This window comes from Medicago sativa, chromosome 1 (genome assembly GCF_051527215.1).
Source record: "Medicago sativa cultivar Bolivia chromosome 1, Bolivia_mono, whole genome shotgun sequence".
NCBI lineage: Eukaryota > Viridiplantae > Streptophyta > Magnoliopsida > Fabales > Fabaceae > Medicago > Medicago sativa.
Window position 1 is genome coordinate 36,272,293 of NC_140749.1, and position 66,862 is coordinate 36,339,154.

At 36.9% G+C, this 66,862-nt stretch overlaps 3 protein-coding genes, 1 long non-coding RNA gene and 2 other non-coding genes across 7 annotated transcripts; 4 read left to right on the forward strand and 2 right to left on the reverse strand.

Annotated features, from left to right (window-relative positions):
- Window positions 1-11,991: 11,991 nt before the first annotated feature.
- LOC146954649 (small nucleolar RNA R71) lies at window positions 11,992-12,098 on the reverse strand. The gene has a single exon (XR_015025142.1). It is a non-coding gene; the product is annotated as a small nucleolar RNA R71 (small nucleolar RNA).
- Window positions 12,099-30,899: 18,801 nt separating this feature from the next.
- Window positions 30,900-31,625, reverse strand: LOC146954650 (uncharacterized). The gene has a single exon (XM_085745459.1). The coding sequence runs from the start codon at window positions 31,623-31,625 to the stop codon at window positions 30,900-30,902; it is 726 nt and encodes a 241-aa protein (XP_085601585.1).
- Window positions 31,626-42,659: 11,034 nt separating this feature from the next.
- LOC146954651 (small nucleolar RNA Z221/R21b) lies at window positions 42,660-42,746 on the forward strand. The gene has a single exon (XR_015025286.1). It is a non-coding gene; the product is annotated as a small nucleolar RNA Z221/R21b (small nucleolar RNA).
- Window positions 42,747-44,286: 1,540 nt separating this feature from the next.
- Window positions 44,287-44,996, forward strand: LOC146954652 (protein TAPETUM DETERMINANT 1-like). The gene is made up of 2 exons (XM_085717488.1): window positions 44,287-44,438; window positions 44,635-44,996. The coding sequence occupies exons 1-2, from the start codon at window positions 44,369-44,371 to the stop codon at window positions 44,946-44,948; spliced, it is 384 nt and encodes a 127-aa protein (XP_085573614.1). The 5' UTR covers window positions 44,287-44,368; the 3' UTR covers window positions 44,949-44,996.
- Window positions 44,997-46,274: 1,278 nt separating this feature from the next.
- LOC146954653 (uncharacterized) lies at window positions 46,275-46,949 on the forward strand. The gene has a single exon (XM_085745480.1). It carries the CDS (start codon window positions 46,275-46,277, stop codon window positions 46,947-46,949), a length of 675 nt encoding a protein of 224 aa, XP_085601606.1.
- A 17,485-nt stretch (window positions 46,950-64,434) lies between these two features.
- On the forward strand, window positions 64,435-66,018 carry LOC146954654 (uncharacterized). Of its 2 annotated transcripts, XR_015005671.1 has the most exons (5): window positions 64,441-64,491; window positions 64,843-64,904; window positions 65,024-65,107; window positions 65,276-65,398; window positions 65,832-66,018. It is a non-coding gene; the product is annotated as an uncharacterized LOC146954654 (long non-coding RNA). The 2 variants fall into 2 exon arrangements; XR_015005687.1 differs by lacking the exon at window positions 64,843-64,904 and having other exon boundaries at window positions 64,435-64,491; window positions 65,832-66,016.
- The last annotated feature ends 844 nt before the right edge of the window (window positions 66,019-66,862 follow it).

Sequence of the window (66,862 nt, forward strand, 5' to 3'; positions counted from 1 at the left end):
CATTTTTTCAGGCGAAGATTTCTCTTCTTCACAGTGTGTTTCAAAATCTTCTTCAGGATCCTCAATAGCTTCATCCAAAGGATCTGTATCGAAGTCTTCAAGAGTATTTCATTTTGCAAAAGGGGTTTATAAAAGGCTATTTTAATTGTCAATTTTATTAATTACTAATGATTTACCCCGTCCATAAATTATTAGTGTTTTTCTAATATACTAGTTCTAGTACTGGGTTGTTATTTTATTTCGTAATTTTCTCTCTTGAATGTACATATGCATTATGAAATTCTTGAAAAGCAATTTTGTTATTTTACTTTGTTTCACAAAATGTGGCTTTGTCGTTTTCATAACCTTTCAAATAATAAATCTTACTTTGGTATCTTACTTGCTAATGTAATCATCTCAACTCACAATTTCATTTCTTTTCATTGAGTCATGTTAAAGATGGTGCTTATATGGTCTTCATTTTTTATTTTATCTATCCTTCAAATTACTTTTTATTTTTTTATCTAAATTCGCTTTATCTTTCTCACATATTGTTTGAATTGAGGATTGTCCTTCTTGAATGTACATATGCATTATGAAATTCTTGAAAAGCAATTTTGTTATTTTACTTTGTTTCACAAAATGTGGCTTTGTCGTTTTCATAACCTTTCAAATAATAAATCTTACTTTGGTATCTTACTTGCTAATGAAATCATCTCAACTCACGATTTCATTTCTTTTCATTGAGTCATGTTAAAGATGGTGCTTATATGGTCTTCATTTTTTATTTTATCTATCCTTCAAATTATTTTTTATTTTTTTATCTAAATTCGCTTTATCTTTCTCACATATTGTTTGAATTGAGGATTTTCCTTCTTGTATTGCTTCTTCTCTTGCAATTGGTATCATTACTTAAGGAAATTTTGTTTCCATAAAAAAAGCTATATTAGGAAAGTTGTAATTTTTTTTTAGTGAAAAGTTGTAATTTTTTTTTGAAGAAAAGTTGTAAATTTTGTAAACTGTTAATCTTAGCGGCATCTGATATGAATTTGGTTTAAATTTAAATTTTAACGAAAAAGAAAATGATACAATTTTTTTTTTGGACAAAGAAAGAAAAGGATACATAATTGTTGATCATGTAATTTGTATATGTAAAGACAATAATATGAAAGTAATGGAGTTTGGGCTTCAAATTCTCCATTTTTTACATTTAAAATGTGTGAATTCAGCCACTAAAGTTACTTGACAAAAATAATTGATTAAAAATTATAACAGATCACCCTTGAATCATTTTTCGTAGGTCTTTTTAGAAACCCTTGAATCAGTGACGGATCTAGAAATTTTAATAAGTGGGGTCAAGTTATATCATAAAAAATTTATAAACGTGTAAGCGTGCGAAAATTATACAAGTTATATTTATAATTGCCCTAAAATGTTGATTTTTTTAAAATATTTGTCCATTTCTAGCAGGGTATAAATAATATAACCATAATTAATTATTTTTTCACCACCAACGTAGCGTCAGTCACAACCTTTTTCAACAAATATAAGAATAGTTTATATTATAATAATAGTTGTATGGTCTTGCTAACGATATGCTCTGAGATAATTGGTTAAAAATTTCATAAAAGAAAATTTTATCTTAAAAATAAGCATTATTTGTATTGATATAATAATTATAACAACTTTTTTATAAAAAAAACTACTTATTCTGATTTATTAACTAGTGATCTTAGAACACTCGTTACGATCCTTCTTAGTTTTGTAATATTTTATATGTAATAAATAGAGTATGTAAAGACAACAATATTATATAAAGAGAGGTCAAACTAGATATATATTTAAATTTGGGTTAAAAATACAATACACATATGGAGGCAAGTGGGGTCGCTTGACCCCATCGCCCCCACACTAGATCCGTGCCTGCCTTGAATCATTTTTCGTAGGTCTTTATCAGACACAACCGACAATACAAATTTTTTTGTGTATATAGATAGCATCTTGGACCCAAAAAAAATAACCCCTTCGTCCCTTGAAATAATTTTTTTTTTATTTTGCATGTGAATATCACTAAATTGTCCTTTACTTATGTGTATTTGATTTGGGGCACTGCTATATAGTGCGAAGGAATTTGTCCCGAGAACCTCACGGAGCATACGTGTTAAACAGTGGAAGGGTGTGAAATCCGGATTTTGTGGAATAAAGGAGTTGTGGTGGATATATTTGTGGCCAAAATAAATGCCAAGTCCCCTCGTGGAATGCTCGCGATGCAAAATTTGTTAAGTTAAGCATTATCCTTTAATTTGACATTTCATATTCCAAAAGAAGTTAGTAGTAATTTTTTTTTTTTTAAAAGACCAAACAAAATATATTAATCAAACAAAAAATATATTTACAGTTATCGTGAGCTTAACTCAGTTGGTAGAGACAGTGTATAATACATGCTATGTAACATCATATATACAATGAAGAGGATTAAGCCTCCAATAATGGTAACATATTTCGATTTCAACAAAAAAAACTGAAACTTGACCAAAAAAAGACCGAAACCTAAGGTTTACAAGATCTTTCTCACTGGCTGAAAAAGACGCACATTTCATTCTTTCCAAATTACCTACATCATATAGCCAATTAATATTCAAATTCAATCAAACCCTCTTCATAAAGCCACCAAAATGCTTGAGTCGCTCATAAAGATAGCTCTGAGACGTTTGTTTTAAAACCCAACAATTTGTTTGGTCAAAAAAAAAAAAAACCCAACCAATTTGTCATCAAAGACCATAATTTGCGATTTTTTTTTATAGGGGTATGCCTATTTCCACCATTCAAAGATAAATAAATGGTCCCTAAAAAAAAAAAGAGATAATAAATGGTGTTTATAATTAGGGAGGAAGGGATGGAGTAATGATAACATCAAAAGAATTGAATGTACACCAAAGAAATTAATTAACTACTCGTTGAATGATTTTTTTGGTGTATACTCGTTGAATATTAATTTGTACAAGGCTTCTTTCAAAAAAAAATTAATTTGTACAAGGCTTATTTTTTTGCGATTTTTTTTTTGTTAGAGGTATGCCTATTTCCACCATTCAAAGATAAATAAATGGTGTTTATAATTAGTGAGGAAGGGGTCCTCGTGAGCTTAACTCAGTTGGTATGGACAATGCATAAAATATGCAAGGTCCGGGGTTCAAACCCCGGCCACAACAAAAAAAAAAATTAGGGAGGAAGGGAGGGAGTAATGATAACATCAAAAGAATTGATCCTTCAATTGATCCTTCAAAAAAATCAAAAGAATTGAATGTACACCAAAGAAATTAATAAACTACTCATTGAATGATTGAAAGAACGAAATTACCTGCGATATTAATGAAAAATGAAAGGATACTAGTACATAATTTTACTAACCAGTATCCTTCAAAAAAAAAAAAAATTACTAACCGGTATATTATGGGATCCTCGCCCTAATCTATCGTATTATATTACTCCGTCCCTTATTATTATGGGATAGTAGTACATAAAAGGAGTACTACCTCGGTCCCCTTATGACCCTTTTAAAAAAAAAAAAACTTTTTTTATAAGACATTTTTGATATTTTCAAGTACATTAATTATTTCTTAACAAAATTACCCCTATTTACTCTACATATTTTTTTTAAAACAATAAATTCTTTTTTTCTTTGATAGAAGAACAACAATAAGTTTACGTGAGAAAACAAAAGAGTAATAACTCTCATTTATGCACCATTTTTGAAGTTGCCTTTATAAATTAATTTGGTGCATTATTCAAGTAGTTGTGGGTAATTAATATAGGAAAATAATGAGTTGTGATTTCAACTATTAGAAGGGCAAACATGAAAAAAAAAAATCATTTGTCAACAAATTTAACACAATAATCAATTTTCTTAAAACCCGTGTTTTGTCAAAAGGGGTCCTATAATAAGGGACGGAGGTAGTATGATTTTGGTCCGTATTTCTATACTTTTTTTATTAACAAAAAATTCATAAAATCTTGTAGTTTTTTAAATTATTTGCTGTTTGTTACAAATTAAAATAAAAGTGATTTTACCATCTTATATTATTTAGAGATTATTTTTTATAGACTTTATAAAAAAAAAAAATAGAATCTATTATGTATTTGTTTATAAAAATAAGGGTTAAATATATTTTTGGTCCCTATAAAATTTTTAAATTTTAAGTTTTAGTCCCTACAAAAATTTTCATCAATTTTTGGTCCTTCAAAAATTTTCCGTCATAACATTATAGAAATCTCTCTTGCAAAAGTTTAATTTTTTTAAACAAGTGATGAATTAAATATGAATTTTTAACTTTTCTATATTTAATTCATATTTAATTTATATCTCGTTAAAAAATTAATATTTTTTTTGTAGAAAAGATTGTTATAATATTATAAACATTTCTATAAATAATCATTTAAAAATGTGAAGTATACACATGATTTGATTTAAAAACGAGGACGATAAGTGGTGGTAGAAATTTTTTTAGGGACAAAATGGATGAAAATTTTTATAGAGACTAAAACTTGAAATTTAAAGTTTTTGTAGGAACCAAAAACATATTTAACCCTAAAAATAAATATCATTCTATTTTTCGGTAAAAATATCATTTTTTAAACAATTTCATTTGTTGGGAAACAACAATGTAAATGAGAGTTTTTATTACAAAATTACTTCAATATTTCGACATTTACTTTCTCCATTCACTAAAAAAATCTCTATATTTTTTTTCACTCTTAACTAAGTAATTAAATTTTTTCCTTCCCTATAAAAAACAAAGTAATTATTTTTGGGGTACATTCAATATTCTTAAAAATGATTATTTGTTTAAAAAATGATTTTTTTTTTCATAAAAACCGATAACAAACAGTCTCATAGACTTTTAAAAAGGCATATCAGACTTTCGAAAGTTGACGATCAATCTTAAAAAAAAAGTCTATGATATGTTACAAATCAAACTTAGACCTTAAATTTATCGATAGGTGAGACTTATGTCTGTCCTCATGATCTTAACTCGGTTGGTAGGGACAAATGCATAAAATATGCAAGGTCCGAGGTTCAAACCCCGGCCACCACAAAAAAAGTTGAAACTTATGTCTTATAAAGTCTAAAGTCTAACTTGGTCCAACATATTCGCATCCCTAAGTGTCATGACTATTATTTTTGTTTTTAAGACTTTTTTTATTGTAGATAGACGAAATGGAATCACACACATAAGCGAATGAACCAGAGTTCTAATCTCGATCACGACGTCTGACGAAATGGAATCACACACATAAGCGAATGAACCAGAGTTCTAATCTCGATCACGAAGTCTGTTTGACATTTTTACCCGTTGAGCTTGAATTTGTGTACAGCGTCATGCGTATTTACTACATGGGATTATTCCTTTTCACGAGCACTAATTAAATTTAATAATTGATGAGTAATTAATGAATCAAATCACTACGGATAGGAAAGTTAATGTCTACATGGGATCTTCATTTTCTTTCGTGTCAAAGACCGTCATTGTTTTTTATGATAAAGGCATTCATTCTACTACTAATATAGGAAAGTTAATCACTACGAAATTATCTTAATTACCGTCACTAAAATCACTTATATCACCGATTTCATACCCTAAATGGTATAATTACATTTTTTTTAGTTAAACGGTAAAATTACATGTTATTCTTAAATCGTTTATTTAAATAAATAAAAATAATTGATGAAATATACAAGTCCTAAGTCTACCTGTCATACTGCATTGTTTCCCATTATTTTCCCAGAGTCCCCTTCAAAACATTTCTTCTCCCAATCACTTTGAAGTTTGAACCATTAAAGTATCTTTTCATTTCTTTTCTTCTCCCATTCTTTTCTTCTCTCCGTACCATCGAGACTCAATCATATCCTTAAACTTGTCATTCATCCTTAATTATTACAAGAAATATGTTTCGTTCTAATTTTGATGTACGAAATTGCCTTATGTACATTAATATGTAACTGGTGGACATAATCATAATGTAAATCATTGACTAATCTACCTAATAATTGTACATAATATTTACATCAAATATAAAGATATTCTAATCAAATATAAAGATATTCTATCACACACTCATAGTCTTAGCGAGAGGATGTCCTACACTGAGTGTGCCCCTGAAATCCTAAAAAAGTACTAGTGGAAATCCTTTGGTGAAGTATTAGAGAGATATTTAGCACTGACGTTATCACAATACCATGCCACCTTTGTGAATCAAACAATGTAACTCTAGGGGAAGGTTTCGTAACCAACAAGATTCATACACAAAGGTATTCAACTTCAGCACTAGAGCGGGATAATGTGGATTGACGTTTAGATAACCACGATAGTAAATTGTCACCGAGAAATACGCAGTAGCCCGAGGTAGATCTCCTCGTATATGATCATCCTCCTTAGTATGCATCGGTGTACGAGATCAAAGATGAAGTGATGGATAATAGTGTAGACGATACTGATTTGTGTTGTTAATGTAGGCAAAATGCGCCTTAGAACATTAATTATGGTTTATACACTAAGTAACTCTGGGGAGTATGGATGATACTGTTTAGTATAGGCAAAATGTGCGTTTGAGATAATTGAAATATGAATGGGAGAGAAAGGGGGACAATAAATCATCTATGTTTAGTGTTATAGATGTTAAATGCACGTTCACCTATTGTTGCTTTTGTCTCTTTGATATTCTTGTTAGGATTGGCAAACACTGCATTGGGGGTTGTTTTTGGCCAGCATATGCTATTGTCTCAGTTTTATTGTGTGTGTGTGGCGGCGGCTTTCTTGAAGCATGAACCTGAAGGTTATAGCCAAGGTGGTATGTAGTTTTTGAAACCTTAAAAAATTATTTTTTATTTTTGTATTCTTACTTTATTTTTTAGTGAAATTGTTCAGAATCTTGCTTGAAGTTGTTAGATTGACTTATGCTTCTATTGTGACCAACCAGAATCAACCAGTTAATATATTGCTTGAACATGTGCAACGTTGTCTCATTTGAACCCATTTAGTCGGACTCTTTCTTGAAGTTATTAGATTCATTTGTGCTTATAATGTGATCGATAATAATCAACCAATTAATATCTAGCTTGAACATGTGCAATGTTGTCTCATTTGAATCCATATGAATGGATTAGAACCACTAACCATATATATAAGATTCTCTAATATTGTTGGTTCGATGTTTTGGGAGAAGAGAAGAGAAATTGGTTTGATGTTTTTGTTTTCTTTTGTCCCATGTTTTTATATTGTGTGAATTGTTGAAGTTGTGCATGGTGCTTTTGGTTTTGATGTTTCGGAGGCTTGGCTATGTTTGATTGTGTATTAGTGTTCATTTTCTGGTGTAGTGCTTCTTTTAAAATTCAGTTTTTGGGGTGGATGCATAACTATTTGTGTTGCATGTATGGTGTATTCTTGTGGAGTATATCTATTTGGGTTTCTGTTGATTAAAATTAGATTTTTTCATTTGTCTTTATTTGGGCAACTGTGTTCTATCCACTTTTCAATTTGTCATACAAATTATCGTGTATAAACTACAAATCTGTTACCTTTGTTGATTGAGATTATTTCCTTTTATTTGTAATGTTCTGAAAGAGAGGAACTGAAAACCTCCTACCTCAATTGTCTTTATGTTATGATAACGTTTTTCAAAGGTTAGCTAACAATGATTCTTTACCCTTTTATGATATTTACTGAAAAATATTATATGGAATGTTTGTTATGAAGTTGTTATTATTAGTTATCCGACTCTCTGTCCTCTTTTTTTTGGTTTAATTTTTTTTCTAATACTTTGCCTTTATGGTAGCTTATTTTTAATAGCATTCATGTCTTGGATTTGTGCCTGCAAGATAGTAGTATTGTGCTTTGGTGATGGTGTTATGAATTTTGGTACGATTTCTATACTCATCACAACAATAATCTTATTTTGGCACATTTTCCCAACCAATGTTTTACCTTTGTGCACAATGGTTTTATGTTTTGCCATTTTCACACCATCTTGACTGAAGTCATTTAAATTTAGATTTTAAATGTCATGACACTGATTATTCAGTTCAATCCGAAAGTGCACATTTTCTCATTTTAGGATAATATTTTATTAATGCTTCTAATCATTTACTAGACCATTTCATGATTTACCTCTTATAGCTGATGGATGCTTCTTATCCTTGGTTAGGAAATTTCATGTTTGATGCTTATTATGTTTGACTAGGTAATCATTTTTTTACAATCTGAGTTATATATATATATATATATATATATATATATATATATATATATATATATATATATATATATATATATATATATATATATATATATATATATGCAGATTGTCATGTTAGATGTTGTTGAGCGTAACGCGACATTACAAGAAACTACTTTATTCAATGAAACAATACTTTTAACTGGAGGAAAGGAACTGATGATTGACATGCAAAGTTACATTGTAGTTTTCCTCATATGATGGAACAAAAAATTATGGATTCATATTTGAATTCTCTGTTCCTTATGTACTCTTCCCTTGTAAATGTACATTGTAGTTTTTTCTGTAACATGAATCATATTCTCTGCTAGAACTAGAATGTTTAGTCAGATTCTAGTGTTGTATAATAAACAAAAAAAAAGGATTCTAGTTTTGTATGCATGTTGGAATGCTTGTTATGCATATTTTGCAGCTTAATATTGTGGGAGACTTAATATATTTTATGGCTAATTTTTTTAGAAAGAACACGTTTTTATTGCCTTTGTATTTTAGATGTTTTGGATATTTTACGACCCTGATAGGTAATAACAGGGTTTGACTATTATTGTTTAAATATATATTTATTATAGAGGGCTTAGTTGTGGGTAATTTTATTGAGGGATTAGACGTGGGTAATTTTATTTAAAATATAATAAGTTGTTAAAATGATGATTACTCACAAATTACCAATGGTGTAGCCGTGGGTAACTACAAGGGGCTTTCATGGTCGTGGGTAATGTTATCGATGAGGATTTTACCCACGTCCTCGAGGCCCCTAGTAATTCATGGATAATTAACATTACTCACGAATTTTTTTCACTTACATACGTCTTTTGGCCATGGGTAATGTCAAAATTTCTTGCAGTAGATTTTGTATCATGTGTGTGAAGGTTTTAGTATTTTTTTTTGTTTGAAGATTCAATGTGGTCTTCTTGTGACCGTTTTGTGTTATAACTCAAAGTTGATTGGTAAAAGGGAGGAAGATGTTGTGTTCGATGAGGATATGGGTTGATCTTTATAGATAATTGTGGTTTTGGAAGGGTATTTGAACGTGGAGAGGGAGACAGAGTGGGAGGTTGTGTGGCTGATGTAGGCCGAGAGGTAGACGTGGGTCAGATGGTATTGGGTGACCGATGGTGAGGTAGGGCACAAGAATAGTTTTGCAAGTGGTTAATGATCTAAGGTGGTGACTGATCTTCTAGAAAGGTATAAATGGTGAATTGAGGAGTGTGTACTTTGGAGAAGGGGAATTGGTTTTGTTCAAAGATTACATGAAAATAAATGATGATTATATTAGATGATAAATGATAGCACATGTAACCGTGATGATGGTATGGATATCCTAAGAACACACATGGTGTGAAGGGATGACATGATATTTGATGATTTTTTTTAACTATGTTATGTTATTTTAGAGATGTTTTAGAGGAGTTGCTTATTGTTTGAGTTCAATTTCTCCCAAAATTGATGATTCCACTAGGGGATTTGTGTAATTTTATTGAGAAATCATGTAAATCGGAAAATCAAGACATTTTGGAGTTATGTATGCAATAGATTGAAGATCAAAAGAGTTCAAGACTTATGTGTCTAAGTAAGTTGTAATCTTGTGTGATTACAGTGAAAAATCCCTTGGAAGTGCAAGGGGATTGGAGTAGCCTCGAATTGTGGGGTGAATCAGGATAACTCTCTGTGTTGCTTTCTTCTCTGTTTATCTTTTCATTACTTTGATTTGCTTTCAAACTTATAAAAATATTTTCACAAAAATCCAACACAATTCAACCTCTTTCTTATATTTTTCCACCTTTAACTTGTGGTGTGGAATTCGCCGATGATAGTAAGTTCATCATACAATAAAATAATTGACCATGATTCTTTGTCGAAATAGGGTTTGCAGTATGAATTGTTGTCGTTGTTCTGGTGGTAGTGATGAGTCATAGATTAGTCTAATTTAATGCTTTATTTAATTTAGTTTTATTAAAGATTTAGTTTTATTTTATTGCATTTTATTTCCTTTTAGAATATTTTACTTTAAATTGCTTTTTATTTTATTTTAGGAATGAATATATGGTGGAAGGTGCCTTGGAGCGAAAGAAAGAGGACTGGAGCAAATACAGCGCAAGAATATGAAGATACGGGACAAAAATATGTTCCCTCATACTCAGAAGCTTGGCACGGCCCGTGCCAACATGTGGCACGGCCGTGCCCGTCTCGAGAACCTGTTTTGCTGCTTTTTCTTCTGGCCCAAGTTACCCTGTTGCAGCTTTACCGTTTTATCCCTTTAGTTGCTTAGTTTCTAAGTCGATTGTAAAGCTATAAATAGAGTAGCTCTCCACCATAAACATTCACCCTTTACTTTGTTTATTTCAAGTATTATTTCAATAAAAAAGTCTTTATTTTCCTTTTACTTTCTTTGCAATTTATTTTACTGTTTTTCTCTCTTCTTCCCCCATGTCTACGATGAACATGAGTGAGTAGACTTCTTCGTCTTGGGATTGTTGGGGAGTCTAATGACTCAATCCTAAACAAAACAAGCCTAAACTCTAATTTCTATGTAACCCTAATTTCTAATCTAGATTCACCGTCTTAACGTGGATTAACAATTATCAAACTGTGGAAGCGAAAGCGGAGGGTTTGATAATCGTTAATCCATCATCCCAAACATCAATTCATAAAGCGAGAGCGGAGTCTTGATGTTGGAACAAGTGAATCTAGACAATAATTGCAAAACAGTGAAATAGTCTTTGCAATTATTGAGACAAAGAGTAGTTTCAATCCTCTATGCATCTTCTAGTAATCATGTCAGCGAAATAGGCTTGGTTGCTAGAAGTAAACTCTCACTGGACTTTCATCGGAAAGGTGAGGGGGTAAGGGAAACCGGTCTTTAGAAATTAGTGTGTAAACCATGAAATTAGATGTTTAGGTCTTGTCTAGTGAAGGATTTGTCATTATGATGAATCAATGATCCCGAGGCTTTTTATTAATATTGTTTTTATCCTCAGCAATCAAAACCCCTTTTTACTAAACTTTCTCTCCCTCTAATCATTCACTAAAGGTTAATTAAGTTGAACAACTCCCCAGCGGAACGATACTTTTACTTACTACTATTACTTCGATAGGCCGTGCACTTGCGGTTTGGCCCTATCAAGTTTGTGGCGCCGTTGCCGAGGAGTTAACTAATTTAATTAGCTTTTTCTTAGTGATTAGAATTCTCTCTTCTTTCTCTTTTCTTTTTCGTTTTTATTTTTAATTTTTATTTTTCTGTCATTGTTAACTTCTTGGGTTCTCAATTTTTTATGCGAAAAACCAGAAATCGAGTTGTAATAATCAACGAGATCGAAATGTATTTGCGTAAACGAAAGAGACGCACGAAATAACACCGCCATGGCCAATCTCACTCTCAAAGAGTATGCAACGTCGTCTACGGCTGAGCCACAAGCTGTTATTGTGTACCCAACGGTTGAGGATGACAATTTTGAAATTAAGCCTGCCCTACTTAACTTGGTGCAGCAAAACCAATTCTCGGGATCCCCCACTGAGGATCCCAATCTTCACATCTCTGTTTTCCTACGAATTAGTGGAACCATGAAGGAGAACCAAGAAGCCGTAAGACTTCATCTCTTTCCCTTTTCCTTAAGGGATAGAGCTAGCGCTTGGTTCCATTCCCTCGAAGTCAGTTCCATTACCTCATGGGATCAGATGAGGAAAGCATTCCTTGCCCGTTTCTTTCCACCGTCTAAAACCGCTAAACTTAGAGACCAAATCACGCGGTTCAACCAAAAAGATGGGGAATCTCTCTATGATGCGTGGGAGTGTTTCAAAGAAATGCTAAGACTTTGTCCCCACCATGGCCTAGAGAAGTGGCTTATAGTCCACACTTTTTATAATGGCTTGTCTTATACCACTAAGATGTCTGTTGATGCAGCTGCAGGTGGAGCACTTATGAACAAGAACTACATGGAGGCGTATGCCCTGATTGAAGACATGGCTCAAAATCATTACAAATGGACCGACGAGAGAGTCATCACTAGTTCTTCATCCTCCAAAAAGGAGGCAGGTATGTACGAAGTCTCTAACTATGACCACCTTGCTTCTAAAATTGATACACTAACTGAAAAACTTGAAAAACTCAATGTTAGTGCTATCAATTCTGCTTCTACTCCTTCTTGTGAAATATGTGGTATAACTGGTCATGCTGGTGTTGATTGCCAACTAGGTAGTGCTATTAATGGTGTTGAGCAAATGAATTATACTCAATACAACCAAGGGATGATAAAAACTAAAATCCCTATGGACAAGTAGCACCACCCGGTTATGCAAACAACCAAAGATTCACTCAGAAATCCAATTTGGAAATTTTGTTGGAAAATTCTATTGCCAACCAGACTAAACAACTTCAAGAACTTAAAAACCAAACCGGATTTCTGAATGATTCTCTTTCCAAGCTCAATACCAAGGTTGATTCTATTGCTACTCACTCTAAAATGCTTGAAACTCAAATCGCTCAAATAGCCCAACAAGTGGCTACCTCTTCCCAAATATCGGGAGTCTTTCCTGGTCAAACCGAAGCCAATCCCAAAGCCCAAGTTAATGTCATATCTTTTGGGGGTAGTAAGTTAGGCGAAACCTTTGCTAAGGTTAAAAACATTGGGAAAGAAAGTGTCAAGCCTTTAGGTGATAAAATTGTGATAGAAGAAGCAAAACCGCTTAAAGAAAACAAAACTCCATCCCCCTTAAATCTTGATAAGCTTAAACTAGAGGGTAAGTTTGAAAAATTTGTTAACATACTTAGGAAGATTTGCATTAAACTTCCCTTTGCTGAAGCTTTGTGTAGGATGCCTCTATATGCCAAGTTTTTAAAGGAAATTTTTTCAAAGAAAAGGACTATAGAGCATAATGAGACAATAGCCTTGGCCAAGAAACTAGTGCAATCATCCAAGAAGCACCCCCTAAGCTTAGAGATCTAGGTAGCTTTGCCATACCGTGTGAAATTGGGAATGAAACCATAAACAAAGCCTTATGTGACTTAGGAGCTAGTGTTAGTTTGCTGCCTTTGTCTCTTCTTAAAAGGATAGGGATAGGAGAATTGAAACCTACCGAAATAGAGTTGAAGCTAGCTGATCGTTCTACCATGAAACTTGTAGGATTTGTCGAGGACATACCCGTTAAGATAGAAGGGATATATATCCCAACTGATTTTGTAGTCGTTGACATTGCGGAGGACGAAGACGTCCCTCAAATCCTAGGTAGACCTTTCCTCGCCACTGCGGGAGCTCTTATAGATGTCAAGAACGGTAGGATAGTTTTTCAAGTGAGTGATAAGGTGGTAGGATTTGAGTTGGAAAATGTTATGAAGGGTCCCGCTCTTTACTCTTGTTGTATGCTTAACGATCATGTTGTGAAAGAACATTTTATAGCGTCATCTACACAATATGATATCTTTGATCCATTCTAAGGACTCTTTCTAACCGTCAAGCTAATGACATTAAAAGAGCGCTTCGTGGGAGGCAACCCACGCATTTACTTGCTTTGTTTTGTTTTGTTTTTCTTTGTTTTTAAGTTGTTTTGTAGGTAATCATCCAAGTGTGATTCGAAAAAATTGAAAAAAGGAAAAATTTTGAAGCCCCCTACCAGAAGGTTGGCACGGCCGTGCCATGGTTTATGAAGAAAAAGAAGCCAGGAGCCACAGAGTGTTGGCACGGCCCGTGCCAAGGGTGGCACGGCCGTGCCCGATGTCTGGATGCCTATATACATAAATTTTTCTCTTCTTCTTCCTCATTCACAAACCACAACCTTTTTTCATCTTCTAAACCTCTCTCTAAACCTCCATAACCTTCAAACCTTCAAACCTTCATATCTTCATCAAAACTTAACCAAATCACTCCATTCTTTCACCAAACCAATTCTAAACATCATTCCAAACACAAACCACCAATCAAAAACATCTTTCATCCATCCAAACCTATAATTCACCAAAACCCTAATTTTTCAAAACCTAACCCTAACACCACAAAACCTTAACCAATCTTCACATCTAAACCCACAAACATCAACCCCAAACCTAACCCAATCCTTTCCACCAAAAAAAATCTTCCAAAACCCTAAACCTTAAAACCAATTCCAACAAGGGTCAATGGCTTCAAGAAGAAGTGGTAAGGAACCAGCAAGATCTCAAGGAGGACCTCCCCCAAAGAAGCAAACACAAGTCAAGAATCATGGAATTCAGTTCAAAGATAACAAACAAAGGGACAGGTACAAAATTCTTACTTCTAAAACCTTACATCCCTCTAGATATCCTGATTCCTATGATTTGAATGTGCTAGGGCTTAAAGATGATGTTTTTAGGTTGATAGGTAGGCTAGGTTGGACTGATATGCTAACACCTATGAGGGGTTATGAGAATTTCACTTATGAATTTTTAAGCTCACTTGTTTTTACCAAAGATAAGTTGAATTTTGATAACCCTAATCATAGAGTTGTTTTCCGGTTAATGAATATTGATTATAATATGTCTCTTCAGCACTTTTGTGAAGCCTTAGGTTTTGTCAATGAGGGGTATATTCATGATCATTGGGATGATAGTCTAAAACCGGATAACTATGACCCAGCTGCCTTTTGGAACCGCATCACCGGCCTTGATAACTATGTCCCTAGAGCCAACAAAGCTAGCAACATTCACAACCCCGTACTTAGGTACCTTCAGAGGGTCATGGCTTGCACTATTTAGGGTAGAACCGAGCTAGGAAACACTAGAACCGATGAGTTGTTCATGTTATGGGCAATGCTCTACAACCACCCCGTCAACACTGGCTTTTATTTGATTGATTACCTAGACTTTGTAGCTACTAGACCAGCCGGTAGGGGAGACATAGTGGTGGGTGGCATCATTACATACATAGCTAGGTGTTTTGGTGTGAGTGAGGATGAGGGAATCAAACCAATTGAGGGAAACAATAAGCTTAACCGGGAAGCCCTCATTGCTATGAATTTCATTAAACATCGTCCACCACTACATTACCAACTTAAGCTAAATTTTCCAATCATGTTTTTATTGCCTAACCCATCTCGGACTACCACCGAGGTGGAAGAAAATTGGTTGTATGTTGATGATGTGCAGGTTCTAGAACAACAAGATGATGAAGGAGACAGTGCTAACTTGCACCATGACATGGAAGAGGGTGCTAACTTGCACCAAGAGGGGTACCATGGCCATGAAGCCGGTGAGCTTAATGAGGATCAAAGATGGACATGGATTCACAATGAAATCGAGAGGATGAGCACCGAGCAACAAAGGCAAGGTGTTGAAATCTCCGGCCTTCGCAATGAAGTTCAAAGGGGCAACCGTGTCAATGATGAAAATAATGAGATGCTCCGTCGGATGATGCAACACCTCCAACTTCAAGGTCCTCCTTATGGACCTCAATAAATTGTGAGCTTTCCTCTTCTTCTCTTCCCTTCTCTCTTCTCTCTCTCTACTACTCTTCTTCTACTCCTTCTTTCTTCTTCTTCTTCTTCTTCTTCTTTTTAATTTCTTTTCTTTTTGAATCATTGAGGGCAATGCTTCCCCTAAGTGTGGGGGGGCCTAATAAAGTGTCTAGAGTCGTAGTGTTCCCAAACTCCCTTGAAACTTTATTCTTTTGTTTTGTTTTTATAGTGAAAGGCATGACTAGTAGCTTGTTTTTAATGCAAAAAAAATGGCATAATTTTTTTTTGTTTTGTCTCTTCTTTAGGTTGCTTCTTGTACATGAAAGTAGTTTCTTGTGTTTCTTATGTTCTTGCTATACCCATGTCTTGTTTTATTGTGAAAATTCTCCAATGAGAAAAGCACCCGGTTGCAATCCTTGAGCAAATGTATGAATAGGTATTTTAAGTAACACGTTCTATCTTTAGTGTTAACTTAGACCCTTTAAAGTCTTAAGAGTAAAAGTAGTATAAGTTTGTGTGGAAAATTAATCAAATGTTCTTAATTGTTATATCCTTAATTGTTAAAAGTTAAATGGGGCGGGAGAATGGCACCAACATGTGGGGGAAAGGATAATCCCTAACTTCCTAATTGTGGTGGTGACTCCCTAATTTGAACTTAAAGTGAAACAAATTCATCAATGCTAGGGGGAAAGGACAATTACATCCAAAAAGACTTCCTACGCGGAGATGAAATAAATAAAATTTTGCAGCACTGCTTAGGGTGATTTTGAATCTAGGGGGAAAGGACAATTACATCTGAGAAGACTTCCTACGAGAATAGATAGCCCCTAAGCATCTAGAGCCCCTTGTGCTTAATTGTTAATCTAATCTAATTTTAACTTAAATTCCCATCACTCTTATATGAAATGAAGAAAGGACTTTTCTCGGTTACTTTAGCACTAAGGATAGAACCTATTCCTCATAATATCTGTCTTATACAGGAGCAAGAAAAGGGTTGGACTGCACACACACACTCACTTGAGACTTGATGTTGGGTAGAATAGGTTCATGAGAAGTGTTTGAAATTGTAATTAGTGTACTTGAAGCAAAGCCTTTCTTTTGAGACATGTGTTCTTAATATTGCCATGAATAAATCTTTTGTTGCTGCTATGTCTGTTGCCTTTTGCTTGAGGACAAGCAAAGATTCAAGTGTGGGGGAGTTTGATGAGTCATAGATTAGTCTAATTTAATGCTTTATTTAATTGTTTTATTAAAGATTTAGTTTTATTTTATTGCATTTTATTTCCTTTTAGAATATTTTACTTTAAATTGCTTTTTATTTTATTTTAGGAACGAATATATGGTGGAAGGTGCCTTGGAGCGAAAGAAAGAGGACTGGAGCAAATACAGCGCAAGAATACGAAGATACGGGACAAAAATATGTTCCTTCATACTCAGAAGCTTGGCACAGCCCGTGCCAACATGTGACACGGCCGTGCCCGTCTCCAGAACCTGTTTTGCTGCTTTTTCTTCGGGCCCAAGTTACCCTGTTGCAGCTTTACCGTTTTATCCCTTTAGTTGCTTAGTTTCTAAGTCGATTGTAAAGCTATAAATAGAGTAGCTCTCCACCATAAACATTCACCCTTTACTTTGTTTATTTCAAGTATTATTTCAATAAAAAAAGTCTTTATTTTCCTTTTACTTTCTTTGCAATTTATTTTACTGTTTTTCTCTCTTCTTCCCCCATGTCTACGATGAACATGAGTGAGTAGACTTCTTCGTCTTGGGATTGTTGGGGAGTCTAATGACTCAATCCTAAACAAAACAAGCCTAAACCCTAATTTCTATGTAACCCTAATTTCTAATCTAGATTCACCGTCTTAACGTGGATTAACAATTATCAAACTGTGGAAGCGAAAGCGGAGGGTTTGATAATCGTTAATCCATCATCCCAAACATCAATTCATAAAGCGAGAGCGGAGTCGTGATGTTGGAACAAGTGAATCTAGACAATAATTGCTAAACAGTGAAATAGTCTTTGCAATTATTGAGACAAAGAGTAGTTTCAATCCTCTATGCATCTTCTAGTAATCATGTCAGCGAAATAGGCTTGGTTGCTAGAAGTAAACTCTCACTGGACTTTCATCGGAAAGGTGAGGGGCTAAGGGAAACCGGTCTTTAGAAATTAGTGTGTAAACCATGAAATTAGATGTTTAGGTCTTGTCTAGTGAAGGATTTGTCATTATGATGAATCAATGATCCCGAGGTTTTTTATTAATATTGTTTTTATCCTCAGCAATCAAAACCCCTTTTTACTAAACTTTCTCTCCCTCTAATCATTCACTAAAGGTTAACTAAGTTGAACAACTCCCTAGCGGAACGATACTTTTACTTACTACTATTACTTCGATAGGCCGCGCACTTGCGGTTTGGCCCTATCAGGTAGCTTCTGGTACCATTAGTGAGAGGACATGGTATGAGAATCCTTCACGTAGGCTCTAGGACAGAGGATGATGATGAAACAATTTCATTGATTCCTTCGGTCTAAGCTTCGTTAGTGTTGCAATGAACTAAGCAAATGTTAACCTTCTTGTTCAATTTGAAGATAATGTTTCTAGGTTTTTTCCCCAGTGAAGTCGCCACTGATCCTTTCAAACTTAAGATGGTTGACCTGAGAGTTGATATCTTCTGTGCAGAGTTAGGAGTTCATGGTTCGTCCACCGCGGTCCGCCGTATTCCTTCTCCACCGAAGGGGGTGGTGTACCTACATGTGTTGTGAAGCGCAAGTGAGTGAGGGTTCAAGGAGAGTGAGGCAAATATGTGAGTAAAGAGTGAGATACCTAACCCAAAGTTGCACATTAGTATTTATAGGGAATACATAAGTTTTTGGTTGTTAACCCTTCACCTGGAGAGGTGTCCCAAAATGACACTTGTAATGATCTGAGGATGGCTTCAACATTGGATCTAAACTTGAAGATCTGGATCAGTGGGTTCAGATCCCTTCTCTTGAATTTGGTGGTCCAGTTTTTTCAAAAATCTTCATACGTTTCTTCTACCTACAATTTTTAGTATTTATTTCTCCTCCATAGCCCCATAATTGCTTCATAAGAAACAATATTGGTCGATATACCACCAATTTTTCCTTGTGCTAGTGATTAGAGTGAAAGAGAAGATGATAAGATCCCCTTAAAGAAGCCATAGCAACCGCCGCAACGGCATCCTGTCACTTTGTGGTCGCCAACCACGTCTTTTCGTTGTGGACCATTTTTGTCATTTGTGGGTGGTACAATCTACTGCCAATGTAATCTTCTAGTTTCCTCTATTGCTCGAGGATGTATGTTTTAATTCATCTTTGTTCTCTAGTTAAATGTTTTTCACCAAATTCATAGATTCTTGAGCCTTTGTGGAAGGAAGACAACCTTAAAGACTAAAAAACAAAATTTTTTACTTTTTTTATGCTATGATAAAGACAAAATTGGAATTTTCCCATTAGAACATGATGATGATTCATTCTTAAATTAATTTGAATTTCCAACATAGTAAAAATTAACATCAATGTGTTTTTCTCATGATCATCCTAATTTAAAAGACATAGAATTTGAGATAGAGGGAAACAAAGTGGGTAGCAAACAGATATGTAAAACAAAATGGTATTTGTAATGAAAATTGCTTTTCTGACATAGAATACTTCCTATTGACACAAGTAAGTGGCAATTTTACCCCCAGCGGCAGTGAACAGCCGCTGGTTAATGCGCCGACTGTTAACAACCGCTGGAGGCTTCCAGCGGCAGTTAACTACCGCTACGTGCGTTCTAGGATGCACCGTCCTTTTCACCATTCAACCTCTTTTTCTTCATTCATTCAACACATATTTTCCACATTTTTTCCACATTCAACCTATTTTCTTTCAACATTCAACCTCTTTTTTCTACATTCAACCTCTTTTTCCATCATTCATTCATCTATTTTTTCTACATTTTCCCCTATAAAAACCCTCAAATTCTCACACTTCATCACATTCTCTCCTCCTTACTCTCATTTCCTAGCATTCTCTCCTCTTGACTCTTTCTTGTACAAAATGTTTGTTTGTCATAGTCCAGTACTCAAAGAAACTCAACCAGAACTTGTTCATTGGTTATATATTCAAGTAAGCCTCTTTGAATTGGTTTTACCCCAAGAGTGCAAATGTGAGGAACAGCACGAATTGCAGCATGAACCTTCTTGTAAAGCTCCTCAAGGCCATCTGCCTCGATTCCTTTCTTAATGTACTCACTAAAGTGAGTCTGGTATTTTTCAGGCTCATCCTCAGTCAACAAATGTACGACGAAGATGACTCCACCTATTAAGGAATAAATCTACGACGAAGATGTTATTTTTAATGTTATTGGTACGACGAAGCAGATTTAGTTTTACCCCATTGTAAATGTATTATTATATTAATAAAATGTGATTTTATATATATTACTTGTGTTCCTTTATTTTAGTTTTTATTTTCATTTATTTATATGAAATACAAAAATTCAAATAAAAAATGTGTATTAAAGAAATCTAACGTGAATTTGAATAAATATTGCGATAGCGTGAATTCGAATAAATATTGCGTATCGAATAAGTAAATTATAATAAGTACACAACATTAATTCAAATAAAAATGGTGTATTGAATAAATAAATTCGATAAGTACACAACATTAATTCTTAGACAATTTTATTTAGATATAATTTCATCTACGTTACATTACATTGTGATATCATTACATTACATTACGTAAAAGACATGTACGTCAACTATCATTACATTACATTCGGAAATGTACCTTCCAACTACAACATTACATTACATTCGTCCAGAAGTGTTATTGTTCCATTCCAAATGTTAAATTCTTGTTGGTCTTGGTTTTAAATGATAGTATCTAAGTGCCAATGGAATGAGGTCCAGACCTTGACACTTCGATACCATCATTTAAACGAAGCCAACAAGAAATTAACATTTAGAATGGAACAAAAACACTCCCGGGCGAATTTCGGTGTCCTGCCATTTAAATAGTTTGAATTACCCCATCCAGAGGAAGACAATTGTTGTAGTTGGAATGTGCATTCCAACTACAACAATTGTCTTACCTCTGAAATGGGGTAAATTCAAACTTGCCAAACAACAAGACTCTAGCATTTCGCTCAGCGTTCATGCTTTCCTTTAAAAAGAATAAATTTTTGTCAAACTTGATTTAGATGATGGTATTCAAGTGCCAACGAAATGAGGTCCATTCCTTGACACTTAATACCATCATCTAAACCAGCCTAACAAGAATTTAATCTTTTCAAAGGAGAAACATGAACGCTGAGCGAAATGCTTGAGTCCTGGCCGTTTGGCAAGTTTGAATTACCCCATTTCAGAGGTAAGACAATTGTTGTAGTTGGAATGCACCTTACCCTAACTAATGATGATCTTCTGGCGGAATCAAGTTGTTGATGATATCTTTAGTTGATCTCAGCAACGTCACCTGCATATCGATCCACTGGAACTTGGTGTGCTCCCAAAACATGGTCGTCACGTTTTTGTCCTTCTTTAACTCCACCTAAGTGAATGATACCCTCCCCTCGTCGAGCGTTGGACGTTTATACCATACGTGTTCCACCCTCCGTGTGTCTCTGGGGTTGACCCGTTGGTTGAATTCATTCAGTTGATCCTTGAGATCTCTAAACGTTACATCAAGGCACCGAACCTTCAACCTCTGCGGTTCTCCGCCGTTGAATGTTGCATGAACGTCGATCCATCCGGCCATTGTTTCAAATCTACACACATAGAGATTAAAAATAATCAATGAAAAACTCATTCAAACACTTGTAGTGAAAATTTGACATCAACCCTAAAAATCCTAAACAAACCCTAAAAATTTATAAAATTCGAAAAAAATTATAAATTCAATCATTCATTATAACATGTATTCATAATATATGTTAATAGCATTTCAGATCTACAACATAACTATATTAAAAACAAATATTCAAACCCTAAAAAATTAATAAAATTCGAAAAAATTTATAAATTTAAGCAATATAACTTCATTATAACACGTATTCATAATATATGTTAATAGCATTTAGATCTACAAACATAACTATATTAAAAACAAATATTCAAAATTTAATTATTAAACAACAACTAAAATTATAAACATATAAACACATATACTAACTAAAATGTATGACAATAGCATAAGTGATAACTTACTTGTGATTTAGTGGAAATTTTTTTGGATGATTTGGTAGAGTTTTTTTAGAGAGAGTGAAATTTTGAGAGAAAAAATGGTGATGGTGATGATGGAATGAGTGCCCGGATAATGGCTACTGTCTTAAATATATCACAAACCCAACGGTAGTTAACTGCCGCTGGAAGCCAGCGGTTGTTAACTATCGGCGCTTATACCGTTGGGGGTAAAAGCGTCATTTACTTGTGTCAATAGGAAGTATTCCTTGTCAAAAAAGCAATTTTCATTTGTAATTGTGGTGATTTCGTACCGGTGTAAAAAAGTATGAGAGAGTGAACTTCTAGAGAGAGAGGCTCTGGGGGGAATGGGCCCACAGGGACTAAATTCAGAGTGGCAGCTAAAGGTTAAGGACCGGAGATTGGAGCTCTGGTGGCGGTCAGGTGTGGAGGTTTCAAGCACCTTGATAATTCGATGACGTCATTCTTCTTCACCAATCTGCCAGAGAAGGCGACGAGGTCGGACTGTTGGAAACTCTTTACTCATTTTGGTTATGTGGGTGAAGTTTTCATCCCTAAGAAGTTGGATAGATGGGGTAGAAGATTTGGTTTTGTGAAGTTCCTAGAAGTCAAAGATGAGGCTGAGCTTGGTGACCGGTTGGAGGACGCTTGGCTGGGGGATACTCGTTTGGAGGTGAATCTTGCAAGATTTAGGCGGGATGAGCAGATAGGGGAGGAGGCGGTTAATAAGATGGAATCTAAGAAGCTTGAAAAGGCTACTGTTAGGAATAACAATTTGGTAGATGGTAGGTCTTTCTCGAAGGTGCTCGCTGATAAGGAACATGTGGAGAAGATGAAGAATATAGAGCTCCCAAGTGTGAAAGTTCTTCCTAGTGCAGAGATGATGGAGTTGTTGGAGGGAAGCTATGTGGGGGAGCTTCATCAATCTTTGGATGCTAAGGAGGTACAACAAAGCAAGATTATGGAGGGGATGACTAAGATCAAGGTGGTGGACTTGGGGGTCAGGAGGGTGCTGCTGGTGTTTGAAGATAAAGGTGGTATGGTGGCGGTTAGGAAGAAACACGAGCCGTGGTGGCAGGCAATGTTTATTAAGGTGCGGAAATGGTCTCCAAAAATGGTGTCATCTTCAAGAGCGGTGTGGCTGAATGTTCATGGCATCCCTTTTCATGTGTGGGATGAGCCATTGTACAAAAAGATTGGGTCCTTGTTTGGTGTTTTTGATGAAGACACAATTTCAAGGAAAAAATTAGATGTGGCAAGGCTGAGGATCATTACAAATAGGACTGGTTTGATCGATGAAATGTTGAGTATAAGGGTCATGGGGGCGGTTTTCCGGTTGTGGGTGGTGGAGGAGGGTGGTGGACGGTGCTGTTCTAGGAGAGAGATGGTGGGTGCCAGTGATGACATCATCTCGGTGGGGTCACGAGAAGGGGAGTGGTTGGGTGTAGAGGAAGGTCTTTTTTCAGATGATGACATGGCAAGCCTTGGTTCCCACAATTCTGTGGAGCTAGGGATTGCGATGGGACAACAGAGAGGGGAGCCTGTTCATGGGGCAGAGATACATAAGGAAGGGCAGGTTGAGCTTTCCAAGGGAACTAAGGTACTAGGTTCTCCTATTGGGGAAAAAGATTTGAATTTTCTTATAAGAGGAGATTAGGGGCTAATCTTTCATATGGTGTTGACTTGAGAAAAGATGAGGTTGAAAAGTGTGTAAGTCAAGAGGGAAGCTTTATAGGGGCCATGCAGCCGGTCTTGTAGGTGTTGGTTGCAGGGGAGACACACGTGCCTGTGACATGTGATAAGCCTTTATCTTTAGGGGTATCTGCGGTGGAGGTTAATGGACCTATGTCTGTGACCCGACCCAAACCAGTAGAGCCCAAAATTGTATTGAATTATAGGTCTGGTCTTTGTGGATCGGGTCGCTCTACGGCCCAGTGGGTAGCTAGCCCGTCCAGTAGCTTGCTGCTTCCAACTAGCCAAATCACAGTGCTCTACCGGATTCTAATGGAAAAGGGCCGCTCGATGCTGATCAGGGTGAAGCTGCTTCCGTTCCTAAGGGGAGAGTTAATCAACACATTAGATTCATGTATGAAGATTCTGAACTTTCAGACCTCATCGATTCGATTCAAGATTTTGAGGAGGAAGAACATAGTATTCTAAGATTAAGGCAGAAGAACAGGGTTAAGAAGAAGGCGGGGTCTTTGGCCAAGAAACAACTGGTGGCTGCGTTAGAGGCAGAGATGGGTTCAAACTTGAGGAAGACTGGGAAAGCTAAGTATGATGTCTGTGCGACGCATAGAAGAACTTCTTCCCAACCTGTTGACATAGATGATGATGGGAGTGGGGAGGATAGGAGGGGTCAAAGGCGCGGAGGTCCAGCATGGAAAGCTCAATCTTTAGGTTCTAGAAATGGGCTTTTGGGAGAAATCAGGGGGAGGAAGCTGATGATGATCAGGTTCGGATGTCAGGAGGTGTGGGTAGGAGGATGAAAGTGTTGGCGACGAAGAAGGTGTATGAAATTCAGAAACAGTCAGGTGTCTCTTTCACAATGAAGGAGGGACTGATTATTGAGAAATTCGTTGCGTTAAAGGAGGCGGCAGTGAATCTCAAAACTAGAAGGGAGGAAGAGAGGGTGTCTTAATGATTGTTACATCCTTTAATGTGAGGGGGTTGGGAGGTAGGTGAAAAAGAATAAGATTCGGGATGTGGTAAGATCTAATAAGGTGGATTTTTTAGTGATTCAAGAGACTAAATTAGAAGAGGTAACTCCCGCTATTTGTTATTCTCTTTGGGGGAGTGAAGATTGCGATTGGGTGTATAAACCTTCGGTGGGCAATAGTGGTGGAATTCTTTCTATTTGGAGGAAATCTAATGCAACTTTGGTATCTTCTTTTCAAGGGGATGGTTTTGTGGGGGTGTGCTTGAATTGGGGTGTGGAGAATTTGAGGTGCATTGTGGTGAATGTGTACTCGAAATGTGACTTGGTGGCGAAGCGGAGGTTGTGGGAGGCGTTGGTGGAGGAACGTGGAAGTAGAGGTAGTGGGGCGTGGTGTGTGCTTGGAGATTTTAATGCGGTTTGTAGGAGGGACGAGAGGCGTGGGGTGAATGTAGAACCATCGGCTAATCAACTCTTGGAGATGTATTTATTTAACAACTTTATAAGTGATATGGAATTAGAAGACTTAAATGTGTTGGGGTGGAGGTTCACTTGGTACCATCCGAATGGGAGATCGATGAGTTGGATTGATAGAGTGCTTATTTCCGAATAGTGGTCCCAAGCTTGGGGTGAGAATTCCCTTTGGGTTTCTCGAAGAGATATTTCCGATCATTGCCCGTTGGTTTTGAAATACGAGGGTTGGGAGTGGGGTCCAAAACAGTTCCGGTTCAACAATTTTTGGCTCCATAACCAAAAGTTCAAAGGTGTGGTAGAGGATTTGTGGCGGAATCATAATGTTAGTGGTTGGATGTGCTTTGTGTTGAAAGAGAAGTTAAAGGGGCTTAAGGGCAAAATCAAAGAGTGGCGCAAGGTGGAATATGGAAGCATGGAGGAGTGGGTGGATAAGCTTATAGGGGAGATTAAAGATATTAATGAGAAAGGGGAGGAGGGGACCTTGGAGGATAGTGAGATTGTGAGTCATAAAGATAAATTTGAAGAGCTTTGGAGACTTCTCAAAGCTAAGGATGCAAAGATCTTGTTCTAAATGGCTTAAAGAGGGAGATGCAAATTCTAGGTTCTTCCATAATTGCATTAAGATGAAAAGGAGTAGAAACAATATCAAGGCCTTGAAAGATAATGATGGTTGGGTGGTGTCACCGATGGAGGTCCGTAGGAAGGTGGTTAGTTACTTTACTAATCATGTCGCGGATTATAGATGGGATCGTCCAAAGTTGGATGGTGTGATGTTTAACATTTTAGCCGATGGCGAGAGGGAGTCGTTGGTAGCTCCATTTACTTTGGATGAAATTGAGGCGGTGGTCAAAGAAAGTGATGGGAGTAAAAGTCCGGGTCCGGATGGGTTCAATTTTGCTTTTGTCAAAGAGTTTTGGTATTTGATCAAAAGTGATGTTAGAATTATGTTTGACCAATTTTATGCTAATGAGGTGTTGCCAAAGTGTATGATGGCGTATTTTGTGACTTTAATTCCTAAAGTGTCTTCCCCCTTGGAATTGAAGGACTTTAGACCAATTTCTTTGTTAGGATGCCTTTACAAAATCCTTGCTAAGGTTTTAGCTAAGAGATTGGCGCGGGTTATGAACTCTATCATTTCTCCATCTCAATCGGCTTTCCTTAAAGGTAGGAATTTGGTGGACGGTGTGTTGGTTGTCAATGAATTGGTGGATTATGCGAAGAAAGCAAAGAAGGATTGTTTGATTTTTAAGGTAGACTTTGAAAAGGCCTACGACTCGATGGATTGGGGTTTTTTGGAATACATGATGCGTAGGGTGGGGATGTGTGATAGGTGGGTGGCATGGATGAAGACGTGTGTGTGTGGAGGGAGTATGTCTATTCTTGTTAATGGTAGCCCCACGGAGGAAATTAGTATTCATAGAGCTTAAAGCAAGGTGACCCGTTAGCTCCGTTTTTGTTCCTTTTGGTGGCGGAAGGTTTTAGTGGTTTTATGAGGACGGCGGTGGAGGCGCATTTGTTTGAAGGTTTTGGTTTTGGTGAGGATGATTTGGTGGTCTCACATTTACAATATGCCGATGATACTCTTTGTATTGGGAAAGCAACGGTGGAAAATCTTTGGGCTATGAAATCGATCCTTAGAGGTTTTGAGATGGTGTCGGGTTTGAAGATTAACTTCCTCAAGAGATCTTTAATTGGGGTTAATGTTAATGTGGATTTTATGGAAATGGCTTGTAATTTTTTGAATTGTAGTGAGGGGAAAATCCCTTTCAAGTATTTGGGTTTGCCGGTGGGTGCTAACGCGAGGAGTATGATAACTTAGGAACCGTTGGTGGACATAATAAACCGGAAATTAAATTCGTGGGGTCATAAATACATTAGTTTTGGAGGTAGAATCGCTCTCTTGAACTCCATGCTTAATTCGATTCCTATTTTCTATTTATCCTTCCTTAAAATGCCGGTGAGTGTGTGGAGGAGGATTGTTAGAATTCAAAGAGAATTTCTTTGGGGAGGTGTGGGTGGTGGCAAGAAGATTAGTTGGGTGAAATGGGAGGTGGTATGTAATCAAAAGAGGAACGGTGGCTTAGGGATTAAAGATATTCGGGTTATGAATGTGAGTCTTTTGGCCAAATGGCGGTGGAGATTATTAGATGGGGAGAAAGCTTTGTGGAAGGACGTCATTGCGGTGAAATATGGTTCTTGCGACTTGCTGGAAGGCGGCTCCATGGAGTGGCATAGGCATGCTTCCACTTGGTGGAAAGAGTTGATTAATTTAAGGGATTTTGGTGGTGTTGGGTGGTTTAATTCGGAGGTGTTACGGATGGTGGGGGATGGTATGAATACTAGCTTTTGGAATACGAGGTGCAGAGAGGAGAGTAGCTTGCGACTTAAGTACCCTAGACTCTTCTCAATTTCGAATCAAAAGGATGCTAAGGTGGGGGAAGTGGGGAGGGATTGGAGGTTTATGTGGAGACGCCATCTTTTTGTTTGGGAGGAGGAGCTTCTTCTTAGCCTTATGGAGGATTTAGCTGGTATGGTATGGCACAACCGAGAGGACTATTGGTGTTGGAAATTGGAAGACTCAAGATTATATTCGGTTAAATCGGCTTATGTAAAGTTGGAAGGTTTGGTGGTGACGGCGGATATGTGGGGAGATGACGAGAAAAGGACGTTTGATAATTTATGGGAGAATCCGGCACCCTCAAAAGTGGTGGCTTTTGCGTGGAAGGCTTTCCTTAATCGGATCCCAACTAAAAGGAATCTAGCTTTAAGGAATGTTTTACCTCCCGATGAGTCTACGGCTTGTGTTATGTGCAATTTGGTGGAAGAATCTCCGATACATCTTTTTTTGCATTGTGATTTGGCTTGCTTGGTTTGGTCCAAGTTGATGTGGTGGCTTGATTGCTACTTTATAATGCCGCCTAATCTATTCGTGCATTGGGAGTGTTGGAGTGGGGGAGAATCCAACAAGAATGTGTTGAAAGGTCTCCGTATGATTTGGCTTGCAACTTTGTGGGTGTTGTGGAAAGGGAGGAACAATAAGATTTTCAACGGTGTTAATCATGAGGTTGATGGGTTGGTGGAGGAGATCAAGGTACTCTCTTGCCGATGGTTGTTACATAGGATGTCGATTCCGGTATGCCTTTTCTACGAATGGACTTGGAATCCCCAGTTGTGCCTAAAAAGGAAGAGGGTTCGATTGTAGTACTTTAGGTGGAGGCAGTTTTCTCTGGTAGCTTCTGCTAGGTTGCAGGCAGTTGTCTTTTGGTGTTTTGGTCATGTTGGTGCTAGCAGGTCCTGTGCGAGGTTTAGTTGCTGTCCTTGTTCCTGCTAGTGTTGGCATACGTGTTGTTTTGGTGTTTTCGCAGATGAGTATAGCAGTTTTTCCTGCTGGGTGCTGCTGTTTTCTTCGGTGTGTAGCTGCTTTAGTGGTGCGCCTGGGTTTTTCCTGCGTTGGTGTTAGCAGCCATTGGTGTGGGTGCGGCCTGGTTTGGTGGCAGCAGTTCTGTCGGGCAGGTCCTTCTCGGGTAGCTTCTCGGTTGGTTTTGGTGTTGAAGCAGGGGTATGCTTGTGGTTGTTCACTTGTATAGGCCGGCGTCACTACTCTTCCGGTTTGTTTTTTGGTTTTAGGGTGGTTTTTTAAAGGGGTTTTTGTTCGAGCCACGATTTTAAGGCAACCGATTTCCCCTTCTGTGTATTTTTTTCTCCACCCAAGCTTATTAGTGCGCCTTGCACGGGCTTGTTGGTTAATAATATTTCGCCAATTCAAAAAAAAAAATTGTGGTGATTTCGTGGATGCAGAAATTTTGTATCACGAAATCAAAATTTGTAGTGGGGTGAAATGAATAGGGAAGAGCATTCTCTCAACAAAAGAAAAAGGGATTTTTCTAGTTACACCCTGATTTTACCTAGTTACACCCAAAGACACATTTTAAGCATAACAAAATGGCTAATATGTCCTTGTGACTAAATTAAAATCTCAAAACCCCAACCACAACACCCACACCCACACCAGCATCTCGTACTCTTTCTCTAAAGTAAAATTGGATTTGGAGATTTAGGAATTTAGATCAGCAATCCATCTCAATGAGTTATAAAATACAATGGAGTAGTTAACACAAAATCACATTCTTTAATCACTTAGCTAACCCGTTTTTTTTATGAACTACATAAACCACATTCTTGGGGAAATAACTCATAAGTGATATTTGTAAAAAAAAAAAAAAAACTCATAAGTGATATTAATGTTATATTGGTGAAAAGGAATGTCGTCGAAGAAGAAGAAAGCGGGAAGATGAAGTTGAAACTTACGAGTGGTGGAAGAGAATATGGGGCACGTGAATATGCAAAGAGTGTTTGGGTAACTACTATGAAAAAATCGAAATTTCAATCAACTTAAATCCCTAAATTAAAAACTCAATCTCAACAAGGAACCTAAACATTTGAATACCTAAGAAGACAAAATTGAAGATGTTTGTTGTGGTTTCTGCTTCATTTTCACGGCCACGATTGGAGTTGCCATGAGTCTAACTCATTCTGGTGTTGGTGGGGAAGACCACAAATTCAATCTACGCAGAAAGAGATGTGGGTGTATCAAGTACATATTAGTCATTTTGCTATGTTAAAAATGTCTCTTGGGTGCAACAAGATAAAATTAGGGTGTAACTAAAAAAATTCAAGAAAAAGGCATGATGTAAGGGGAAAACTTAAGAGCACGTGTTAATCTTGATTAACTTTAATGCAACGGTTAATTAGTAATCAATCCTCTTGTCTCTCACAATAATTAGTTTTCTCACTTGAAATATATATATATATATATATATATATATATATATATATATATATATATATATAGGGTTATGATAGAAGACACCTTTTATGAAGGTGTCTTTTATCAAGTTACTCTATGAGCATTTGTTAAAAGACACCAACTACTTTTTATGAAGATGTCTTTTATCAAAGTTATAACTAAAAAGTGAAAATCACACCGTGTGACTTGATAAAAGACACCACCAAAGGGTGGCTTGTAACATAACCCATATATATATATATATATATATATATATATATATATATATATATATATATATATATATATATATATATATATGAGGCAGGATCCGTTGACACCAGGTGTAAGTCAAAAGAAACAAATTATACGCATAGATCATAACACAGTGGATCATTTTTGAGAGAATTCCTTCTGTCACCACCTGCGTTTAAGCTACAAGGATTGCGCATAGATAATCTGCAGTCCTGCACCGATCATCAAGCAATCCTCAATTTTGATTTTCTATGAGTATCCCGTTCATTGTTCTTAAAGATTTAGACCAACACCTACTTAATTGTAGTGACAGCCCTAAAATAATCCTAAGATAATTGAGGTATCCAATTGCTGTAGAAGTTTCATGACTATGACCATTATCCTAATTTATGCTAGAACATCGATAGGAATTTCTTTCTAATGCTGTGTTGTGGTAACGAAAAGCCATTGAAAGAATAAGGAAGAAATTCAGGAACGAGATCCACTGTGTTTTTTTTTTTCTTTTTTAATCAAGAGATCCACTGTGTTGTGTTTCACCTTTTCTTATGTTGATATAGTTTATTTTTGTATTTATGTATGATTGAGATTAATGTTGTTGATTCTAGCCCTCATGTGATTTCTTTTCATATCTTACGCGAGAAAAACAAGGGTGCACACAAGCTTGCTAACCATGGTCATTCATTTCGGGTGATTTCTTTTATTGTAGAGGGACCGTTTTGATCTTCCTAGATATCGTTTCCTGTAGTGTTATTTTTTATTTGTTTTTGCAGGTTTTTAGCCTTTTTCGAGGATTTTGATTTGGCCCATTCTCTTATACTCCCTCAGTCCCTATATTTTTTTTTGAAGGAAACATGCTTATAGTATTTCATTGATGATAATAGTCTCAATACAAATGGGTATGTCATAATAGATAGCGGAACTAGCAGAACACGTGGCCTCTCGTGCAAGAGTATGAGCCACCGTGTTGGCTTGTCGCCTAACAAACTCCACCCGAGAGTTAGAAAATAAATCACAAAACAGAAAACGACAAGAAGAAATAATACAACCAAATTCGGACAAGTCATTCCTGCTAGAAAGGAAAGCATCAACTGTTACCTTGGAATCTGTTTCAAAGTCTACGTTATCAAGTTGCAGATCGCTCAACCATTGCAAAGCAGAATACAACCCCAAAGCTTCTCCCACATCCACCGAAACAGTACAAGGATATGTAATGGTCTTAGCCAACACAAAGCTACCTTCCGAGTCACGAACACAAATTCCAATACCTGTGCGGTTATGCTGGGAAGAAAAAGCCGCATCAATATTGCATTTATATCTACCTGAAAAAGGGGGCTGCCACACAATTCGGTTGTGTTGGTGTGAGGAAGAGGCCCCCGTGTTCGCATCTATTGCATGTTGTGGGAGCGAAGTAGCTGCAAGGACATCCGGAGCATTCACTAATTGCCAATCCGTAATCATATTCCGGGCACGCTCTACTACTTCAGCACTTGTTTCTGTCACATCGTCCCAAACACGAAGATTGCGATGTTTCCAAAGACTCCAAATTACGGTTGACAGGCGTTGTGTTAACTCAGCAGACATATTCTGTAAAAGATAAAAAAAATAGCATCCGTACCTGATGCGGTATGAGTGAGGGTGTGATGCACCGAGCCCCATAGACCGGTTCTATTCCACACATGTATAGCAAAAGGACACTCGAAAAAAACATGCAAAAGGTCCTCATTAGTAGAGTCCTAACTAGAACAGTTAGTGGGACAAACAACACCTTTGTCTAACAGACGGACATGGGTAGGTAAACATCCCCGACACATTCACCACAATAAATTCTTAACCTTCGGTGGGACTTTAAGATTCCAAATACCAGACCAGTACCCCGGGCGCCATAAATAGGAGGAATCAATTAATTCTGTGACACACAACCTGTAGGCACTACGTACAGAGTAACGTCCGTGTCTTTCCGCTTTCCAGATAATTCTGTCCTCATCAACCTGGGAGATGAGTGGCGTGTGAAGGATTCTATTCGCAACATCCACACTGAATACCTGTGTAACAGCCCGGTGGGCCCCTCGCAAGGCACTGCACCCACCGCACTGCACTGTTACTCACAAGCTTAATCACTAGCCCCCTCACCATACTAGTGTTTTTGCCTCCCATGGGAATCGAACCTAGTACCTGGGGATAAGTACTACTTCACTAGCCCCCTCACCATACTAGTGTTTTTACTTCAATGCCTTGCGAGGGGCCCACCGGGCTGTTACAACCTGCCTAACCACCTGTTCATTCCAGCTTTTTTCATGTAAATTCATTAGACTATTAATAGTGAAATTATGAACAAATTGAGCACCTGGAATATCACTACTTATAAACTCCCCATTAGCCAACCATGGTTCATTGAGAATGGAAATGGACGTGCCTGAGCCTATACTCCAGCGTGCTCCCCCACGCACTACAAACCTAGCACGCATAATACTACGCCAGACATAGCTCGGATTATGACCAACAGTGGCCATGAGGTAGGAACCGGACGGAAAGTATCTAGCTTTAAAAGCAGAGAGGTCCTTGAAGCCCATACCTCCATGCATTTTTGGTGCCGATAACTTCTCCCAGTTCATCCAATGTATCCCTCGTTGCGTTGTTTTGCCATGTCCCCACCAAAAGGAGTTCATCATTTTTTCAATGGAGTCAATCAACGTACTGGGTAACTGAAAAATACTCATCACATAAGTGGCAATAGATTGCAAAACTGATTTTATCATTACCTCGTGACCCGCTTTTGAGAGACATTTACCACTCCAGGAGTTAATTTTCTGCCAAACACTGTCTTTGATGTATGCAAAGGTGGCCTTCCGGTCGCGACCTATCATAGAAGGGAGGCCTAGATATTTACCTGTACCCAAAACAACTTGAACACCAAGAATATTAGTAATAGTGGTTTTAAGATCGTCAGGGACATTGCGCCTGCAATAGATCTCTGATTTCGGTAAACTGATCGCTTGACCCGAAGCTAACTCATAAGTGGATAAAATATTTTTCATAACATGTGCGTGCTCCTCTGCAGCTTTGAAAAATAAAAAACAGTCATCAGCAAACAAAAGATGGGAAACAGAAGGTGCTTGGCGACAAACCTTTGTTCCCGTAAGAACACCTCTATTCTCGGCATCTCTGATAAGTGACGATAAGCCTTCTGCGCATATAATAAAGAGATAGGGAGAAAGAGGATCCCCTTGTCTGAGACCACGCCCTGGAATGATAGGGCCAACCTGCTCCCCATTAACAAGCACAGAATAATCAACTGTCTCGACACACATACGCATCCAATGAATCCAACGTTGATGGAAACCCATTTTACTTAAAACTGCCATTAAATAATTCCAGTCCATGCGATCATAGGCTTTGCTAATATCAAGTTTGAGAGCGACATACCTATCTTCCCCACGTGTCTTCGACTTCATAAAATGAAGCACCTCAATTGCTACCATAACATTATCTAGAATGGAGCGACCGGGAACAAACGCGGACTGGTTATCAGAGATACACTGGGACAACACTTTCTTCAACCTGTTCGCTAGCACTTTAGATATAATTTTATAAAGCACATTACATAGTGCAATGGGCCGCCAATCTTTCATGCAAACCTGCACAGAACCTTTTGGGATAAGAGCAATGTTAGTAATATTTAAATCAGGAGGAAACTGTCCTGCGTCCAGCCAACCACAACACTCTTTGAAGATGTCATCGCTGCATAAATTCCAAAAATGTTGATAAAATCCCGGACTATAACCATCCGGGCCGGAGCACTTGTCCGGATGAATAGAAAAAATAGCTTCTCGAAACTCGGCCTTAGTGAAAGGTGCCGTGAGAATATCATTATCATGAACTGAGATGGATTGATTAATAACATTTATAACAGAAGAAAAGTCGCTATCCTTATGTTTGAAAATATTCACAAAATAGTTCCGCGCTATTTCCTACATACCGCTATCACTAGTAACCTTATTACCTACATCATCATCAAGGGAGATTATACGGTTTACCTTTTTCCGAGCTGTTGTCGAGGCATGAACAAACTTAGTGTTTCTATCACCATCCTTATACCAGAAAGATTTAGCTCGTTGACGCCAATAGGCATCGTCTTGGGACAGCAGTCGTTGCATTCGTTTCCTAAGTTCAAACATGCGAGTTTGGTCCTGACCCGAAGCTTGCAACCATATATCTTGCATTTGTTTGCGGCAATCCTCGATGTTTGTTCATAATTTGTGACAATGATTCTTTTTCCATGTCGAAATATCTTCCGCACATAAAGATAATTTAGGTAGGAACATGCTTGTCGAATGTTCCTGCCAAGAGTTAGTAACTAGCTCCTTAAAACCTGATTCAAGTTGCCAAGCATTTTCAAAGCGAAAATGGCGTTTAAGAACATAAGGCCGAGTTATAGGTGCAACATTTACAAGTATTGGATAATGATCAGAAACAGGTGCCACAAGAGTCTCGACAATAGCATTGGGAAACATATTAAACCATAAATTATTAGCAAGTGCACGATCTAACCTTTCTTCCACCGCACGCGGAGTGCCAAGACTTTTAAACCAAGTGTACGAATACCCTTCAACCGGGACATCGGATAACCCTGAATCAATAACAGCTCTACGAAAGCCATTTATAAGCCAAGGAGGCCTCATGGTGCGCCCTCTTTTCTCACCTGCATCCAAAATACCATTAAAGTCACCAAAAATACACCAAGGGCGTTCTACGACCTCCGTTAGGATAACCATAGTAGCCGGTAAGTCTCCAAGTACCAAGAGTAGTATTTACAATTTCAACAGTGATGTGATTATTAGAAAAATTAACAAGCTGACAATGTAAAGAATTTCTCCAAAATAAAGCTAAACCCCCGGCTCTACCGGTGCGGTCGACATGAAAACAAGCATCGTAACCAAGCAAATAACGGAGTTCTTCAATTTTACTACGGTGACCTAGAGTCTCACTTAAGAAAAGTAGGTCCGGATTGAAGTGCCGGATTAGGTACTTAAGGTCGGGAATTGTGCTCGGGCTACCTACACCCCGACAATTCCACGCTACTAGGCTCATTTATCTAGGCAGGCCTGATCATCAGAGCCTGCCGTTACAATTTGTTCATCACCTAAGGGTTCAGCAATTACATTTATATCAGTATCCCCCCCATGACTAACATTTGAACCTATTACAAAAGTTTCCATATCCCCTTCAGCAGCAATAGTTTCTCCATTCTAAAGAGTCAGCATACGCTTTCTTTTCTTCAATTCTGATCCATTTTCCTCGAGTGTCTCAGTAGTGGAATCACTTGAGAATGGAGCAGCAGGTAAACCAAGCACTACGGGACGGCCTGACAGCAAGTTGGATGCTGAAGTACCTGTGGAAGAAGAAGGCAACAAATGCACGTTCCAAGCAAAAAGCACACCATTACCTTTTTTAGCCAACATTGCATTTTGGTCAGCAAGCACATCATGTTTCATAGCAGTAAGTTGTGACTGAAATGCAAGCATACGGTCATTGAAAATTGCAGAATTTCCCACTCCTTCAGAAGCTTTGTCTCGGCCAGCAGAAGCAGCACCTGAAGGGTGATTTTGTTGCGGCAAAGTGGCAGGAATAGGGTCTTGTAATCAACGGTTTGTAACAGTTGTACCAAGCCTTTGTGTAACTGGTTTCAGATCAGCTCCCCAATTACGGACACCGTCATCAACATCTAATTCAAACAATTCAGGACACACTTTGTCAGTATGTCCGATCAATCCGCACCTGTGACAAAAAACACCCAATTTTTCATATTTGAAATTGACAGTAACAAAAGCACCGTTAGAAGCACGGACACGCCACTCTTTTTTCAGCGGGACAGTGACATCAATGGCAACCCTAACACGCATGTAGGAGCTATGGATAGTGTTTCGGCTATCATATGCTTTGAATGTACCTAAGAAGCTTCCTATACCTGACCTACTTTTGGTTGGATAAATCCGAATGGCAGACCATGAACCTGAACCCAAAAGTCGATATGGTTCAGAGGAATGAAACTAGGAACGGCACCAGGAGAGATCCGATCCATGGCAATATGGAAGTTGTCATACAACCAGGGACCCTCGTCCAAAACACTTGCAGCATTGACTTTGTGATGAAACTGAAAGAGATAACGATCAGACACAAATTTGGTGATCGTAACCCGCTTGCCTGGCTTCCATGCACGAGACATACGCTCGCTGAAATAGGCAAACTGGATTTCCCAATCAGCAAGGACGCGACCAATCAAGTAGTGTTCAAGGATTGCAGCAGTTTCGGTTTCAGACTCAAGATTGAGAGTTAAACCCTCTTCAGACAAGGTTAGACCGTTGAGATTGAGGTTTGAAGGATCCATCAGGTCAAGTGGTAGGGAGGAAACGTTGAGGAAACGCGAGTAAAACAGGAAGACACAGATAGAAACAAACAGACTCGTAAAGTAACACAGAAAGGACTAGGGTTGGATGCGATGCAACAATCAGCGAAGGAGACTGAATATAAAGGCTATGAGGAAGCATCTAGATCATGGATCAGATGCAGATCAACTTCTCACAAGGTGAATCCGGCCCAAGGTGCGGCGGCAGCCCAAGCAAGGGAGGCGCTAGAAACCCTAGATGGTGGAAACCCTAGGAGACCTCAAAATGACACATATAAAATTTGTTGCTACACTATTTTTCTTAATTCCCTCAGTCCCTATATATAAGCATCCTTTTATTAGAGGCAAATGGTGCTTATATATAGGGACGGAGGTAGTATATATTTTCTTATTTTTTAATAATATATTTTATTATGAGTGAGTGACAGAGAATATAGGTTTTTTAGAGATGTCAACCTAGTTGGATGTTCAAGTTTCACCATAAAGTTTTCCTCATTCTTAGTTCACCCAAGAAAGAAAGTATTATTTTGATATGTACATATGATTGAGAATTGGTTTTGTTATTAATAAAAAAAATTGTGAACTGACGGATAAAATAAAACATGTGGATTGAGAAATAGTATTTTCTTTTTGGCCTAAAAAATTGTTCATAAAAAAGTTGGTGTAAATTAATAAGCTCTAATTTAATAAACATTAATAAAATGAAACAAATAAAACTAACCTTCTATTGAAAAGTTATTTGAATATTGACAACTGGGTATTTTGGTTCACATGAAAAGACACACACTTACTAATTTACACTTTCATAATTTTAGGGCACACACACACATTACCAATTTAAGTCCATACATTTCTTTGATCCAAAGTTGTGCATCGGTAACCTTAAACTTATTAACTAGGAATCCTCTTAAGGATATAATTTTTTAAAAAAAAAACTTGAATCATAGACTAATCTATTAAGTTCATTTGTTAAAGAGAAACATTTTTCCGACAACAATAATATTTAAATTATTTTATAATTTGAAAATAAAAGAAATATTTTATCATTAAAATTTCAGTTTTATTTTATTAGTTAATGCATGTATGTTTTTGAGATTTTGATGGCCTAGGATAAACCTACAATTTGTTCTTAACTAATAAGTATATAAAAAAGAAAATGGAGAGAGAGAGAGAGAGAGAGAGAGAGAGAGAGAGAGAGAGAGAGAGAGAGAGAGAGAGAGAGTTCCTCAAGGTACTGTAACTGTTTTGAAGCCGCAACTAGATGTTATGACTACAATTCAGCCATCGTAGATGCCACTTGGGGCGGTTATGGTGGAGTTGCACACCGAAGCTGTTGTTAATGATTAAATAGCCCGACCTTATGTGGATGATGGTGCTACGGTGGTTCATCTTGTTGACATAGGGGAGGCCGCAAGTGGTAGTTTCTCGAAGGCTAGTGCAGGTTCAAAAGGTTCGGTTAGAAGGCAGCGACAATGTTCATGTCCCCCGACGACAGAACGATCAGTTATGTCAAGTTCGTGGAGTTTATAATAGTTGAACCATCATGTTCATGGATATGTTGATATCATCTTCTCATAAAAAGGTAGAATAAGAATAAGGTGCATGGTGGTGAACTTTCTTCTAAATTGCGGCGGCGGAGAATATTAAGAATAAAAAAAGGGCGGGAGGTTTACTCAAACATACAATGTCAAGTTTAAAGAAAGTTGCTCGCCTTCCAGAGAAGATCGACAACAGGTGTTGAAAGTGATAAAATAAAATGTTCAGAAGGTTAAGGGTGGAACTATAGCTAAAGGCATGATTGGTGTCAAGAGTACAGGGGCTCAGGTATCAGAAACTTCTTCTTCTTCGGTTAATAACGACTGGAAAAATTGGGTGGTTCTACATTGTAATGAGGAGGTAGCTATGGATGATGTGTGGGGTATAGGAAAGCTATTTGTGTCAAATTTAATGGTGATAAGGCAAATATGTTCAACGTTTTGTCTCAATCGAGAAAGGGGAGGAAGGGATGCGAGGAAGGCGAGACGAAGGGTGGGAAGAATTGTTAGTTTTGGTGCGTGTGGCTGGTTGAGGGGGCAGAAGTGATAGGGATGAAGATAATTTCTTGGAATGTTAGGGGGTTAGGTGGTCTTGAAAAAAGAAAAGAGGTGCGCAAGTTAAATAGAGAGAAAAATCCTTCTTTAGTTTGCCTTTAAGAGACGAAGTTGACAGTAATTGATGATTTTATTTGTAACGCTCTTTCGGGTTCTCTGATGCCGTCTTATTCTTTCTATCCTTCCATTGGGGCGTCAGGAGGGCTGTTGGTTATGTGGGATAACTCGGTGGTGAAGGTGTGGTCTTCTATTAGTGTGGATCATGTTCTGATGGTACATGGCCGCTTCTTGCAATCTAATGAAGAGTTTCATTTATTTAATGTTTACGCGCCCTGGGATAATGGTGAAAAGAAACTGTGGAATTCTTTAATCGTGCGACTTCAACAAATGGTGGGGAGAAATATTTGTATTTGTGGTGATTTTATTGCGGTCCGAAAACCCGAGGAGAGAAGGGTTAGGCGGTTGCAGTTCGTTCTTTAGACTGTGATTCTTTTAATTCTTTTGTAGATGGTAATGTGTTGATAGATCTTACTCTTCATGGTCACAAATTTACTTGGTACAAGGGGGATGGAAACTCAATGGGCCGTATTGATAGATTCTTGTTGTCATAGGAATGGTGCTTGAAGTGGCCGACATGTCTGCAGGTGGCTCACATGCGGGGGTTGTCTGATCATTGCTCGGTGATTTTATCTATAAATGAAGATAATTGGAGTCCTCGACCTTCCCGTATGATGAGGTATTGTTCTGATGTTCCAGGTTACCACTCGTTTGTGTGTGAAAAATGGCGGGCTCTTCAGGAGGAAGGGTGGGGAGGTTATGTGATGAAGGAAACATTTAAGTTAATAAAAATGACTCATAAACAATGGAATCTTTCTCATGCTCATAATTTACCAGGCAGGATGAACTCTTTAAAAGAGAGTATCTCGACCCTAGAGACTAAAGGTGAGGCCGAGATGCTATCTGAGGAGGAGGTGGAGGGATTGCATGGGTTGTCATCTGATTTACATTCTTTGGCGAGGATTAATGCTGGTATCTATTGGCAATAGTCGAGGTTGTTATTACTTGGTGAAGGTGATGCAAATTCAAAATATTTTCATGCTATTATGTCTGGTAGACGTCGCAGAAATACTATATATTCAATCCTAGTGGATGGCAATCGTGTGGAGGTGTTAATAATGTTCGTGTGGCGGTTTTCTCTCATTTTGCTAATCATTTTCAAGCGCAAAATGTGAGCAGACCGGAGGTGGAAAATTTTCAGTTCCGCAGGTTGTCCCATGTTGATGAAGTCATGTTGACGGTGCCTTTTTTTGTGGAGGAAGTGAAGGCTGCGGTGTGGGACTGCGATATCTTTAAAAGTCCTGGACCGGATGGAATTCATTTTGGTTTCGTAAAAGATTTTTGGCCGGAGCTGAAGGATGATATTACGCGGTTTATAGCGGAGTTTCACTATAATTCTCGGTTATCGAAAGGAATTAACAACACCTTCATTGCTTTTATGAAAGAGCGGAAAGTTCTTGATGGTATCCCAATAGCTAATGAGGTAGTTGATGAGGCCTGTAAAATGAAAAAGGATTTAATGTTATTCAAAGTTGATTTTTATAAGGCCTATGACTCTGTTGATTGGAAGTATTTGGATGATGTTATGGGTAGGATGTCCTTCCCAACGTTGTGGAGGAAGTGGATGCTTAAATGCATAGGCTCTGCTATCGCTTCTGATTTGGTGAACGGGAGCCCGACTGATGAGTTTCATTTGAAGAGGGGTCTTCGTCAAGGTGACCCGCTTTTCCCCTTTCTCTTCTTGATTGCCATAGAAGAAATACATGTGATGATGTTCATCATGGTAAATTCTAATCTCTTTATAGGTTATAGCGTGGGAGGGTTGAATCCTACTATTATTTCGCATTTACAATTCGCGGATGATACACTTCTGTTGGGGGTTAAGAGTTGGACTAACATTCGAGCCTTGCGTGCACTTCTTATTCTTTTTGAAGCTATGTCCGGGTTGAAGGTTAATTTTCATAAGAGTATATTAGTCGGTGTTAATACTGACGACTCCTGGTTGGGTGAGTAGGTGTCAGTTTTGGCTTGTAAAATTGGTCGTATCCTGTTTGTTTACCTGGGCCTTTCTATTGGTGGTGATGCTCGCAGTTTGATTTTTTGGGAGCCAATTCTCTCTCATATAAATGCTAGGCTGTCTGAATGAAAGAGTAGAAAATTGTCTTTTTTTTGTGGTCTCTTAGTCCTCCTTAAAGTTGTCACGTCTTCTCGACCTGTCTATATGCACTTTCCTTCTTCAGAGCTCCCTCAGGTATAATCTCCTCTTTTGAATCTATTTTAAATAACTGTTTTTGGGGTGGGAGTGAGGATCATAGGAAAACTACGTAATACTTTGGTGTTTTGGGGGTGAGGAGGATGAGGGAATTTAATATTGCTCTATGAGGCAAGTGGTGTTAGAGGTGTTTGGTGGATAGGGAGGGGTTATGGTTTAAAGTGTTGGTTTCTCGTTACAGTGAAGAGAGGGGGTAGCTAAGAGAGGGAGGTAGATACAGTTCATCTTGGTGGAGGGAGATTGTTCGAATTGTGATGGTTGGGGTGTTGAGGGCGGGAGTTGATTTGAGGAAAGCATTTAAAAGAAGATTTGCAACGGTGCTACTACTTTCTTTTGGAGTGATAAGTGCGTGGGCCCGGTTTCGAGGGAAAGGTTTACGAGGTTGTATGACTTGTTCCTTGATAAGGATGTGACAGTGGTAGAGTTTTATTCTTTAGGGTGGGGAGAAGGAGGGATGGGTGTGGAGACAGATAGGTGGGTGTGGCGGCCTAGTGTAGCTCTTTGCTAAGAAGGAGAGTTGTATTCTTTAGGAGGAGGAATTTGCTGAGGAGTGTAGGTCTTTGCTTGCTGATGTATTTTTGCAGGATACTCTTACAGATAGGTGGGTGTGGCGGCCTAGTGTGGGCGACAGGTATACAGTTCGTGGTGTGTATCAAATGCTTACGTGGCAGGAGATGCACAACCATGACACAGTTTCCATAGACATCTGGCATAAAAGTGTTCCTTTGAAGGTCTCTATTTGTGCGTGGCGTCTTCTTCATAGTAGCTAGGTGGCCTACAAAGGATAACTTAGCTAGGCGTGACATTATTGCAAATGACTCTCAATTATTTGTGGTTGGTTGCGGTTTTAATGAATCAGCAGATCATCTCCTTCTCCATTGCCCCATCTTTGGAACTCTTTGGCAACTTGTTAAGGATCAGATTAGTATTTCTTCCACAGATCCTTATAATATTAACAACCATTTTACTCAGTTTGCTTATTATACAGGAGGTTCAAAACGACGGTGATCATTTTTGCAGCTAATATGGCTTTGTTGTGTTTTAGTGTTGTGTACAGAAAGGAATAAACAACTCTTTAACAATAAAACTAATATTCCGAAACTGATGGATAAAGTGAAAGTTTCTACTTATTGGTGGCTGAAAGCTCAAAATGTTAATTTTCCTTTTGGTCATTTTATGTGGTTGAAACAACCCTTTGTTTGTTTGAGTCTTGACTGTATTTTCTGTATTTTCCTTTCGGTTCCGTGATGTAACACTATTTTTCTCAACCTTCAACATCTTCCTTTAAAATTTAAGTATTGTTTTTTGTTTTGGGTTTAATGGACCACTGATATTTTTTGAACCCTAGAACGGTTGTCCTCTTCGCAATTCCTCCGATACAACCCTGAAGCTCAAGGAAACCAGGACTATTACCAAGATTTTGTCTAAAAAAAATGAGTATTACCAAGACAGTATGTTCAATGAAAATTCCTGTTGACACATATGCAAAGGCTGAAACACACATATAAATGACTGAAATACCCCCGCAGCAGTTAACTGCCAAGGAAAGGAACCGGCTGCAGTTAACTGTCGAAGTTTTCATCGGCATTTAACTGCCGATGTTTCAACAACAATTGAAAAAAATAACTCCATCGGCACTTAAGTACCAAGGAGTTGTAAACGCCACACCCTTCTTTCTTCATTGTCTTCTTCACAACTGTCCCAATCTCATAGTTTCTTCTCTATACTTTTCCTTTTTGCAATCTTAATTATTCTTTCTCAATTATAACATAGTATAAAGCTATTAATTTCATAGGCTATGATGAATCATAGAGATAGTCATGCACCACTCTGATTTCCTGTGCTGATAACTTTCTCATACCCATTATTTTTCTGAGCCTTTTATTCCTTCTATTATCATACTCCATCCGTTTCAAAATGAGTGTCGCTTTAGCTAATTGCACACAGATTAAGGAATGAGATGAAATAATCATTAGACATAACACTTTTACTAAACTGCCCTTACTTTATAAGGAAAAGACAAACTTAAAGTTGCATTGAAAATTGTATGAGAGAAAAGTTGGAGTATTTATTGAGGGTAAAGTTAGAAGAAAAAAATTAAAGTTGTATTGAAAATGTAAAGTGACATTCATTTTGAAACAATTTTTTTGGCTAAAGTGACACTTATTTTGAAACTGAGGGAGTAGTTCTTTTGATTCAACGCACACCCTTTTATTTGCTTCATTTTTCTGATGGTTCTCCCATCAGCAATTAACTTGTGTCAATTTTCTGAACAGTTTTCTTCAATTCATTTTCAAATTTATTTGTTTCAATGAATCTAATAGAATTTACAATCTTTAATTTGTGTTTGGAGGTGGATTTTGTTGCTCTTCTTCTGTTACCTCTTGCAAAGTGTAGCACAATGTTTGATTTGGAAGAAAAAGAAAAGTGAAGTTTGTGGTTGTGAAAGAAAGAAAACAAAAAAAGCCATTGAAGTGGAAGAAGAAGAAGAACGCGTTTTTTTCCTTCCTTTTTTCATTCCTTCGGCAGTTAACTGCCGAAGTTTTCCTCGGTAGTTAACTGCAGCCGATTCCACACAAATTCGACAGTTAACTGCCGAAGGGTATTTGAGTAATTTACATGTGTTTTTCAGCTCTATCAAATGTGTCAACAACAATTTTCATGTTCAATAGTTGTTTGATTGTGGCTCACAGTAAATTGAAAGTAGATAGTCAAAACAGAAATAAAAACCACTCAGGATAACTGTGGATTGATATGAATTTTAACTACTCTATAGAAATGGATTTAAATACAATACTACTCCCTCCGGTCCTATTTACAAGAGAAAGTTGACTTTTTAGATACATTGAATAATGTATGTATCTAGTCAAGAACCTAAACCAAATACATAAATTATTTAATGTATCTAAAAAGTTAATTGTTTCTCGTAAATAGGACCGGAGGAGTACTATACTACAGTTGTCATTGAAACTTGACGTGATTTATTTAGAGAAATAGTCAAAGAGATTTAAATAAATCCAAGAATTGAAGTCACACTACATCATATAAAGCGAACCAATCAAAATTTCTCAATAAATATATGTTAGAAAAAAATAGAATCCATACTAAACTAGATAGCTATTGTTAGTATATAAATAAATGAGAAATGATATTTAAACATCCATTTTTTAACAACTTTTGTGACAACCCTCTCTCTCATACTCTCATTGTACTTTTATTCTCTCTCTTCTTTTTTCTCTCTCAATATTGTTATTGTCAAATAAAAATAGAGGAAAAGAGTTGTCACTAAAAGTTGTTGAAAATTGGATGTCAAAATATCATTGATCTAAATAAATACTTATCCTTCTTCTATTTATAAAAGATATTTAGATCAATAACATTTAATGTATTGGTTTAAAATTTTGACCAAACACATTAATTTTTGTTGACCCAAATTTTCTCTTATAAATAGATATGATGAAGTAAGAAATTTGACAATGAAAACCACAAGAGTCGAAAAACCATGGAGAGAATAATGGCAACAGCATTCAAGTGTCTTATTTCTATCACCTTGCTTACTCTTATAATCAAAGGTATGCTCTTGTCATCAAATTAATTTATTTTTTTTCTCTTCTCACCTTTCACCTGCTTTTATACTTCTCCAGCTCCATGAGACAAAAATTTATTGATAAAAAAAAATTTGGCATGTTGTTTCCGTTGTTATATCAATTTTTTCTAATTGTGATGTATCTCTTTCTGGTTTTGTTTTTTGTTGAATCAAATTTTTAGGATCCTATGGGTGTTCCTTGAATAACATCACTATTGGCACAACAAGAAGTGGGAGAGAAATAAACAATATGCCTGAGTGGAACGTGGTGTTGACCAACGATTGTAACTGTGTACAAAGCCATTTAACTTTGTCTTGTGTTGGGTTCAAAACTCTAGAACCAGTTGACCCTTCAATTCTTAAGGTGGGAGATGGTGAGTGCCTACTTATCAATGGCAATCCCTTGCCTGGTTTTGGAACCGTTAAATTCTCTTATGTTTGGTATCCTCCCTTTATTATGTGGCCTAAAAGGTCTACCATAGGATCTTGTAACTAATAGAAATCAACATTATTATTGAATAATACTATAGGTTTCGTTCTTAAATATAAGACCTCTTAGTTATATGATCGGAATTTAGAGATTGATGTTGTTCTTATCAACTTATTTCATCTGTCTCAAATTACAAGTTGTTTCGAGAAAATAATCTATTTTAAATTATAAGTTGTTTTAAAAGACAGAAATTAATTTATTTTTTCGTAGTTGATTATCAAGTGATGTAAAATAAAAAGAGTACCTTTGTAGAAAATAATCAATATAATTTAAAATTAAAAAATAAATTTATCAAAAGGAACACAAAAAATTTTCAAAAAAAAAAAAAAAAGAACTGGTATTTTGAGACGGAGATAGTAAGGGTGTGTTTGAATGGAGGGTTTAAGAGGGAAAGGGATGGGAGGACTTACTTTTCTTTTTTAAATTACGGACATTACAAAAATAATTTTTAAAAAAATTAAATTAACAACATGATAAATGATCATATAATATTTCAAAAAACACTTGTTTTAGAAAAACAATTTTACATTGTTCGTAATTTAAAAAATAAAAGTGAGTTCTCCTAAACGCTCAATCCAAACACCCTAAGAGTCATTGAAATATTAAACCCATTAAAATATTTGAAATAGGACACAAGGAATCTAAAGCATCCTCATCCTCTTCTTTTCAATCGTTTTCATTTTGTAAAATTGCATTTGAAAGTTCATTTAAATTAATTAATTAATTAAAACGTATGACAGCACAAACTACAATTATTGTTGATGAATGGGACCTTAATTTATGTGGTTTATATTCTAAAGAAATACCGGTACTATGTTATTTGAATTATCTTGTGTCATTGTGTGGATATAGAGCAGTTAAAGGTCCTAATCATGGTTCATGGAGTACATTGCATACCATTTGTTACTAATTTCTTCGATTTCTTTTTGTAACCGTTCACAATAGTTTCTTCTTTTTTTCGTTACAACAATAGTTTCTTGACTTCTTCAGTAGTGGTTGTTGGAATTAATAAAAGACATGCTGAAGACAATGATCAAAAACTATGGGTTGGTTTAGTGTTGTTTATTAGAATATGTCTATATTCATTGTATATTTGACTTGTAAATATTCATTAGCCTTGAATTATATTCATTAGCAATTATGTAGCCATGAATTATATTCATTAGCAATTATGTAGTTACCAAACTAGGATTAACAATAGTTGTATATTATTCAGAAATCATATCAATGAAAGGCAGGGGATTACATTTCTATATGGTATCAGCTTTACTGATCCAAACCTAAAACTCTCTCTCTCCACCACTGCTTCCCTTCCTTCCTTCCATCCTAACCATGTCTGCGAGCACCAATCCCCTCATAAACGAAGCTGACGAAACTTCGTCGGTATCAAACCCACCTGCTCCTACGACATCAAAATCAAATTTTAACACCGCTTTCTCCATTACCAACGTCAAAACCATCATCCTGCTCACGTTGGATAATGATGCTAATATCTATCTATCTTGGTCTGCACTCTTTCTGGTGCAAGCCCGCGTTCACAACCTTCTTGATCACATCATCCCACCCTCTATTGAAACCGCCCGCAAAGCTGCGGCTGCCGCCAAGGAAAAGGATTCTGATCTTTGGAATCGCCTTGATGCTGTGTTATTGCAGTGGATGTACGCAACTGTCACACAAGATATTCTTAACTCTATTATTGTGATTAATGACACTGCTGAAGAATCTTGGAAACGTATCGCAGCCATGTTTAATGACAACAAACATGCTAGTGCCATTCAACTCGAAAATCAATTCAGCAACACCAACCTAGAAGATTTTCCATCCACCAAAGCTTATTGTAACCACCTTAAACTTCTCTCCGACCAGCTGACCAATGCTGGCTTTCCTGTAACTAATACCCGTTTGGTATTAAAGATGATTGCAGGTCTCACTGATGCGTATGTTGGATTCGTGACATATATCCAACAACATGACCCTCTTCCCACTTTTGCCGCTGTAAAATCATGATTAGAACTTGAAGAAACAACCATGCTTCAGCGTGCTGCTCGTGAGTCTAGCTTTTCTAACACAACAGCACTTCTAGTCAAAACCGCATCAGAGGAAATTGTCATCCCTCCCACCCCCTCAGGTCAAAACCGCGGTAACCGAGGAAGAAAGAACCACCGCAACAGTGGTGGATGGAACACCAGTCGGGGTGGTCGAAACGGGCCTAACCACTTCAATGGTGGTGGCCGCGGACAACAACAGCCGCAGTGGTAGCAATGGGGCGGCCCTTGGCAACAATGGGCTCCCTGGAACATTCCACCATGTCCTTACCCATCCTACAATTGGAGTGGACCCAACAACAACAATCCCAACTCTCAGCAAGGTGGAGTTCTTGGACCTAGACCTCAACAAGCTGCTTTCAATGTCAACACACCTAGCCCAAGTGACATTGAAAATACCATTCACACTCTCAACCTTGCGCAGCCAGACCCATCTTGGTATATGGACACCGGAGCCACTTTCCACATGATGTCCTCGCAAGGCAATCTCTCGTCTTATTTTAATTTGAGCAAAAATAATAAAATCATCGTAGGAAATGGTCACTTTATTCCAATTTATGGTTTTGGCAGTACACAAATAGCACCCCCCCCCCCACCCTCCTCTTGTCCTAAACAATGTGCTACATGCCCCAAATTTAATCAAAAACTTAGTTTCTGCTCGTAAATTTACTACATATAATAAGGTTTCAATTGAATTTGACCCGTATGGTTTTCCTGTGAAGGATTTTCAGACGGGGATGCCTCTAATGAGATGTGAGAGCCAAGGTGACCTTTACCCCATCACTACCGCCACCTCTCCTAATAAAGTTGAGTCTACCTTTTCCTTTGCAGCTTTGCCATCATCCATTTGGAATGATCGTTTAGGTCATCCGGGAGAAAATGTTTTAAATTCTCTTAGGCAAAATAAGTTGATTGAATGTAATAACTCTAAAAAATTACATTCTCATATTTGTCAGTCATGTCCTCTTGGTAAACATGTTAAATTGCCTTTCATGAATTCTCATAATAGAAGTTTGTTGTCATTTGATATGTTACATAGTGATGTATGGACCTCTCCTGTTTTAAGTTCAGCTGGTCACAAATATTATGATCTTTTCTTGGATAATTATTCAAATTTTTTGTGGACTTTTCCAATTTCACATAAATCCCAAGTTTATCCAATTTTTGAAAACTAAGAGCATACATCAACACACAATTTCAAAGAGAAATTAAAAAATTCAATGTGACAACGGCGGTGAATATGTCAATAGTAATTTTCGAATAATGTGTGAAGCTAATGGAATTGTTTTTCGTTTGTCTTGTCCTTAGACGTCTTCTCAAAATGGTAAATCTGAACGAAAAATACGGTCCATTAAGAATATTATTCTAACTTTATCAATTCACGCGTCATTACCATCTTCTTTTTGGCACCATGCTTTAGAAATGACAACATATCTCATGAATATTTTACCAAGCAAAATTATCAATTTTGAGTCACCTCTTAAAATGTTGTATCACAAAGATCCATCCTACTCTCACTTACGAGTGTTTGGTTGTTTATGTTTTCCTCTTTTTCCTTCATCAAAAATACATAAACTTCAACCTCGTTCCACAAAATGTGTGTTTCTTGGGTATCCGTCAAACCATCGAGGCTATAAATGTTTAGATTTATCGTCAAATAAAATTGTTATTTGTCGTCATGTCTTGTTTGATGAAAATACTTTCCCATATGCAAAGCTGCACATTCCTCAACTGGCTCATCAACCAAACCAAATCACTTCTCCTTGTCCAGACTCACCAGATATCACCTCATCCTCAAATTTAACATTATCACATTCACCCCCCTCACCTCCACAATCAAACTCTACTAGTCCTATCCAACAAAATCTTCCTCCCATTTTCAACCAACTTTACAAGCTGACACAAAACCTATCACTAGGAGTCAACATGGGATTTTTAAACCAAACCAAAAATATTATGGTCTGCACACCCATGTTACAAAATCCCCTCTACCTGGGAACCCTGTGTCTGCACTTAAAGACCCAAATTGGAAAATGGCCATGGATGATGAATATAATGCTCTAATTAAAAATGAGACGTGGGACCTAGTACCCTGACCACCTGATGTTAATGTTATTCGGTCCATGTTGATTTTTAGACATAAAGAAAAATCTGACGGTACTTTTGAGAGGCATAAAGCCCGACTTGTAGGTGATGGTGCAGGTCAACAGGTTGGCATTGACTGTGGAGAAACTTTTAGCCCAGTTGTAAAACCAGCTACTATTCACACAATTCTCAGCATTGCTACATCTAAATCTTGGCAAATTCATCAGTTAGATGTCAAGAATGCTTTTCTTCATGGTAAATTGAAAGAAACAGTCTACATGCACCAACCTTTGGGATTTAAAGATCCTGAAAAAACCACATCACGTATGCCTTCTTCGCAAATCACTATATGGGCTCAAACAAGCTCCTCGAGCTTGGTATAAGCGATTTTCCGACTACTTGTCATCTATTGGTTTTTCTTAAAGCAAATGTGATCACTCTCTTTTCATATACCGAAAAAACACTCATATGACATACATTTTACTTTATGTTGATGATATTATTCTGGTCAACTCCTCAGATGATTTGCGACAATCTATCTTTTCACTACTTAGTTCTGAATTTGCTATGAAAGATTTGGGACCCTTGAGTTACTTCATGGGCATTGCAGTCACTCATCACCAACAAGGGTTATTTCTCTCGCAAAAGAAGTATGCTGAAGAAATTCTTGCACGTGCTGGAATGTTCTCTTATAAACTGTGTCTAACCCTAGTTGATACAAAACCAAAAATGAGTTCCGCAACTAGAAATCCATGTGAGGATCCATCTCTCTATCGTAGTCTGGCAGGAGCTCTTCAATATCTCACCTTCACTCGTCCTGATATCTCCTATGCAGTGCAACATATATGTCTCTTTATGCATAATCCGATGGAAGACCACATGAATGCTCTTCGACGTATCTTGTGCTACATTCAGGGCACAAGACAATATGGTTTGCATCTTTATATCCGCTACTTCCTTAATTTCCTATACAGATGCAGATTGGGGTGGGTGCCCCGATACTAGGCATTCCACTTCTGGATATTGTGTATTTCTTGGTGATAACTTAATCTCTTGGTCATCCAAACGACAACCCACCTTATCTCGATCTAGTGCCGAAGCCGAATATCATGGGGTTGACAATGTGGTTTCTGAGTCTTGCTAGCTATGCAACCTTCTTCTCGAATTACATTGTCCCATTCACAAAGTCACCATGGTTTATTGTGACAACTTCAGTGTATTCTATCTTTCTGGTAACCTAGTCCAGCATCAAAGAACAAAACACATTGAGCTAGATATTCATTTGTTAGAGAAAAGGTGGTTTGTGGGCAAGTCCGAGTTCTACACGTCCCATCACGCTATCAGATTGCGGATGTTTTCACGAAAGGTCTTTCCTTGATACTTTTCCAATATTTTAGAGACAACCTCAGCGTCCGTCAACCTCCTGCTTCAACTGCGGGAGAATATTAGAATATGTCTATATTCATCGTATATTTGACTTGTAAATATTCATTAGCAATTCATTAGCCATGAACTATATTCATTAGCAATTATGTAGCCATGAATTATATTCATTAGCAGTTATGTAGTTATCAAAATAGGATTAACAATAGTTGTATATTATTCAGAAATCATATCAATGAAAGGCAGGGGATTACATTTATATATTGTTAGCGTTAGATATCATCTTTATACTTAGGGGCGGATCTCTTCAGAGACCTGCAGGTGCCACTGCACCCCCCTGTTTTTATATAAATTTCATATTATGCATGGTATTTCTACTAATGCATTGTCGTTGCAGTGGTTATGCGGTCCCTCAGTGTATTATAGGTTGCGTGTTTGATCCCCTGGCACCCTTCTTTTTATAATTCTTAGTGAATTTTTCTTATTTTATTCACAAAAAAAAGGTCCCAGTGGGATTCAAACCAACATCCCCATGTATCAATCAGGCAATATTACCACCACACTAGTTTACAATGTTGTACATATTTTAAAATTGTTTAATATATATTTTTCAAATATTTGGCACCCCCGAAAAATACTTAAGATCCGCCACTTTTTATACTTATTTCAAAGTTTCATATTCAATTTTTCCTAGTGTCAATTTCAGTGGGGGCATTAGAAAAGTTATGGTTTGTAGATTATCCTTATTTTAACAACGCAATGAGAAGTTCATCGTTAATAAAGTCAATGCAAAACACACAACACATAATAAAACGAAAACCAATGGGATTGATCAAATTAAATGTAAGTATTTATAGGTACACCCTTAGTATTTGTGGTTACACCCCGAATTGACATAAACACCCTTAATCTCTTTTTAAATTTTCAACTACTATCCTTTGTTTTCCTTCGTTTTCCTCTCCCCTTCATCATGAACATCTTATAACTTCTTGACATCTTAACATCTTGACAACATAACGTCTTAACAACTTGACAACTTCATAACGACTTGACGACTTAACCACTTCAACGACATCGAAAAACAACTTACAACTTTGAAGACATTGACGACAACTGTGGTAACGACAACGACACCCATAAATTCAATTCACGTACACCTACGTGAATGAATTTATTTATTTAATCCTATTTGTGATCTTCCGACAGTACGGAAGTACTGTCGGTACTTGTTGTGTTGTTTCGTTCTTTTAGGTGGGTTTGAGCGTAGTGGGGGAGTAGCAGGTTGTTTCAGCTTCGTTGGGTCTGGCAAGGGAAGGTATCTTTGGCTGCGGAGGCTCAGTTGTTTGTGGTTTGTGTTAATGTTCCCGTTGATTTTGAATTGGATCTTGTGTGTCTTCCGTTGAAGCATATGGACATGATTTTTGGTATGGATTGGATGTTGACTTTTGGTGTTAACATTAATTATTTGACCAAGAGTGTAACGTTTACGAAGCCGGTAGCTGAGGAAGGTGGGAAGTTCTTGACCGTGGAACAAGTAAAGAAGTCCTTGGATGGTGAAGCTAGTGTGTTCATGATGTTTGCTTCCTTGAAGGAAAGTAGTGAGAAAGGAGTTGGTGATTTTCCGGTAGTGCAAGAGTTTCCAGAAGTTTTTCCGGACAACATTACCGAATTACCGCCAGAGAGGGAAGTTGAGTTTGCAATTGATTTGGTACCAGGAACGAGTCCTATTTCAATTGAGCCAAAACCAAGTAGACAAGTTCCAATGCCTCAACTAATTATACCTCTAGGCCATATATGAGTGCAGTAGAGCATACAATTACGTTACACCGACTAAACACGACGAAATCATGAAAATCGCCAAGTTCGTCTCTTGGTATCATTTTGCAAAACCAATTCATTTACAAAACAAAACCAAGTTAGATTCATCACCTCATAGATTAAGTACCATTAAACACCTTAATTGAACTCATAAAACATAAGTTTGAAATTGGGAAACAATCCACAAGGTTTGGGTCGACTTTGATATAGTTATGCGAATTTTTCGTAAAATTTCTCTAAGACCTCCATGGAGTATTTTTCATCATAACTCAAAAACCAAAAATCATTTTCAAGTCAAACCAAAGCCTCTGGAAAGCTAACAAAATTATCTACAACTTTCATGTTTACACCGAAGGCCAATTCAAAACAGAAACGTGTGAAAAAGCTGCAGGAACGCGAAACAGGGCGTGCTGTCTGAGCAGGAGCTTCTGAACAGGCTTGCTTCAGTTCAGAAATTAAACTTTCGGGTTCAACCCATTTTCACCCAAAAATCCCAATTTTGATCATTCCAAACCCCAAAACTTAATCCCAAAGATGTTTATAGGTCATATAACATTCAAAACACTTAAACATACACAAGTTTTGAGATTAAAACATCAACACAACAAAATTCATCAAATCACCAAACTTCCACAACTTTCAACAACAACAACAATTCTCATCACCAAATTAGAGACGAACTTTGATGAAAATGGTTTTATGAGCCGGATGATTTATGAATCCTCTATGGATAGTTTGATATGATTGTAAGAAGATGTTTGAATGACTGCTAAGTGATGAATATGATGTTTGTTATCATATGTTGTATTGAATGAAGTTGTTGAACTTTATGATAAAGCTAAATGTTGATATTGTCGTTGATTATTGTCGTTGACTATTGTCGTTGATTATGAGCAAGTGAAGAAGTCTTTGGACGGTGAAACTAGTGTGTTCATGATGTTTGCTTCCTTGAAGGAAAGTAGTGAGAAAGGAGTCGGTGATTTGCCGGTAGTGCAAGAGTTTCCAGAAGTTTTTCCGGACGACATTACCGAGTTACCGCCAGAGAGGAAAGTAGAATTTGCAATTGATTTGGTACCAGGAACGAGTCCTATTTCGATTGCGTCGTATCAGATGTTTGCATTAGAGTTGGGTGAATTGAAGAAGCAGTTGGAAGAGTTGCTCGAGAAGCAGTTTATCAGGCCGAGTGTTTCTCCGTGGGGTGCTCCAGTGTTGTTGATTAAGAAGAAGGATGGAAGCATGAGGTTGTGTGTGGATTATCGGCAGTTGAATAAGGTGACAATCAAGAATTGGTATCCGCTTCCGATGATTGATGATTTGATGGATCAGCTAGTTGGTGCAGAAGTGTTTAGCAAGATTGATTTGAGATCAGGATATCATCAGATTAGAGTAAAGGCGGAAGATATATCCAAAACTGCGTTCCAAACGAGAGACTTCAGATTGGGTGAGAACAGTGTCTTGATGTTTCCTGATCGTGTTTGTGTACCAGATGTTCTTGAGCTTAAGAGACGGATTTTGGAATAAGGTCATAGAAGTAGTTTGAGTATTCATCCAGGAGCGACTAAGATGTATGCAATGTTCTAGACTCTTCTAGATGCATGTGGTACCAAACTCCTCCAAGGTCGTCACCTTATGATGCAACAAAAACATCATTATCAACGGCTATAATCAACGGCAATAAATTCATGCTAGCTTGACCCATTAAGCCCGAATACCCATTTTTACATCCCAAAAGGTCTTATGCTATTTTCATGCTTTAAACCTTGTGTCTAACTTCAAATTTTCGGCAAACTTCATTCTCGTTTATCGGAAGGTCGACTAAGGTTTTTATAGAATACTTAAAGCTAGATTAGGTTAATGCATTTTCTAATCAAAAGAAAGAAATGAGGATGACAGAAAAATTGTCATTGGAAATAGCATAAGTAGAATAAAGTAAAGAAAAGAAGAAAAAAAAAACTATATTCAACTAAAATGTAAGTTTTCTTTGTGGTAAGTGGTGCCAAACCAAGGCAAGCATAGTTCTATTGATAAGATAAGCATTACAATTTGTATGCAAATACATCAATAGACACAAAGTAAATAGTCATTACAAAATTATTATTTCAGTACCAAAAGAAAAACCACAAAACATGAAGTTATGCATCTTTTACAGTTATAGCCCCTTCATTACGCGCGATCGTAACCACTTTTTATAGTGTTTTTACCTTATAAGCACAAAAGACCTCTTTAACTAAAATCCCCAGATTACACTACCCAAGGTAAACTACCAAATATTTCATGAAACATCAATCTTGGTAAGTCCATTACCCGTGTTACTACCCGGTTACCAGACCATGACATTCATGGGGATGGATCCCCTCCAGTGAGGTTTTCACTGGACTCTCTCCAGTTTTAATCCCCACCCTTAAATGCATCTTTTCCCTTTTTTCTCTTTCTCTCTCATTGCAAATCAAGGGATGGAAATTCACTGGACTCTAATGTCACAGGAGACAATCCTCTCCCGACATTCATACCATTTACTTGGTGACACAATTGTGATGACCTTGCCATTTTCTAGTTGCACAACCATGGTGATCTCTGTCACTTACCTAGCTGCCTAACCATGATGAATTTACCTCGAAATTAGCCTGACTCACAAGTCTATTATGTTTACTCACACCTAGTGAGGACCAATATTTAAAGTCTCTGCTGACTCTCTCAAGTGCTTAGAGGCACTCCCAACTTTAACTATTATGTTTACTCCAGCCTAGTGAGGACCAATATTTAAAATCTCTGCTGACTCTCTCAAGTGTTTAGAGTCACTCCCGACTTTAACTGGTTGCCACTAATGGAAAAGGAAGCATCTTGAGGTGGTTTTGTATCATTGTGATAAAAGTCATGGTAAGTAGGGTTACTATCCTTTGAGAGGATTTGGAAAACAAATTCCTATATCAATGCAAAAGTCAAACATATTGTTTGATTGATTCACAATGAATATAGGCTAACTCTCACTTTTAGAGGATTTACAATGTGTTCCAAAATCATTCTAAGCGATTTGTTGAAATCTGGAACATTTTGGATTATAGAATCCGAAATATTGTTCGTATTACAGAATCCAAACAATGGTATTTTTGGAAAAAATAGGACGTGCGAGAAAATCATAAGATGAAAAATTAATAGTCTAATAATTTAACCAATGAAGCCCAGCCGTGTCTGTCATTTTTTTTGTTGGTCTATGTCCGTCTTTTCGTTACATCATATTAAAATGTTGTTTTTCTTTTATTACGTTTTAAAAACGATGAATTTTAGTTTTAGTTTTTCTTTTTTGAAGGAAGTTTTAGTTTTTCTAATGAGAGTTTTGATTTATTTTAATACATATAGATAATTAATGCATATTCTTTTCCTTACATAAAGTACATATAGGCATTGCATCATATATGTAGGGGTCAAAGTTTGAACTCCAAATTTCCTACTTGTTAATCTTAAGAGAATAGTTTCTAGATATTAGACTATTTGGGAAAAAAATGTACATCATTTTAATGTTGAATTTTACCTTTCACCCTTTTAAAATTGCTCATTTCCATCCCGAATTTCCACAGTTAACCCCAACAAGTTAGCTCGATACCCAACGTGAGTTAGCTTACGCTGGGCACACTCACGATGCGTTATTATATAGCTGAGACAACATCCCATTTCTTCATATATAGGTTCTCACATCAAATTTCTTCGTATAAGATGAGTGTGACAAATGAGAATGCATTTCTAAGATGTTGTTTTGAGCTTTGATCATGATCCTATGTCAATTGAAACTTGTTAGTTAGCATGACAATATGATTAAGTTCAAAAGAATATATTAGAATGCATTCCTTTTTGTCACTACTCATCTTATATGAGGGAATTCGATGGGACAACCTATATAGTTGATTCAGTAGAATACAAAATGTGTTGTCTTCATTCTTTTGAGTTTTCTAAGAGACTTTCAAATTTTTACACTAAGTATAAGACACTTCAATGCCAACACTTTGAGCAAAGAACCGTGAATTTAATTTTAATCCAACATCCTTAAGTAGTCTATTGCCCGATTTGAACGGAGATGAAATTAAAACAAACAAAAAAAAATTGTCGTATTCTATTATTTTGGAATTGATTTTTCGTACTTGTGCATTTTTAGTTAAGATTTATTTTGGAAATGAATGAATTGATCTTTCTAAGACATGCTTACCATTGAGCAAATTAATGTTTTTAAAAAATGTAGCGAGTGATTGTAAATTAAAAAAATGAACGTAAGGTGTTGTGAATGAATGAATAAATGTAGTGGTAGCCGATGATGGATATTGTGAAAAATGCACGTTTAAGGGTATAGAAAAACAACATCTCTGTCAAGAATTGTTGTTATATTATCTTACCTAAAACCAACTCATGTTAACTCACGCTGGGTACCGAGCGGGAGTTAACTCACGTTGAGGTTATTTAGGGAAATTTGGGATCGGAACGAGCAAAACTGAAAGGAAGAAGAGTAAAATTCTTTAATTTTTGCTCTAAGCCTCGTAAAACATTGGACCTCATATCGTACACTACATTTTTCCATTTCAATTTCAATATATTTACTACTATCTTTGAGAATAGATTCTCTCGATTTCTTCCTCTCATATTTTATGATCTACACCATTAAAATTCACTTTTTTCTAAATTCTCTTTCTCCCTCCTTTCAAATAGATGGTGAAGATTTCAATAGACTCTCATGTCATCACATGGGATGATTTGTTTGCTATCTATATAGAGGCTTTATTTGTTTCTTCTGTTAAATATATTAATGCATCGTTAATTAGGACACAGTTCACTACCAGAAAATTGCGATTTAGGGACGAATTTTAGGGAGGGAAAAGCAATCCCTCACTAATAGTGACGGATTTAGGGACAGATTTTCGTATTTTTATTGTAACAGCCCGGTGGGCCCCTCGCAAGGCAAGGCACTGCACCCCCCGCACTGCACTGTTACTCACAAGCTTAATCACTAGCCCCCTCACCATACTAGTGTTTTTGCCTCCCGTGGGAATCGAACCTAGTACCTGGGGATAAGTACTACTTCAATGCATTCCCACTACCAATTGAGCTACTAGCTCAATTGGTAGTGGGAATGCATTGAAGTAGTACTTATCCCCAGGTACTAGGTTCGATTCCCACGGGAGGCAAAAACACTAGTATGGTGAGGGGGCTAGTGATTAAGCTTGTGAGTAACAGTGTAGTGCGGGGGGTGCAGTGCCTTGCCTTGCGAGGGGCCCACCGGGCTGTTACAATAAAAAGGTTCCTCACTATTAGAAAGGGGACAAGAATCCCTCACTAATTACCGACCGATTTGTCCAAGTTTTAGCACATTTCTGGTTCATATTTAGTCAGGATACTAGTATGGTGAGGGGGCTAGTGATTAAGCTTGTGAGTAACAGTGCAGTGCGGGGGGTGCAGTGCCTTGCCTTGCGAGGGGCCCACCGGGCTGTTACAATAAAAAGGTTCCTCACTATTAGAAAGGGGACAAGAATCCCTCACTAATTACCGACCGATTTGTCCAAGTTTTAGCACATTTCTGGTTCATATTTAGTCAGGATTTATATGATCAGTGACGGATTTTATCCGTGTCAATTAGGGATGGAAACCAAAATCCCTCACAAATATTTAGCAAGGCCAAAATTTGAAAGGGATTACCGTTCGTCACTAAATTCGTTTGTGAGGGAATAATGGTAGTTTAGTGACGGATTTATACCCTCTTTAAAGTTGATTTTTCTAGTAGTGGTTTGATAGAAGAGATCAACCTTTAAATAAATATCAATTACTTCAAAGATTATACCCTACAGTTGCGCGCAGAGACACCATTGGTTTAAAAAATATATTATATGGAAAAATTTCGGTGTAATTCTTGTTACCAATTTTTTCGAGAAATTAGGCCCTTAAACAGCGACCTAAAATTATACCACACGAATATAGGGTTAGTTAAAAATTTTAACAAATCTTCACCATGCTTTTCTCCTCACCACTTATTTGCAAGAGGAAGATCACTTTTTTTACCATATATATATTGAGCAAATCAATTAATCAATCTTATACATGATTAATTACGCCTGCTACATTCAATTAAAGAAAAATTTTCAACATGATGCCATCAAAGAAAGCAATAGCAGGGTTGCTGATATGCTTGGTGATTGCTATGGCCTCCGTTAAAAAGGCAGAAACTCTATCTGATTGTGCGAAAGAATGCATGCCTGTGTGCTTGAAAGAGAAAGGTGCTACGATCGATACATGTAGCCCAGCATGTGAGAACTATTGTGTACAAATTACAGAGAAAGCAACAAAAGCTCGTCGTGCATAGTTTTTAATTGGGTTTGATATGAAGTTGCATCTATCTAGGCGAGGAAACCCAAATACCAGATTTGTTATTGATGTTTAAATTGCAGATATGTATATAACTATTTCTGTAAATTAAGAAAATACTCTGTGGTTGATATTTTTTTGGTACATTACTCTATGATTGATATGTTGTTTCTTTTCTTTTTGCTTTTCACAAAATTCATTTAAAAAATAATGCTATTTTATGGAGCTTTGTAAACTAATAGAAAAAGCAAAATTGGCGACAGAAATTAGTGACGAAAAAATAAAAGCCCTCGTTGTAAAATTTAGCGACAAAATTAGAGAGAAATTGACGTTTTCTTTTTTAAATTTGCTTTACTATTTTTTTTTAATTGTTGGAAATTTTAACCACCTAAAATTGATTTGCTTGGTTTTTCAAAACCGCCTTATATATGTGTGCCACAATCTATTTGTGAGGATTTTTAGTGATCTCGGACATCGCATATATATTCAAGCGAATTAGACATTAAATATAAGTGCTTCTTTCATTCGGTCAAACATTGTAGTTATACTATAATAATAAAAATGAACATAATTATTACTTTACATATCCTTGGTAAACAAATTATTGGATAACTATAAAAGAAAAAATTTATTATTGGATAATTCTATATTACTTAAGATTGATTAAAGGGCAAATTGCACTTACCTCCCTTAAGGTCTTGTTAAATAGCATAAACACCCCCTCTACTCTAGTTTTAATATAGTCACAAACCTCCCTTATTTTCTTTCCCAAAATGACAAACACCTCCCTTCTATTTAACGGTGTTAATTCTCCGTTAACTTCCTCACTTGTATCCTATGAATGCACAAATTTGTCTGTATTTTCTTCAATTCCTCTCTTCTAGGTAGAAGCAGCAGAATTTTCCAGCTCAAAAGGTAAAACCCTCTTGATCACTAATCAAAACCAAAAAACAAAGTTTAACGCTTAACCAAGGGCCTTTGCACTTGTATATTTATTCATATGGTAAAATATATGAAATATGTATATGTGTTGAGACTTTATACATGTGTTAATATGTGCATTATGAATGTAATAACCTAAGCTGAAAACGGTCCTCTCCTCAAGTAAGGAGAAGCTTGAGAAAATAGGGGGAGTGATTATGTGATGGTTTAGTAACCCAATGGTGGGGGAATACAAATGTAAGATGTTGATGATGGAAGTTTTTTCGTTAGAACATGGGGGGTTCTCAAGGCGGAAATTGATAACTGGGTCAGATATAATTACTCAATGTTGAGAGTTATCATGCAACCCTAGTTTACCTTGAATAATCGCCTAAATGGATCTCGTATCAAGATGCGCGAGTATTTGATGACTTGGGACAACATAATATCATATTTGAGAGTCAAGATCCTCTCCCTAATAAGTTTATACTCCCTCCGTCTCTAAATAATAGTCGTTTAAGGTTGATGCACAATTATTAAGGAAATGATTAATTGTGTTGATTTTGATGGTAAAATTAGTATCATTTACTAAAACACCCTTATTAATTGTAGTTAGTGGAGTAGTTAAGTTAGATGAAGTTCAATAAATAAGGGTATTATAATGGAAAAAAATAATAAATGCTGCATTGGTATTCTAAAGTGACAATTATTTTGAGAAAAAGAAAAATGGGTAAAGAGACAATTATTGTGAGACGGAGGGAGTACATTACTATAGTCGACATGATTGAATTATTCACCCTCTCATTTATTTGTGTTTGACGGTTTCGATGGCGGAGAGGCACCACAAGCTACAAATGAAGAGTATAGGCAGAGCTCAATCTATTATTATGCTTGGGGCGACTTATTTATGACTTTATTTTAGTGGCTTTCATGTCAAATATTTATTTTGCGATTTTTGTAAAACTGAGAGGTTTTTTACTTAAGATCATGCTAATTAGTGTCTTTATATTGCATAATTGTTTTGTTTGGACAGAGGACTAAAATGTATTTGTTTGAATTTACGGGATGGGTATGCTGTATGATTGAATGTATCAATGAGGGGAGAGATTATCAAGTATGTGCAGAAAATTCTAACAAAAATTGTTTTGAAGTTTGTGACGTTATACTCATCCGAATTGTGCAAAAGGCCGGTGTAATGTACCAAATGCTAATAGGGCACAAGTTCAAAATGGAACTATTTCTTGGAACTTGTGTATTCAAGGTTGTAAGTTTAATTATTTATATTTTCAAAACAAAATTTATTTCTTATTTATGTTATTAGTCCCATCTTAAGGAACTAAGGGAATGGATTGCCTCCTGTGTCTTTTCTCTCCAGTTTTCTCCTGTGACAAATCTAGGCCCTTCATTTATTTTAATGGTATATCAATGGATAGGATTAATAATTCATAAATAGCTTGTCGTTTTGGCCTTTCCCATGTTTATCAGTTCGTTTTGACTAGATCCAGTTTTCCCCTTTTTCCTCAAACAAACTCATCTCAATCCGACTTGTTCACAACATCCATTCCTACGATTTGTAACTCCATGATTCTGATCTCCACGCCGGTGCCGCTAGAAACCCTGATTCACGGCGGGAGAACAATGATTCGCGAAGGGAAAAAACTGTGGTTGAAGTAGCGGCAACCTGTGTCTAGTTCCAAATGAAACGTGTGGGGAAGTGCGGCGGTGGAGCATTGCGGCGGTGGTGAGCGTGGCAACGCCTGTTGATGTAAATTGCTTGGAAACAATGAGAATTGCTTGGAATTAAATCAATTAATTGCTTGGAAACTATATGATAGATGCTTGGATTATATCTTATGGTCTGAAGAAGATGAAACTCATTAGATGTCAATATAGATGAAACTCATTAATTTTTTGTTGTTGTTATTGTTGTTGAAGATGAAGCTGCTGTGATGTTTTACATGAAAAGAGAGGGAGATGAAATAGGGAAAAGGCCAAAACAACTGCATTTATGTGTTATTAATCCTATCCATTGATATACCATTAAAATAAATGAAGGGCCTAGATTTGTCACAGGAGAAAACCGGAGATAAAAGACACAGGAGACAATCCATTCCCCCTTAAGATGAGCTCTTAGGACACAAATTAACATGACCCTTATTTTATTTCATATCCTCAAGCCTTTGTTACAAATAATGAGTGCATTGTCTAGTTGGGTTAAGCTTATAGTTGTGAATTGTATGAGGGTCGAGTAATTGGTTCCCTGACACACTCAACATTATTGATGAATATACATAAAGGATAGTATTTTTCAAGTACATTTATGCTGATTATTTGATACATTGATTGATAGTATTTTTCTACATGCACGTGTTTCACTAACTGACCTTTATGTCGATGACTGCCTCACAAGTTATTGATTGTTATGTTGTTGTTTTGCAACTGTTTTAGGACCATATCACTGAATTTCCATTATCACTTTTTGCCTATTTTATTATCTTGCTACGTTGCTTGTGGAAGAAATCGTCCAGATGTTCTTCAGATGCTTCACAACGATGTGGCTTTTCGGAACAAAGATGATGTTGGACGGAGGAAAACAATAAGATGCCGGGGAAATTACATAGCGTAGAACGTGAATGGAGAAATCCATTATCAAGATCAATTGTTCTGTTTTTGATTACATGTTGGCATAAAGGACTGCTCCTCCTGCCATCATAGGCTTAATATATGAAATAAAAAGAATCACAACTTGTGGCAGCCAGACTACTACAAAACCCTCTTACAAGGAGGACATCATGAATGACAGAATTCTTCAAACCTTTTTGAATTTTTATATTCATCTTTTTATGCTTTATAGCATTTCTTTTTTAGCTTAATCAATGGTGTGATGTTGGACTTCCCATACCTCCTACCTCTGAGCATGGGTACTCCAAAAGTGGCGAAGTATCCGTACCGGGTACACACCTGTACGCGTACGCGTACAGTACCAAACCGTACCCATTTTTACTTAGTTGATTCATCGTAGTGGGTATGGCAAAAAGGTACCGACGATAGAAAAATAGAAGAAATAATTTTGATTTTTATCTTATTTCCATTCTCTCTCTTGCTTTTGATGAAAATAGTGGAAGAGATGAACAAAAAAGTAAATCTATGAAGCAACATAATGATAGAAATGTGATTAAACACATGATTAAAATACAGATAGAGTTATACTATTTTTTTCCTTATAATAGATTTTTTTCTAACCATGTTTTTACCAAAACAATCGTAGTAATCTACTCATAAAATATTTTTTAATTTTTTATATTAGCGTACCCATACCTTCATTTTTTAGATTTGATGTATTACGTACCGGTACCCGGGTACCATAGCCATACCTATGCATCATAGCCTCCTACGTTATCAAGGTATGACAATTTCTTTGCGGCCTCTTGTTCCTTTTGATGAATTTTGTGTTTAGCAATCTGCAAGGAGTACTTCTTCTACTCTATCTCCCTTTTTAGGCAGTTATGTTTATTTCTCGACAGCAAAGTCCGAATTCGCTCCGTTTATCTACCCTAGACATAAGTGAAATATGTTGGAAAAAAATGTGTTTAACAACGAACCTTAAAGAGTTTTGATGATAACAAGGTATTAAAAATTGTAAATTGGACTAGCTAATATTTGTTAAAGTGTAGAGGACCATAGTTAAAAGTTTATGTCATACAAAGGTTCTGAATGAGCAAATAAAGAGCAAAAGAATTCAACGAAATTGAAGCTTAGATGCTCCTGAAGGCAAAGTGCTCCTGAAGACTAAAGCGCTACTGAAGTCAAAGTGCTCCTGAAGACTAGTGCTCCTGAAGACTTGAAGTCCTGAAGCGCCACGTCATCAGAAGCTATATCATCAGAAGCTGCCTCATCAGAAGCCATTTCACCAGAAGCTGAAGATCAACTGGATTTGCAAAATTCAAGGATTCAAGAGTTGTTTCATGGATTGAAATTCATCTAAAGACAACAGAAGACTAGTGGAACTTTGCAACGGTCATTTCAAAGGTGTTTGAAGGCATTTGCTTGCAAAAGAAATGAAAGCGTTGACATTGTACTTTGTACGAACTGTACAACCACCTTCTCCACTACTCTGTAGTTGTCCACGCTACAAGACAAGAAAACAGCTCCAGAATACGGCTACGCCTGCAAGATTTTCCTTCACAATGGGAATGGCACTACAAAAAAACTGGAGAATTGTGGCGGTTTTATTACGGCGGTCATGTTTAACCGCCACTATATACGTTTATTGTGGCAGTTTTAAGAGCCGCCACTATTGTCTGTGTATTGCGGCAGTTTTAACCGCCATTATTGGCATATTTTGTTTCATAAATTTGGCTTGCCAATTACGGCAGTTTTAGCCGCCGGTATTCACAATTTTGTTTTTCAGTATTTCGCGCACTTACAGATTTAAGTTCCCCCCTTTATTTTGTACCCCCAAAAAATATCTCTTTATCCCTGCCTTTCCTCAAACCCTAACCTTCTTTCTTGAAGATCAAAGGAGAGAAGAACACCACTCTGCTCCGTTCGCTGTATGCACATCACCGCCGTAAAACACCATCCTCGTTCTACCACAGCCACGTTCCTCGCAATCCTTCACTCACACAAACTTCCACCGAACCAAACTCTGAATCACCTTTCAGCTTCTCCACCATCTCCTTCGGCAAAGAACCAACTTCACTATAAGGTATGAACCTCTTGTGTCGTTTTCCCTTTTCCCTCTCCCAATTTTAAGCTTTTCTCTTTACCCTCTCCCAATTTCAAGGTTTTCCCTTCCAATTCTGATTTTTCCTCTTTTCTTCTATTCCAATTTAGAACCCTAAACTTTTCCCTCTCCCAATTCTAATTTCTGCTCAACTTTCCGGATCCTATTTTATCACAGATCTGCAATGCAAGAAGGTTGCTCACAGCCTCACACCCTTTGTCGACAACATCAAGTAAGTTCATAGTCTGACTATCTTTCTATATCATCCAATATTTGTTGTTTATCACTTCTAAATCTTATTTCACTTTGTTTGGTGTGAGTTAGGGTTTGGTATTGGTGTTTCTCATTTTCTCTGTTTCGTGCATTTGGAAGTAACTTTGATGCTGATTTTGTTTCAAAAATTGCTTGTTAACATGTGTATGTATGTGTGTTGTAATATTGTTAGTTTTTTTAATTTGTATTTGTATACATTTTGATTTTACAATAAACAGTTTTGGTATTAAACAATGGTTACTCAATAATGACTATAGTTATTAGTTGTTTTGTTTTGATTCACCTTGTATTTTTATTTGCAATATTGAAGAAGGGACTTGAAGCACTCTGGGACTAAATTGTGTGACTCTAAATGGTCCTTAATTGCATTCTGTAAGTTTATTTAGGCTGTAATTGTTTGGATAGCTAGATAAAAGAGGGTTTGGTTAATTGGAGCTCACATTACTTTTTTTGGCTTAGTTTACTCATTATGTGTTTGTGTAAATTTGCAGAAGCCTCTATGACTATTCTCTCTTTTGGATCAGGACAATTGATGTAACACTACTTGTTTTATTGTTTATCATTATGCAGGGGAGGTTAGTAGCTTCTTGATATTTATGAAGCTTTGTAATTTGGTTGCTTTAACACTTAATCTTTTTGATGTCGTTGTATTGATTCTTGAACAAGGACATGTACTATTATTTGTAGATTTAAGTTTATGCTTTTGGAGGCTAATGGATTCAATCGTGTGTTTTGTTTTTCAGTTGGAAGTGATGCAACTACAAGGAGACAAATTGTTGGTGTGCACGAAACTTGAAATTCAAGCAGACATTATTTAAGCCAAACATAAAGGTCTTCTTGTTTCTTTGGATTTGGCCAGTTTTGAGGTATTTTGTGCAACTTGAAATTCCCCTATGCAAACCCTTTATAATCTCCTAAACTAAGAGTCAAGACACCTTGAGTATTTGATTATGCTACTTTTGAGAATAGTGAATGGACTGATGTGTTGATGGTTAGATTCCATTAATTGGTGATATTCCTCCTTTGTGTGATTTGATTCGGAGAAATATAGGATTAACTTAACTAAATATTCTACCTGTAATTGTGAGCTTTTTCTAAAATATTAAGTTACAAAACACCAGCTGTGGTTTTTTAAACTAATTTAGTAGTCTATCTCATTGTTCCATTCACACGTTACTTGGCCTATAATATTCATGATCCTATTGTAGTGTATGACTATTAATTAAAAGGTTTCTTGCGGTGCTAAATGTTTCAGGTTGCTACTGCAATGTAAAATACATGTTTGTTATTTATTTGCAGAGATCAAGTGATGAACAATTTAAAAGCAACTCAAAGTTGGTAGATGGTCAAGGTTATGAGGAGGAGGAAGACTAGTGAAACCCTTTGTGTGAAGTTGACACAAGAGTGGATGAAATCCATCTTTATTTACAACCTTATTTGGCTTAATTTTGCTCAGAAAATTAATGTTATTGTTAGTGTTCTGAAATCAACGTTAAATTGTTTGGCAGTTAAGAGTTTCTTATAATTCTTTATTGGTATCCATCTTTATTTACAACCTTATTTGGCTTAATTTTGCTCAGAAAATTAATGTTATTGTTAGTGTTCTGAAATCAACGTTAAATTGTCTGGCAGTTAAGAGTTTCTTATAATTCTTTATTGGTATCCATCTTTATTTACAACCTTATTTGGCTTAATTTTGCTCAGAAAATTAATGTTATTGTTAGTGTTCTGAAATCAACGTTAAATTGTTTGGCAGTTAAGAGTTTCTTATAATTCTTTATTGGTATAGGATTTTTTACTTTTGTAGAGCTGTACTAGTTTTTTTTTTTTTTTTTTAATTGTGCAAGTTGTGGCGGTTATAAATGCCATAATTCACTACATTTTTTTATCTAAATGGTGGAAATAGTGGCGGTTATGCCTGCCATGATTCACTATTTTTTTTGTCAAATTGATGGATATAGTGGCGGTTCAAAACGCCGTTATTTGAAAAACAAAAACCGCCATTTTAAACTAGGAATATACCGGCAGTTTTCATGGCGGTTAACTTGGAACCGCCAGTTTACACTTTGTGGCAGGAAAAATTACGGCAGTTTTCCAAACCGCCACTTTGGTCGATTGCGGCGGTTAAAACCGCCAGAACATCCAATTTTTGACCGCCACAATTCTCTTGATTTTTTGTAGTGTGGATTTCAAATTGGTTCTTCATAGGACAACAACCAAATCAGGCAAAAGATCTTTGGTGAAAGATCGAGCTTCAACAACGACTCTTTTGATGTGCTGGATATTTCACATCGTCTCTTTCACACCTCTATATAAAGGAGTGAAGACTT

Coding starts and splice junctions, on each gene's coding strand:
- LOC146954653 (XM_085745480.1), top strand. CDS start 46,275: ATGTCTGCGAGCACCAATCCCCTCATAAACGAAGCTGACGAAACTTCG.
- LOC146954650 (XM_085745459.1), bottom strand. CDS start 31,625: ATGTCTGCTGAGTTAACACAACGCCTGTCAACCGTAATTTGGAGTCTT.
- LOC146954652 (XM_085717488.1), top strand. CDS start 44,369: ATGGAGAGAATAATGGCAACAGCATTCAAGTGTCTTATTTCTATCACC. Junction 44,439..44,634: donor GCTTACTCTTATAATCAAAG/GTATGCTCTTGT, acceptor TCAAATTTTTAG/GATCCTATGGGTGTTCCTTG.